This window comes from Andrographis paniculata, unplaced genomic scaffold (assembly GCF_009805555.1).
Source record: "Andrographis paniculata isolate CXL003 unplaced genomic scaffold, ASM980555v1 Contig75END, whole genome shotgun sequence".
Lineage (NCBI taxonomy): Eukaryota > Viridiplantae > Streptophyta > Magnoliopsida > Lamiales > Acanthaceae > Andrographis > Andrographis paniculata.
The window spans coordinates 784,041-844,988 of NW_026137612.1; the positions used below are offsets into that span (position 1 = coordinate 784,041).

The following is a 60,948-nucleotide window of genomic DNA, read 5'->3' on the forward strand; positions in this document are numbered from 1 at the left end:
TATTTATTATGAGTTGGTCGAATTCTAACCTCTTTTTTGGCGGCAATTTTTATGTCAATATACAAAATTTAATATAGTGCTAACAACATAATATGAAGATAAATAATACATGATAGAAAGACTGATAATACATGAGTTATATTAATATAACACACACAATACACAATATAAAGACATAAAATATACATTGTAAAGAAAAACAATAAATCATACTGTTGATGTAATTTTTCAACAAAAATAAAGTAAAATTCAAAGATATAGAAAATATCCTTAAACTTGATTAATTAGTGCCTGAGATTAGGAATCTCTAAACACTGTATGGTACAGAAAATAAACTGGAAAATAAAAGACTGAAATTTAAAGTGGTGATCCCCAAATCTGACTTTGCTTTGTTGAAGTTGATTGAAGATCCCTTGCCAAATGATGATCCAAATCCTTAAATATTCCCTGGGAAACCGTACTGAAAACCGTCACCCGAACGGTTACAACGTCTCCTTCTCAACCGTCTTCCAACCTTTCTTATGCTGACACGTGTCCCCAGCAGACCAAAAATTCCCTATATTTCACTCCTTGAGCCGACCACAGACCTTCCGCTCTTTTGGCCCGACTGCCAATCTACAATAGTATGGGTCCGACCGCCAATCCTCCCGACTTGCGAACCATCTGGCTTGAGGTCTTTCCGCCTTGAGGACTTCCCGACCTGAAAACCTTCCGACTTGAGGTCTTTCCGCCTTGAGGACTTCCCGACCTGAAAACCTTCCGACTTGAGGTCTTTCCGTCTTGAGGACCTCCCGACCTGAAAACCTTCCGACTTGAGGTCTTTCCGTCTTGAGGACTTCCCGACCTGAAAACCTTCCGACTTGAGGTCCTTCCGTCTTGAGGACCTACCGACCTGAGGTCCGTCCGTCCTAATGACTTTCCGTCTTGAAGACCTACCGACCTGAAGACCTTCCGACCTGAGGTCCTTCCGTCTTGAGGACCTACCGACCTGAGGTCCTTCCGTCCTAATGACTTTCCGTCTTAAGGACCTACTGACCTGAAGACCTTCCGACCTGAGGTCTTTCCGTCCTGAGGACCTACCGACCTGAAGTCCTTCCGTCCTGAGGACCTACCGACCTGAGAACCTTCCGTCCTGTATTTTCCTTAGAAATAAATAAATAAATTTATTTTCCTTGATTTCCTCACGGTGTCCTTCAGCCAGTTCAATCAACCCTATTGCCAGGCCCATTCTTCTTTTTTACCTTGGGCTTTTAACCTAATTCTAAATTTCGTACGTAACAACTTGCCCGCCGCCAAGGGACTTTCAAACGCCATTTAACAATCAATGTTTGGAAGTTCATAAATCACTACCCTCTTGAAAAACTCCCTTAGCAACTGCACCAGTTACTGAAACACGCCTGATAAACTTCCATCTTCGCAATACAAGCCTGTGTGAATCACAATCCCAAAACATTCTAACTATGGCGAATCAATACATGCCTGCCCTTCCTTTCGACGGAACCCTTCCAGAAGGTCCATTTTCAGCCTCGAAAGTACTAACTCCGACGATCCGTCCATATTGCACTACTCCTGAAGATTCAAATCGGATGAGGGAAGTTTTGGAATCTCGCAACGCCTTGGCTATCAACAATCCCAACTACCAAGCAGTTCGCATCCGGGACAGCATCAAGACCCATCTCACAGACCCAAAAGATCTGTATCGCGCTTGGTATCGACGAGTAGCAGAACATTTCCAGACCCAATGGCGTTCCCAAAAAATCGACCAAGCAATATTGCTGTCCACCATGCCTATCAACCTGCATGAGAAGGTGTTATTGGCCATGTCTGCCTTCTGGAATGCGGAAAATGGGACTTTCCTCTTCCCATCAGGCCCCTTTGGCCCAACTCTTATGGACGTGGCCATGATCGCACATCTCCCAGTCGTGGGTGAAGACCCTGTAATGGGAGCCCTAGATGGGCAGGAGCCATCAGAAGACCATCCGGGATGGTCTTTACAAGGTGTGAAGGAATGGGGTTGGACAAAGTTCGCAACCGACCAGCAAGGGGCTCCAGGGACCCCTGTAACCGACCGGGAGCATACTGCCTTTATCCTGTTCTGGCTTTGTAGGTACGTCATTGTTTCCCCTTCCAAAAGTGTCCTTCCTTCTCACCTCGACCTGGCCATTCATATTGCGTCAGGTCGGTTCTTCTCCCTTGGCACCCTATTTTTAGCCAATCTGTTCGAAGGACTCACCAGGGTTAGCCTTCGTTTAACAGATAACGATAATAGGAAATTAGACACTGCCGCGTCGGGTCCTTTTTGGTTTTTAGAACTTTGGTTCCGTCTTTACTTCCCCAACGCGTTTAACTTAGGATCTCCGCCCACTATGCCAACATCTGAAAAACATTTAGGATTAGTCCTCAACCGACTCTGCTCAGGACGCAATAAACTCCAATCGTCCGATCCAATAATAACTGCCATTTTAACAGATACCCGCAGTAACTCTCGATTTTCTATGTATAAAAAATATGCGGGTTATGCTCCCGACCATTTTTGGCCCTTTCCAGTACCAAACCCGCTTCCGACTCCTGAGCCTTGTCCTCATCCCACCTATCCTTTCGCCTGGGACGTCGCCCTCAAACCCAGGTCTCTTTTTAGTAGCAAGAAACTTGATAAAAAAGGGCAGAAAACTTTTTACACTTTTAACTATGAACCTCAATTCATGGCGCGCCAGTTCGGCTGTTGCCAAGGTATCCCTGGACCCGTCGCGTGTCCCCAAATAATTTTTCAAAGTCCCGACCGACGAGTCCTTCCTAAATCAATCCATTCTTATATCTCCCAGCTCACCACGTATATAATTTCCAATTCTTATATTCCTTTCCGCTCCAACCCTGAGATTGTAGATACTTTCAATGAATGGTGGTCGGTTGTATGGTCCCTGATATCCCCTGACGAGGATCGGTTGCTGAACGTACTCCTCCCCCCCCAAGGACTGGTTCTAGGGGCGGCGATACATACTAGCACCCAAAAACAAACAACCCCGGGAATCGGATCTGGGGGTCCCACGCGCAAAAGAAAAACTTCCCAGCTGCAAACACCCCCGACCTCGGAGACCGACCAGCAAACACTAGCAGACCTTGGACTAACTAGGACGTCAGCAAGGACCCGACCCCGAATTGGTAATGTTTCTTAACACCGTGAACCAATTCACTATATCATAACTTTGATTTTACTCATTTCATTCCCCAGAACCGACCTTGGTGACACCGACCACGCAACCGCCGCCAGCACTAACCGACCATTCAATCGGGCCTTTGGTCCAGACCAATTTGCCAATGAGCAGTCGGGCGGAGGACCCGACGCGGAGGCAAACTCCTCCTCCCGTACCGAGGAGTGGTCGGGCCAGGCCCCCGACCAGGAGACAATCTTTACCAACAATGCCTATAGAACCAGTAAGTTCCTTTATCAGCAAGACTTAGGATTCGGATGATCAACCTTAATATATTAAACAACAAACATCTTCATGATTTTTCCACAGACACCTTCACCCAACCCATCAGCAGCAGGGGTCTCTTCTGACAGCGAGGGGACTACTTCCCAGATGGGTCGGCCGCCATACATGGCATCAGACTCATCTATGTCAAAGGAAGAACCAGCCGCCCTCGCCGAAGCTGACCCTCAAAACGACATCCCTGATGCTGCTGATCCCGAAATCGAAGGTGTCCCGGAGATCCTGGCTGCAGTGGCTCTAGATATAGCCGTCCAACCTGCAGCCGCCCTACCAGCAGCGGCGCCCCCCCTAGCCATCGAATGGCAGGCAGAAGAACCACCTGTGGCAGCCCAACCTCCAGAAATGGAAGAAATGTCTTCATCCGATTCGGAGACTTCTGTTAATTTGGTAAGATTAAACCAATCCATGTCATAACTTTTCTTTCGAAAAACACTAACTGTTTCCAATACTACTTTCCATAGGGACCCAGGTCGGCACCTCAGCGACCATTCGCAGCAGCCGACGAGTCGGCTGCTATTATACCAGCTGTCTGCCCTACTCGACCGACCTCATTGCTGCCCCCCTCACTGACAGCAGTCCGCCCAGAGGTAACACATATCTTGTCTGAATAAATTTGCACCTCCCTTGGAATACTTATTGACATTGTAGGACTTGCAGGGGCCTTCGGACTTAGCTGTCCTATCGACTGTTCCGGTTCCAGCGGAGGCCCGAACCATATTCACTGAGGCCATTAACCATCCCCTTTCAGAATTGAGATCCGACTTATTGGACAAACTCATTCAGACGGTTGGCGGCCTTCTTTTTTACACTCCAACGGAATCGCCAGCCGTCCCCATTCTGCATCGGCTGATGGAAAGACTTACAGAGCTCAAGACTGAAGTGTTAGTCATTGGCCTTCTGTCAGCCGAAACCCCCCAGCCCGACTTCGATCAAACAACGCTGGAGAATTCTTTGGCCAAGACTCGAGAATCCCTTCAGCAGACTACTGGAAGACTGGGTGGTCTCCTTAGCACGAAAGCTCTGGTTGATGATGCCATTCAGAAAAAGGAGGCAGAATTGCGGGAGCTGAGGAAAGAACAGTCTACCCTGGATAAGCAAATTACCAATGAACAGCATCTGCTTGAGAAGTATACCAAAAATGAGGCTGAATTGGATCAAGAGCTGAAAACCCAAGCCCGATCCCAATTCATCAGAAGATATCAGACGGCTGCCATTACCAGAAGGCTATCCAGGGATGAAAACAAATGGACACAAATAAAAACTGCCCTAGGGGCACTGTTGTAATATTTCCCCCTTTGTAACAACAACTGACTTAGTAATCCATTTTTTTCTTTCTTCTCTCAAAACAAGGATCACCTTTCAATTCCCAACTTTATAGGAAACGAACCAAACTCCTTCTTTAAAAGAACACTGTTTCTCACATTTTAAGAAACATATTCCCAAGCATATTTTAAAAATCAAAACACTGAAAGTGTGAACAAACATGGCGAATGACCGACCTCATGTTCCATCAAGCAACTGGGAGGGTGTTCTTCAACCCTTCTTTGTAGGTAATCACCCTATTGGAGGCCATGCAGAAGACTTGTTATATATACTCAAGCAACTAGACTTCAAATTCCGATTCTCCCAACGAGGTAGAAGAACTATTCATCGCGTCATCCTCCTGATGGAAAAAGTCATTGAGGGGTATGAACCTCTTCATGACATCCTCAGCCGCATCCCTGATCTCCATCATCACATGGAAATGATTGAAAATCATGCAGCAACCATACTTCCAGACCTTGGTTGGGATAACATATTTTCCAATCAACGAAAAGTCTTTTCAAGATTGCGTACCATTGTTGACCGTGAACATCAAGCCCTAACAGACATGCAAGCACGTACCCATCAAGATCTAGATGACATGCAAAGCCAATGGGAAAGGTACCGACCAGACTTGGAAGATCTTATTGAAGAAGAACCAGAGCTAATATCCACTCACTGGGATGAAAAGTCTGATTCAGAGACAGAAAATTTCTCACAACTACACGATGACTAACAGAAATGAACCTTCCAGTAGGTTCGAACCCCCATAAATGGGTTCTGAATAATATGTGGTTTCAGGCAGTTTTGTTATCTGAAAAGGCAGGATAATACCTCTTCAGATATTTAGCATTAATACAATCATGTACTCTTCTACCTTCATGATTTACAATAATGAACGCGCCATTTCCAATATCTTTTTGAACAATGTATGGTCCTTCCCAATTCGGTGACCACTTTCCCAATTGATCGGTTTTCTTATATGTAGGAAGAATGGTCTTCCAGACTAGGTCTCCTTTTTGGAATGTCCTGTGAAGAACTTTCTTTCCATAACTCCTTGCTCTGATTTCACTCTGTTTCACACTTCGATCTATTGCATGGAGACGGTTAACATCCAAATCTTCTAACTGCTGCAACATAATTTGTTGGTATTCCTTTGTAAGATCACTATCAGTAAATTCTGTTCGGCCAGATGACACTCGAATTTCGGCTGGTAAAACAGCATCTTGGCCAAACGTAAGTTGGTAAGGTGAGAACCCTGTGGCCGTATTTCTGGCATTTCTATGTGCCCATAAAGCCTGAGACAATAACAAATGCCACTTTCTTGGGTTCCCTTCAATCATCTTCTTTATAATCCCAATGATAATCTTATTTGCTGCTTCCGCCTGTCCATTGGCTTGGGGATAATATGGTGAAGAATGATGTAACCGAACACCGAATTCTGCCAAGAAATTAGAGAACTTTTCCCCTGTAAAGACCAAGCCTTGGTCGGTTGTTATAGACTGAGGAATACCATATCTGTAAATAATTTGGTTCAAAACGAAGTCTATCACTTCTTTCTGATCCACATTTTTCAAAGCAACTGCTTCCACCCATTTGGTAAAGTAATCAGTCGCGACCAAAATGAAACAGTGATGTTTCGATGAAGCAGGATGTATCTTACCAATAATATCCATAGCCCACGATTTAAAAGGCCATGGTTTTGCCAAGAATTGCAATTCGGTTACTGGCAAATGATTCAAGTTTCCATGTCTCTGACATTCCAGGCAGCCTTTTGCAAATTGTATGCAATCCTCAAAAATCTTAGGCCAGAAAAAACCCAAGCGATGAATGGCCCATCTCATATTGAGACCTGCCCGATGAGCTCCACATATCCCACCATGTACTTCTGTCATCACTTCTAGAGCTTCTTTAGATCCCAAGCATTTCAAAAGTAAACCTTCAAATGATCTCTTGTACAAAATTCCATTTATCAATTGAAAACGTAAAGCCTTCAATCGTGTCGCAATTGAAACACTCGCACCAGGATTCTGTAAATACAGGATAAGCTCTGTTCTCCAATCGGACACTGTTTCGCCATCGGACTTCTGTCCGATAAAAACTTCGTAATCGGGCTCCTGTCCATTATCCTCTTGCCCGACCGTAACCTCGCAGTCGGACTCCTGACCGATATCCTCTTGCCCGACCGCAACTTCGCAGTCGGGGTCCTGTCCGATATCCTCTTGCCCGACCGTAACTTCGCAGTCGGGGTCCTGTCCGATAGTCTCCTGCCCGACCGTAACTTCGCAGATCGGGTCTGTCTTTCCTTCTATGCCCGACTTGACCTCCGACCACATATCCTCCAGAATTCCTTTACATGCCCTTTGAGCCAATTCATCAGCACGTTGGTTTTCTTTCCTCGGAATGAACTCAATTATTACCTCTGAGATTCTTGTCAGTAGCCGACTCACAATGTCCCTATATCTGCGAAGATGAGGGAAATTGCACACATATTGATTGTTTACCTGGTTGACTACTAATTGAGAATCCCCCCTTATGATTACAGACTGGACCTTCCTGGCAATTAAAGCCTCCAAACCCAAAATTAAAGCTTCATATTCTGCCGAATTATGGGTCATGGATTCCAATCGTAGTTGTAAGTTGATCTTTTGACCATCAGGTCCTTGCAAAAAGACCCCTGCCCCCGATTTGTTTCCAGAGGTAGAACCATCAAAGAACATCAACCATGTTCTGGTACTTATATAAGGCACACATCCGACCTGTAGATTATCCAGATATGATGCACAACTAAATGGTCGGACACTATCACAAAGAGAATACCCGACTTGTGAGAATTCTGCCAAGAAGTCGGCTACTGCTTGTCCCTTAATTGCCCTCAGCGGGGAATGTTGAAGATCGAAAGGAGCCAATTTGATGGCCCATTTCATGAGTCTGCCCTTCATAGTAGGTCTCTGTAAAATCAATTTGATGAGATCCACCTTTGATATGACCTCAACTCTTCTGGGCAGCAAATAATGCTCGAGTTTAGTGCAAGCGAAGACCAATGAATAACACATTTTTTCTGGCATAGTGTAATTCAGTTCTGGTCCTGTAAGGGTTTTACTGAGATAGTAAATTGCCCTTTCCTTCCCGTCATCACCATCCTGCGCCAATAAACAACTAACCACTTCATATGTATTTGCCAAATAAAGTTTGAGTGGCCGACCTTGTTTGGGAGGCATCAAGACTGGAGGATGAACCAATGCCTGCTTGATAGCATCTAAAGCCGTTTGTTGGTCGGGACCCCATTCAAAGGCAATTTTTCCAGCTTTCAATAATTTAGTAATGGGTCTGACCTTGCCAGCAGCATTAGAAATGAAACGCCTCAAATAATTCACCTTACCCAACAGACTTTGGATTTCTGTAACCGTCTTGGGTGGCCGACTATCAAGAATGGCTTTAGCCTTATTGGCATCAATTTCAATTCCTCTCTCATGAACTAAGAATCCTAGAAAGCTCCCGGCTGATATTCCAAAAGCACATTTGGTCGGATTCATCTTCAACTTGTACTTCTTCATTCTTTCAAATGCCTCTTCAAGATCTCTCAAATGTTCGTCAAAACTGGCAGATTTAACTATAACATCATCAATATACACTTCCATAGATCTGCCAATTAAATCATGAAAGATTGAATTCATGGCTCTTTGGTAAGTTGCCCCTGCATTCTTTAACCCGAATGGCATGACTGTCCATTCATAAATACCCAAAGCCCCTGGGCATCTGAATGCTGTCTTAGGAATGTCTTCTTCTGCCAAGAATATTTGGTTATAACCTGCATAGCCATCCATCAGACTAAGGATTTTATGCCCTGCTGCTGCATCTATCAGCATGTCGGCCATAGGCATCACGTATTCGTCCTTAGGGGTAGCTAGATTCAAATCCCTGAAGTCGATGCATATCCTTATCTTACCATTTTTCTTGACCACTGGCACAATATTAGCCAGCCACTCCGCATAACGGCAAGGTTGAATGAAACCCACTTTGAGAAGTTTTTGGATTTCTTCCTTGATTTGAGGCATCAGATCTGGACTCATTCGCCTTGGAGGTTGTTTGTAAGGTTTACAACCTTCTTTGATGGGCAATCGATGCTCTATTAGACTTCTTGTCAAACCAGGCATCTCTGAATAATCCCACGCTAAACAATCAATGTTGTTTCTAATAACTTCAAGCATCATTGTTTGTTGCTCTTTAGACAAATAACCACTTAACCTGATCACTTTTGGAACCAATTCGGTTCCTAAATTAAACTCCAATAACGGGTCTTGTGATGAAGCTGTTGGTTCTGTTTTTTCTAATAAGTCGGGCCAACGAAATTGTTCATCTTCTTGGAGGTGAACATCCAGAATCTCTTTATTATTTTCTACTTTATGTAATAACTGCTTTAAATAGAACTTATTAATAAGAGAACTACATACTTCTAAAGTTGTATCTTCCATTACAAACAACTTATACAGAAATGGGTGTGGCTTTATCATGAGCCATACAATAAAGGTGTTCTTTTAATAGAACATCGAGTTCTGGCCAGTGACTTTATAACCCTTGTTTGGGTATTCCCTGGCCATATACAACTGAGACATCGGAGCCAAATGACTAGAATAAAACACTGACTCTTCCACTTGTTCTGTTACGTCGAATGGGTTGTCATTCGCTTCCATTTTAAAGACCTGATTTCCTTCCCAGAACATTAACTGTTGGTGCAAGGTTGATGGCACACATTGAGAGGCATGAATCCAATCTCGTCCCAGCAAAAGAGAGTATGTGGTATCTGCGTCCACAATAAAGAAAACAGTGGAAATTTTCTTTGGTCCGACCTCAATTGTGGCAACCATCATACCTTCAGGCTTGGTCGGCTGCCCTGTAAAACTTGTCATTTCGAATTCCACAGGGGACAGATCATGAATTCCTTTCCCTAGCTTCTTGAGAGTCTTCAATGGCATAACATTAAAGACTGCTCCATTATCCACGAAAACCTTTGTGATTGGTTTCCCACAAATGTGAGCATTAACATACAGGGGTTTCAAATGGGAGTTCGCACCCTCTGGAATAGGAGGAAACACAATTGAAGGTGCTTCCGACTGAGGCTCAGAATCTGTAATCTTTGCCCACTCTGTTTCCTCTAATTCGCCATCTGCCAAGAATGCCCATAAAGGTTCGTCCATAATATCATCTACCAGACTCGCCCACGTCGGTTCATCACTCATCTGGTTAACCTCTGTCATTCGACAAGGGATTCGTGGTCCCAGACGAGATTTAACAGATCTTGAATTTTCCTCTGTAGGCACCACTTCTTCCTTCGTCTCATTTCGAGATTGAACCGTCAAGGATTCAATACGAAATTCTTCCAGAGATGGATTGATGTTGATCCGTTCACAATGTTGGCATCTAAAACCTTTAATTATTTCATGTGCCATTCCCTTACCTTTCCCCTGTCCCGACGAACTTCTTTTGGTATAGTCGGAAGCTCCTAATCCGTCCTTCGGTTGCTTTCCTGACCAGACCCGACTGGACCGACTTATTGGAGACTGAATGGCCGCTCCCTGCTCGTCGGTCGTTTGTTCTGTAAAGACTCTAATGGACTGATCTCCTGTCAAGTGGTCGGCCGCAGTTTGTTCGTCGGTTCTTTGTTGCACTGCAGGAACTCGTTTCCCATACTTTGCAGCATACCTGCGTTTGGCATTGCGAATCTGTGTACGATTCATACCTGGGAAACGAGGATCTATATCAACGGGTAAAGGCTTTTTATTTCGAGCCCACTCGTTCCCGACTGAACCCGTTTTTCTGGTCGGGTGGTCTTTCACTAAAACCTTTTCCTTCACTTCCACGTTAAAAGAACCGTCTGGACGGTCCCATTTTTCAGCGACTGGCCTTTCAACAACCTTGAGTCGTTCTTCCGGTCGGCTGCTGTTTGGCTGATTCCCTTTCTTTTTTCCGGGACTAGTTTGCTCCCCTGTTTGTCCACTATTGACCGAACTTTTCCTTGTTTCCGAACTTGGTTGGATGTCAACCATTGCAGTTGTTAGTTTCGGAAATGGTTGCTGGTCTACACCTAAAGTGATGTATTTGAGCCGACCTGTCTTGATGGCTTTTTGAATTTCCTTCCTAAAATGAGTACACTGACTTGTAGTGTGTGTGAAAGAATTATGCCACTTACAATATGGTCTCCCTTTGATTTCTTCTTTAGTGGCAAGTCTTTGGCCCTTTGGAATACGAATCTGCCCATCAGTCAGTAGGATATCAAAGATTTCATCAGCTTTCGAACTATCAAAGGTCGGTTGCTCCTTTCCTTCAGATCCTGGTACTGGCTTCAATTTAGGACATACATACGGTTTTCCAGAAAGGATTTCGGCTGCCATCTCTTCTGACTGATTAAAATCAAAGTCGCATGTTTCTGTTCCCATACTCGCCATATGTTGGCCTCTATTACGCCTGTTATGCTGCTCTTCCTCTCTGAACAAAGACTCTAGACGTCCTGCCTTGGATGCAAGATTTGCCAAATCCTCAACATCCAGGGCAGTGAGTGCCTTTCTTAAGCGATTATGCATATTCCGGACCACTAAATTGGTCATCTCTTTCTCACTGATTACCGTAGGACATCGTCCCTTCATCAATCGTACCCTTTCTATAAACTGTGAAGCAGTTTCTTCTGGATACTGTCTCAATTCAAGTAAATCAGTTAAAGAAACAACTGGTAAAGGATTAAAGAATCTAGCGTGAAATGCCATTTCCAATCCTTCCCATGTCTGAATTTGTCCAGGAGGTAGACTTACAAACCATGAAAACGCCGTTCTGGTAAGAGACAAACCAAACAGCTGTAACTTATAAAAAGGGTTATTGCCAACCTCTCCTAATTGTGCTGTGAACCGACCAACATGTTCTATGGTGGAAGATCCGTCCTCCCCTGAGAATGCATGAAAGTCGGGTGGTCGAAAATTCCTTGGGAGAGGGTGTTCATGAATGATCCTTTCTGGGAAAGGTCTTTGATATGCAGGGCGGTTAGCCATCTGAGGAGTTAATCCATACTGATCCCTTAATATATGTGCAATCTCATCAGGATCTACATGAAAGCGTTGATGATCAGGAACCTGGAACGGATCCTGCACAGGAATATGAATCGGATCATGTATATATCCTTCAGGCCTGTCCTCCCTTGTATTGTTCGGCTGCGAATTGGTAACCCTTGGTCCCAGTGGAACATTGTTGGGAAAAGTCAAAGGAGTTTTTCCCCGATCCATTCGGTTGGGATTTGTGGCACTTGGGAATGTACTATCCACGAATGATGGCCCTGCGAAATTTGCCTGTGGTCTGGACGGTGACACTCCTGGTGGCGTTTGAGTGGGTTGAAGACTAACCCTTGACAATGCTTGATCTATCATGTTCTGCAACTGACTCTGTTGCTCACGCAACATGTTCGTTTGTTGCTCACGCAACATATTCTGCATAACCAAGGTATGCTGGTTGTTCATTTGTTGAACATAAGACCACCAATCAGTTGGTGGTTGTGGGATGTCCCCGGCATTTGGCACAATGGGTGGTGGAACGGATTCTCCCACCGGTGTCGAAGATGCTTGCGGTTGTGACCCTGCCATATGGACCCTTCCGATGATTCGGCCGGATCTAAGACGTATGAAATTATCGCCGGAATTGGAATGAGCAATTTTGTCTTGCTCCCACTGTGGTCGCCAATTTGTTGATGTAATTTTTCAACAAAAATAAAGTAAAATTCAAAGATATAGAAAATATCCTTAAACTTGATTAATTAGTGCCTGAGATTAGGAATCTCTAAACACTGTATGGTACAGAAAATAAACTGGAAAATAAAAGACTGAAATTTAAAGTGGTGATCCCCAAATCTGACTTTGCTTTGTTGAAGTTGATTGAAGATCCCTTGCCAAATGATGATCCAAATCCTTAAATATTCCCTGGGAAACCGTACTGAAAACCGTCACCCGAACGGTTACAACGTCTCCTTCTCAACCGTCTTCCAACCTTTCTTATGCTGACACGTGTCCCCAGCAGACCAAAATTCCCTATATTTCACTCCTTGAGCCGACCACAGACCTTCCGCTCTTTTGGCCCGACTGCCAATCTACAATAGTATGGGTCCGACCGCCAATCCTCCCGACTTGCGAACCATCTGGCTTGAGGTCTTTCCGCCTTGAGGACTTCCCGACCTGAAAACCTTCCGACTTGAGGTCTTTCCGCCTTGAGGACTTCCCGACCTGAAAACCTTCCGACTTGAGGTCTTTCCGTCTTGAGGACCTCCCGACCTGAAAACCTTCCGACTTGAGGTCTTTCCGTCTTGAGGACTTCCCGACCTGAAAACCTTCCGACTTGAGGTCCTTCCGTCTTGAGGACCTACCGACCTGAGGTCCGTCCGTCCTAATGACTTTCCGTCTTGAAGACCTACCGACCTGAAGACCTTCCGACCTGAGGTCCTTCCGTCTTGAGGACCTACCGACCTGAGGTCCTTCCGTCCTAATGACTTTCCGTCTTAAGGACCTACTGACCTGAAGACCTTCCGACCTGAGGTCTTTCCGTCCTGAGGACCTACCGACCTGAAGTCCTTCCGTCCTGAGGACCTACCGACCTGAGAACCTTCCGTCCTGTATTTTCCTTAGAAATAAATAAATAAATTTATTTTCCTTGATTTCCTCACGGTGTCCTTCAGCCAGTTCAATCAACCCTATTGCCAGGCCCATTCTTCTTTTTTACCTTGGGCTTTTAACCTAATTCTAAATTTCGTACGTAACAATGAGTTTACCAGCAATCTATTTTTCTATCTTTTTTCTATAGACCTCAAATTTTGACATCCTGCACAATATATGTATCATATGTCAAAATAAGAAAAAATATTTTTGTAATAAAAAAAATTGTTACTCATAATAGTAAATAAGTAAATAAAAAAACTGAATGGACATAGTGTTGATTGAAAAAATCATCAATCGACAATATATCCACTGGGTAAATCCCCGGTCGAACATAATACCCTGCGAACTAGGTCCGGCAAGGCAAGTCACACTAGGCGAATCATGTGTGGCAAGTGGACCTGGAGACATCGAGTTTTGAACCCATAACGTCACAGTCACAAGTTCATTCCCTACACCACCAGATCGTCCCTTACTGGAGGTGTATTGTATTAATCTACTTCTTAGTGCTAAAATGAATTTAAACATATAGATATATTGTAGTAATATACTTCTTGTAGTAAAATCAATTGTAGCATGCGTATATATTGTGTGAGACTATGTCTTATATTGATTTTACATTATATTAATATAATTCATTTTTTTTTTTGTCTTTATATCATATGTTTTATGATATTATGTCATGTGATGTCAGTCATATGCTATTTGTCTTATGTTTACTTAATTCATGTATTGTCCGTCTTTGTATGTGTTACGTACGAAATTTAGAATTAGGTTAAAAGCCCAAGGTAAAAAAGAAGAATGGGCCTGGCAATAGGGTTGATTGAACTGGCTGAAGGACACCGTGAGGAAATCAAGGAAAATAAATTTATTTATTTATTTCTAAGGAAAATACAGGACGGAAGGTTCTCAGGTCGGTAGGTCCTCAGGACGGAAGGACTTCAGGTCGGTAGGTCCTCAGGACGGAAAGACCTCAGGTCGGAAGGTCTTCAGGTCAGTAGGTCCTTAAGACGGAAAGTCATTAGGACGGAAGGACCTCAGGTCGGTAGGTCCTCAAGACGGAAGGACCTCAGGTCGGAAGGTCTTCAGGTCGGTAGGTCTTCAAGACGGAAAGTCATTAGGACGGACGGACCTCAGGTCGGTAGGTCCTCAAGACGGAAGGACCTCAAGTCGGAAGGTTTTCAGGTCGGGAAGTCCTCAAGACGGAAAGACCTCAAGTCGGAAGGTTTTCAGGTCGGGAGGTCCTCAAGACGGAAAGACCTCAAGTCGGAAGGTTTTCAGGTCGGGAAGTCCTCAAGGCGGAAAGACCTCAAGTCGGAAGGTTTTCAGGTCGGGAAGTCCTCAAGGCGGAAAGACCTCAAGCCAGATGGTTCGCAAGTCGGGAGGATTGGCGGTCGGACCCATACTATTGTAGATTGGCAGTCGGGCCAAAAGAGCGGAAGGTCTGTGGTCGGCTCAAGGAGTGAAATATAGGGAATTTTTGGTCTGCTGGGGACACGTGTCAGCATAAGAAAGGTTGGAAGACGGTTGAGAAGGAGACGTTGTAACCGTTCGGGTGACGGTTTTCAGTACGGTTTCCCAGGGAATATTTAAGGATTTGGATCATCATTTGGCAAGGGATCTTCAATCAACTTCAACAAAGCAAAGTCAGATTTGGGGATCACCACTTTAAATTTCAGTCTTTTATTTTCCAGTTTATTTTCTGTACCATACAGTGTTTAGAGATTCCTAATCTCAGGCACTAATTAATCAAGTTTAAGGATATTTTCTATATCTTTGAATTTTACTTTATTTTTGTTGAAAATTACATCAACAAATTGGCGACCACAGTGGGAGCAAGACAAAATTGCTCATTCCAATTCCGGCGATAATTTCATACGTCTTAGATCCGGCCGAATCATCGGAAGGGTCCATATGGCAGGGTCACAACCGCAAGCATCTTCGACACCGGTGGGAGAATCCGTTCCACCACCCATTGTGCCAAATGCCGGGGACATCCCACAACCACCAACTGATTGGTGGTCTTATGTTCAACAAATGAACAACCAGCATACCTTGGTTATGCAGAATATGTGCGTGAGCAACAAACGAACATGTTGCGTGAGCAACAGAGTCAGTTGCAGAACATGATAGATCAAGCATTGTCAAGGGTTAGTCTTCAACCCACTCAAACGCCACCAGGAGTGTCACCGTCCAGACCACAGGCAAATTTCGCAGGGCCATCATTCGTGGATAGTACATTCCCAAGTGCCACAAATCCCAACCGAATGGATCGGGGAAAAACTCCTTTGACTTTTCCCAACAATGTTCCACTGGGACCAAGGGTTACCAATTCGCAGCCGAACAATACAAGGGAGGACAGGCCTGAAGGATATATACATGATCCGATTCATATTCCTGTGCAGGATCCGTTCCAGGTTCCTGATCATCAACGCTTTCATGTAGATCCTGATGAGATTGCACATATATTAAGGTCAGTATGGATTAACTCCTCAGATGGCTAACCGCCCTGCATATCAAAGACCTTTCCCAGAAAGGATCATTCATGAACACCCTCTCCCAAGGAATTTTCGACCACCCGACTTTCATGCATTCTCAGGGGAGGACGGATCTTCCACCATAGAACATGTTGGTCGGTTCACAGCACAATTAGGAGAGGTTGGCAATAACCCTTTTTATAAGTTACAGCTGTTTGGTTTGTCTCTTACCAGAACGGCGTTTTCATGGTTTGTAAGTCTACCTCCTGGACAAATTCAGACATGGGAAGGATTGGAAATGGCATTTCACGCTAGATTCTTTAATCCTTTACCAGTTGTTTCTTTAACTGATTTACTTGAATTGAGACAGTATCCAGAAGAAACTGCTTCACAGTTTATAGAAAGGGTACGATTGATGAAGGGACGATGTCCTACGGTAATCAGTGAGAAAGAGATGACCAATTTAGTGGTCCGGAATATGCATAATCGCTTAAGAAAGGCACTCACTGCCCTGGATGTTGAGGATTTGGCAAATCTTGCATCCAAGGCAGGACGTCTAGAGTCTTTGTTCAGAGAGGAAGAGCAGCATAACAGGCGTAATAGAGGCCAACATATGGCGAGTATGGGAACAGAAACATGCGACTTTGATTTTAATCAGTCAGAAGAGATGGCAGCCGAAATCCTTTCTGGAAAACCGTATGTATGTCCTAAATTGAAGCCAGTACCAGGATCTGAAGGAAAGGAGCAACCGACCTTTGATAGTTCGAAAGCTGATGAAATCTTTGATATCCTACTGACTGATGGGCAGATTCGTATTCCAAAGGGCCAAAGACTTGCCACTAAAGAAGAAATCAAAGGGAGACCATATTGTAAGTGGCATAATTCTTTCACACACACTACAAGTCAGTGTACTCATTTTAGGAAGGAAATTCAAAAAGCCATCAAGACAGGTCGGCTCAAATACATCACTTTAGGTGTAGACCAGCAACCATTTCCGAAACTAACAACTGCAATGGTTGACATCCAACCAAGTTCGGAAACAAGGAAAAGTTCGGTCAATAGTGGACAAACAGGGGAGCAAACTAGTCCCGGAAAAAGAAAGGGAATCAGCCAAACAGCAGCCGACCGGAAGAACGACTCAAGGTTGTTGAAAGGCCAGTCGCTGAAAAATGGGACCGTCCAGACGGTTCTTTTAACGTGGAAGTGAAGGAAAAGGTTTTAGTGAAAGACCACCCGACCAGAAAAACGGGTTCAGTCGGGAACGAGTGGGCTCGAAATAAAAAGCCTTTACCCGTTGATATAGATCCTCGTTTCCCAGGTATGAATCGTACACAGATTCGCAATGCCAAACGCAGGTATGCTGCAAAGTATGGGAAACGAGTTCCTGCAGTGCAACAAAGAACCGACGAACAAACTGCGGCCGACCACTTGACAGGAGATCAGTCCATTAGAGTCTTTACAGAACAAACGACCGACGAGCAGGGAGCGGCCATTCAGTCTCCAATAAGTCGGTCCAGTCGGGTCTGGTCAGGAAAGCAACCGAAGGACGGATTAGGAGCTTCCGACTATACCAAAAGAAGTTCGTCGGGACAGGGGAAAGGTAAGGGAATGGCACATGAAATAATTAAAGGTTTTAGATGCCAACATTGTGAACGGATCAACATCAATCCATCTCTGGAAGAATTTCGTATTGAATCCTTGACGGTTCAATCTCGAAATGAGACGAAGGAAGAAGTGGTGCCTACAGAGGAAAATTCAAGATCTGTTAAATCTCGTCTGGGACCACGAATCCCTTGTCGAATGACAGAGGTTAACCAGATGAGTGATGAACCGACGTGGGCGAGTCTGGTAGATGATATTATGGACGAACCTTTATGGGCATTCTTGGCAGATGGCGAATTAGAGGAAACAGAGTGGGCAAAGATTACAGATTCTGAGCCTCAGTCGGAAGCACCTTCAATTGTGTTTCCTCCTATTCCAGAGGGTGCGAACTCCCATTTGAAACCCCTGTAGTTAATGCTCTCATTTGTGGGAAACCAATCACAAAGGTTTTCGTGGATAATGGAGCAGTCTTTAATGTTATGCCATTGAAGACTCTCAAGAAGCTAGGGAAAGGAATTCATGATCTGTCCCCTGTGGAATTCGAAATGACAAGTTTTACAGGGCAGCCGACCAAGCCTGAAGGTATGATGGTTGCCACAATTGAGGTCGGACCAAAGAAAATTTCCACTGTTTTCTTTATTGTGGACGCAGATACCACATACTCTCTTTTGCTGGGACGAGATTGGATTCATGCCTCTCAATGTGTGCCATCAACCTTGCACCAACAGTTAATGTTCTGGGAAGGAAATCAGGTCTTTAAAATGGAAGCGAATGACAACCCATTCGACGTAACAGAACAAATGGAAGAGTCAGTGTTTTATTCTAGTCATTTGGCTCCGATGTCTCAGTTGTATATGGCCAGGGAATACCCAAACAGGGTTATAAAGTCACTGGCCAGAACTCGATGTTCTATTAAAAACACCTTTATTGTATGGCTCATGATAAAGCCACACCCATTTCTGTATAAGTTGTTTGTAATGGAAGATACAACTTTAGAAGTATGTAGTTCTCTTATTAATAAGTTCTATTTAAAGCAGTTATTACATAAAGTAGAAAATAATAAAGAGATTCTGGATGTTCACCTCCAAGAAGATGAACAATTTCGTTGGCCCGACTTATTAGAAAAAACAGAACCAACAGCTTCATCACAAGACCCGTTATTGGAGTTTAATTTAGGAACCGAATTGGTTCCAAAAGTGATCAGGTTAAGTGGTTATTTGTCTAAAGAGCAACAAACAATGATGCTTGAAGTTATTAGAAACAACATTGATTGTTTAGCGTGGGATTATTCAGAGATGCCTGGTTTGACAAGAAGTCTAATAGAGCATCGATTGCCCATCAAAGAAGGTTGTAAACCTTACAAACAACCCTCCAAGGCGAATGAGTCCAGATCTGATGCCTCAAATCAAGGAAGAAATCCAAAAACTTCTCAAAGTGGGTTTCATTCAACCTTGCCGTTATGCGGAGTGGCTGGCTAATATTGTGCCAGTGGTCAAGAAAAATGGTAAGATAAGGATATGCATCGACTTCAGGGATTTGAATCTAGCTACCCCTAAGGACGAATACGTGATGCCTATGGCCGACATGCTGATAGATGCAGCAGCAGGGCATAAAATCCTTAGTCTGATGGATGGCTATGCAGGTTATAACCAAATATTCTTGGCAGAAGAAGACATTCCTAAGACAGCATTCAGATGCCCAGGGGCTTTGGGTATTTATGAATGGACAGTCATGCCATTCGGGTTAAAGAATGCAGGGGCAACTTACCAAAGAGCCATGATTCAATCTTTCATGATTTAATTGGCAGATCTATGGAAGTGTATATTGATGATGTTATAAAAGTTAATCTGCCAGTTTTGACGAACATTTGAGAGATCTTGAAGAGGCATTTGAAAGAATGAAGAAGTACAAGTTGAAGATGAATCCGACCAAATGTGCTTTTGGAATATCAGCCGGGAGCTTTCTAGGATTCTTAGTTCATGAGAGAGGAATTGAAATTGATGCCAATAAGGCTAAAGCCATTCTTGATAGTCGGCCACCCAAGACGGTTACAGAAATCCAAAGTCTGTTGGGTAAGGTGAATTATTTGAGGCGTTTCATTTCTAATGCTGCTGGCAAGGTCAGACCCATTACTAAATTATTGAAAGCTGGAAAAATTGCCTTTGAATGGGGTCCCGACCAACAAACGGCTTTAGATGCTATCAAGCAGGCATTGGTTCATCCTCCAGTCTTGATGCCTCCCAAACAAGGTCGGCCACTCAAACTTTATTTGGCAAATACATATGAAGTGGTTAGTTGTTTATTGGCGCAGGATGGTGATGACGGGAAGGAAAGGGCAATTTACTATCTCAGTAAAACCCTTACAGGACCAGAACTGAATTACACTATGCCAGAAAAAATGTGTTATTCATTGGTCTTCGCTTGCACTAAACTCGAGCATTATTTGCTGCCCAGAAGAGTTGAGGTCATATCAAAGGTGGATCTCATCAAATTGATTTTACAGAGACCTACTATGAAGGGCAGACTCATGAAATGGGCCATCAAATTGGCTCCTTTCGATCTTCAACATTCCCCGCTGAGGGCAATTAAGGGACAAGCAGTAGCCGACTTCTTGGCAGAATTCTCACAAGTCGGGTATTCTCTTTGTGATAGTGTCCGACCATTTAGTTGTGCATCATATCTGGATAATCTACAGGTCGGATGTGTGCCTTATATAAGTACCAGAACATGGTTGATGTTCTTTGATGGTTCTACCTCTGGAAACAAATCGGGGGCAGGGGTCTTTTTGCAAGGACCTGATGGTCAAAAGATCAACTTACAACTACGATTGGAATCCATGACCCATAATTCGGCAGAATATGAAGCTTTAATTTTGGGTTTGGAGGCTTTAATTGCCAGGAAGGTCCAGTCTGTAATCATAAGGGGGGATTCTCAATTAGTAGTCAACCAGGTAAACAATCAATATGTGTGCAATTTCCCTCATCTTCGCAGATATAGGGACATTGTGAGTCGGCTACTGACAAGAATCTCAGAGGTAATAATTGAGTTCATTCCGAGGAAAGAAAACCAACGTGCTGATGAATTGGCTCAAAGGGCATGTAAAGGAATTCTGGAGGATATGTGGTCGGAGGTCAAGTCGGGCATAGAAGGAAAGACAGACCCGATCTGCGAAGTTACGGTCGGGCAGGAGACTATCGGACAGGACCCCGACTGCGAAGTTACGGTCGGGCAAGAGGATATCGGACAGGACCCCGACTGCGAAGTTGCGGTCGGGCAAGAGGATATCGGTCAGGAGTCCGACTGCGAGGTTACGGTCGGGCAAGAGGATAATGGACAGGAGCCCGATTACGAAGTTTTTATCGGACAGAAGTCCGATGGCGAAACAGTGTCCGATTGGAGAACAGAGCTTATCCTGTATTTACAGAATCCTGGTGCGAGTGTTTCAATTGCGACACGATTGAAGGCTTTACGTTTTCAATTGATAAATGGAATTTTGTACAAGAGATCATTTGAAGGTTTACTTTTGAAATGCTTGGGATCTAAAGAAGCTCTAGAAGTGATGACAGAAGTACATGGTGGGATATGTGGAGCTCATCGGGCAGGTCTCAATATGAGATGGGCCATTCATCGCTTGGGTTTTTTCTGGCCTAAGATTTTTGAGGATTGCATACAATTTGCAAAAGGCTGCCTGGAATGTCAGAGACATGGAAACTTGAATCATTTGCCAGTAACCGAATTGCAATTCTTGGCAAAACCATGGCCTTTTAAATCGTGGGCTATGGATATTATTGGTAAGATACATCCTGCTTCATCGAAACATCACTGTTTCATTTTGGTCGCGACTGATTACTTTACCAAATGGGTGGAAGCAGTTGCTTTGAAAAATGTGGATCAGAAAGAAGTGATAGACTTCGTTTTGAACCAAATTATTTACAGATATGGTATTCCTCAGTCTATAACAACCGACCAAGGCTTGGTCTTTACAGGGGAAAAGTTCTCTAATTTCTTGGCAGAATTCGGTGTTCGGTTACATCATTCTTCACCATATTATCCCCAAGCCAATGGACAGGCGGAAGCAGCAAATAAGATTATCATTGGGATTATAAAGAAGATGATTGAAGGGAACCCAAGAAAGTGGCATTTGTTATTGTCTCAGGCTTTATGGGCACATAGAAATGCCAGAAATACGGCCACAGGGTTCTCACCTTACCAACTTACGTTTGGCCAAGATGCTGTTTTACCAGCCGAAATTCGAGTGTCATCTGGCCGAACAGAATTTACTGATAGTGATCTTACAAAGGAATACCAACAAATTATGTTGCAGCAGTTAGAAGATTTGGATGTTAACCGTCTCCATGCAATAGATCGAAGTGTGAAACAGAGTGAAATCAGAGCAAGGAGTTATGGAAAGAAAGTTCTTCACAGGACATTCCAAAAAGGAGACCTAGTCTGGAAGACCATTCTTCCTACATATAAGAAAACCGATCAATTGGGAAAGTGGTCACCGAATTGGGAAGGACCATACATTGTTCAAAAAGATATTGGAAATGGCGCGTTCATTATTGTAAATCATGAAGGTAGAAGAGTACATGATTGTATTAATGCTAAATATCTGAAGAGGTATTATCCTGCCTTTTCAGATAACAAAACTGCCTGAAACCACATATTATTCAGAACCCATTTATGGGGGTTCGAACCTACTGGAAGGTTCATTTCTGTTAGTCATCGTGTAGTTGTGAGAAATTTTCTGTCTCTGAATCAGACTTTTCATCCCAGTGAGTGGATATTAGCTCTGGTTCTTCTTCAATAAGATCTTCCAAGTCTGGTCGGTACCTTTCCCATTGGCTTTGCATGTCATCTAGATCTTGATGGGTACGTGCTTGCATGTCTGTTAGGGCTTGATGTTCACGGTCAACAATGGTACGCAATCTTGAAAAGACTTTTCGTTGATTGGAAAATATGTTATCCCAACCAAGGTCTGGAAGTATGGTTGCTGCATGATTTTCAATCATTTCCATGTGATGATGGAGATCAGGGATGCGGCTGAGGATGTCATGAAGAGGTTCATACCCCTCAATGACTTTTTCCATCAGGAGGATGACGCGATGAATAGTTCTTCTACCTCGTTGGGAGAATCGGAATTTGAAGTCTAGTTGCTTGAGTATATATAACAAGTCTTCTGCATGGCCTCCAATAGGGTGATTACCTACAAAGAAGGGTTGAAGAACACCCTCCCAGTTGCTTGATGGAACATGAGGTCGGTCATTCGCCATGTTTGTTCACACTTTCAGTGTTTTGATTTTTAAAATATGCTTGGGAATATGTTTCTTAAAATGTGAGAAACAGTGTTCTTTTAAAGAAGGAGTTTGGTTCGTTTCCTATAAAGTTGGGAATTGAAAGGTGATCCTTGTTTTGAGAGAAGAAAGAAAAAAATGGATTACTAAGTCAGTTGTTGTTACAAAGGGGGAAATATTACAACAGTGCCCCTAGGGCAGTTTTTATTTGTGTCCATTTGTTTTCATCCCTGGATAGCCTTCTGGTAATGGCAGCCGTCTGATATCTTCTGATGAATTGGGATCGGGCTTGGGTTTTCAGCTCTTGATCCAATTCAGCCTCATTTTTGGTATACTTCTCAAGCAGATGCTGTTCATTGGTAATTTGCTTATCCAGGGTAGACTGTTCTTTCCTCAGCTCCCGCAATTCTGCCTCCTTTTTCTGAATGGCATCATCAACCAGAGCTTTCGTGATATGAATCTTCAGGAGTAGTGCAATATGGACGGATCGTCGGAGTTAGTACTTTCGAGGCTGAAAATGGACCTTCTGGAAGGGTTCCGTCGAAAGGAAGGGCAGGCATGTATTGATTCGCCATAGTTAGAATGTTTTGGGATTGTGATTCACACAGGCTTGTATTGCGAAGATGGAAGTTTATCAGGCGTGTTTCAGTAACTGGTGCAGTTGCTAAGGGAGTTTTTCAAGAGGGTAGTGATTTATGAACTTCCAAACATTGATTGTTAAATGGCGTTTGAAAGTCCCTTGGCGGCGGGCAAGTTGTTACGTACGAAATTTAGAATTAGGTTAAAAGCCCAAGGTAAAAAAGAAGAATGGGCCTGGCAATAGGGTTGATTGAACTGGCTGAAGGACACCGTGAGGAAATCAAGGAAAATAAATTTATTTATTTATTTCTAAGGAAAATACAGGACGGAAGGTTCTCAGGTCGGTAGGTCCTCAGGACGGAAGGACTTCAGGTCGGTAGGTCCTCAGGACGGAAAGACCTCAGGTCGGAAGGTCTTCAGGTCAGTAGGTCCTTAAGACGGAAAGTCATTAGGACGGAAGGACCTCAGGTCGGTAGGTCCTCAAGACGGAAGGACCTCAGGTCGGAAGGTCTTCAGGTCGGTAGGTCTTCAAGACGGAAAGTCATTAGGACGGACGGACCTCAGGTCGGTAGGTCCTCAAGACGGAAGGACCTCAAGTCGGAAGGTTTTCAGGTCGGGAAGTCCTCAAGACGGAAATACCTCAAGTCGGAAGGTTTTCAGGTCGGGAGGTCCTCAAGACGGAAAGACCTCAAGTCGGAAGGTTTTCAGGTCGGGAAGTCCTCAAGGCGGAAAGACCTCAAGTCGGAAGGTTTTCAGGTCGGGAAGTCCTCAAGGCGGAAAGACCTCAAGCCAGATGGTTCGCAAGTCGGGAGGATTGGCGGTCGGACCCATACTATTGTAGATTGGCAGTCGGGCCAAAAGAGCGGAAGGTCTGTGGTCGGCTCAAGGAGTGAAATATAGGGAATTTTTGGTCTGCTGGGGACACGTGTCAGCATAAGAAAGGTTGGAAGACGGTTGAGAAGGAGACGTTGTAACCGTTCGGGTGACGGTTTTCAGTACGGTTTCCCAGGGAATATTTAAGGATTTGGATCATCATTTGGCAAGGGATCTTCAATCAACTTCAACAAAGCAAAGTCAGATTTGGGGATCACCACTTTAAATTTCAGTCTTTTATTTTCCAGTTTATTTTCTGTACCATACAGTGTTTAGAGATTCCTAATCTCAGGCACTAATTAATCAAGTTTAAGGATATTTTCTATATCTTTGAATTTTACTTTATTTTTGTTGAAAAATTACATCAACACTCATTTTGTAAGATCTTTTTGTGTCTTTTCTGGACATATTTAATTAGATGGTTTGAAGAAGAAAAAACGAAGTTCAAACATTTGGAGGTGTAACTTATTCTCTAATGTTGGAGAGTCAAGCATTACAAAAACCTAGCATGCTTACTTGTTGTGACGGATGATTAATGATTGAATAATAAACAAAAAATGTAGAGAAGACACATATTTACGTGATTCACCAATTACGTGTTAGCAATGTTTACGGGCAAAAACAGAGAACAAATTTATTAAGGACGGCTGCGTTACATATTATAGATATCATATCTCTAAGTATATTCAAATAAACTAAGAAAATATATCAGATGGGTTCAACCCGATACCAACTCCAAAGTCCAATACTGCATATCGTCGGGCTGGAGGCCACTCTGTGCTCCCGGACCACCAGGCAAGGGGAACCCCCAACGAGACCTCCGTGAAAATCCAGCGAAATAACAAACTAGATTCAAGATATATAAATATTACATTTTGTATAGACCGACTGTGTGAGACAATTTTAAAGATGAAAAACCGATTTGTTTGTAGTGAGAGAAAAAAAAATAATTTCTCTCTAATATTTTGTTTTCCATACTCGTTAGATTTAAGAAGATTTTGAACGTTTAGGGAGACTTGAAGCTTATCTAAAGAAAGAGAATTTTGTTTTCCAACTAGATAAAAAGATCAACACATTAATACATTTACGTTAAACGAGATAAGAGATTTGCTAGTGCTTTCACTGCAATTTGATTGCTAGTTTTTTGTTGATAGATGTTCAAAGAGAACTGTAGGAGATGATAGTTGGTGGTCATATTTGTTGAGTCATAGAGTCCATTGTATATCTGGTGATGTGTTTTCCCACTTTTTAAATATAATTCTAAACACCAAGAGATATGTAGCGGATATTAATAACAAACGCTTATATCTCTCATGTATATCTCATTATCACTTTTGTCATGTATTTATCCCGCTGGCAAAATATATCCTACATGTTCGCAAAAGTCGCTATTTATGTTCTTGAGCCGCGCGTGACGTTCACACCACGCGCGGCCAAATGATATAAATAGCGACTTTTGCAAATATGTGAAATATATTTTGCTAGCGAGATAAATGCAGGATAAAAGTGATAATGAGGTATACATGATGAATATTTTTTTACAATTTTCTCGCTTAAAGTTTGTTGTATTCAGATGTTGTCATCAACTTGTTGTTCGAATGAATAACAAATCACAGAAAGATCACTGTGGAATGAAAAGTACAAAAAGTACGCTAGTGTTTGTTTAAATATTTTAAGTATTATATCTTAATAAAATATAGTATATAATATCAATTCATTTTATAGAGTAAAATTTTGTATAATACAAATAAATGAAAAAATATATTTAGTTGTCTATAATAACATAAACTAATTTTATAAAAAATAAGAAATTTTAAATATAGATAAAAATATTTATTTATTAAAGAGATATATAAAAACAAAGAGTTTTGAATGAGTTTAATGTAAGAGATTTAGAATTTAAATTATTTATATTTGTTAAGTATAGTTAAAAATGTTAAATTTTTTTTTAAAAAAATAGTATTTTATGTGCAAGGGAGTAAAAAAAAAAGAATAATATCCGAAGGGACAAATGAAATATATGATTACTATTATTATAATACTAAATGATACTTTTAAATGATACAAATTAAAATATTAAAAAAATATTTGTGATAGAGGCAAAAGGAGTATTCATTAAAATCTGTGTAAGTACAAAGAATACTCTGTCCATCCCCAATATTATGTCTTAGTTACTTTAAATATTTAGGACAGATTTAATTAATAAATAATTAAAAATGATTAGTAATATTAATTACAATATAATACAAATAATTATAAATTAAAATTAATATATTAAATTAATTTGATTAAAATTAAAAAAAATAAAAATTATAAATTTAAAAATATGATAGGAATTAACAGTGAGATGTGAGACGAATGCAACATTGAGATGGAAGAAGTATAAATTTTTGTTAACGAAAAGAATTAATTACTCTTTTCATTCCAAAAAAATTGTCTTATTTATTATTTATTTCTGTCCGTTTCAAAACAATTGTCCTATTTATTTATTTAGTAACAGTGTCCACTGTACAACAAAACAACTTTTTTTGTTTTTTTTTTTTTTTTTCAAAACTACTCGTATTTATTACTTGGAAAATTAGCAAAAAATCTCCAAGTGATTTTTCAAATTTGCTGTAAACCCTCCGTAATCTTAAAATTCCATAAAATTTACTCGTGATTTTAAAAATGTCAGTAGAAAACGAAAATAACCTCATTTCCGTTATGATTTAAAAATGAGTGCATCTCACGCGTCCATTGTTGACATATAAATAAATATTTCACTATGTGAAATTATGAAAATGCCCTTCTTGAGTGATCTCAAGATATACTAATTAAGAGTGAGGAATATTTTAACCATTTCATCTATATTAAAAAAACATAATTAAATAATAATAAATAAATAAATAAATAAATAAATTTCCTTTCTTCCTTTAGCCAATGACCGCTGCGTACCACCAGTCAGGCATCTTCTTCATTTAATCCAAATCGGCACAATTTGCCGACAACTCCACTCCTTCATGCTTCCAGCAGCTGTCTTCAACCTCTTCTTTCCGCCGCCCGCACTCAATTTTACTCAAATTTCCAAAACCTACAGCCCATACAACATAATCCAATCAAAGAACAACACAGCAGATAATCGAATTTAGCATACAATTGAATGAAAATGAATCAAATGCGGACGAATATGACGTCAATGTCCGTAATAACAATCCGAACTGCGTTTTGGAAGAATAATCACCGGAAAAAGGACGAAACAGGGAAGATTTCAGTGAAAGCTTTCTGCTTTACCATATACAAGCACAAGATTCCCATTCCCGCCTCCAACAATGTCATCGTCCTCCTTCACTTCGGCCGCCCCTTGGATATCGTCACCACCAGCTCGCCGTCTCCGTACGTAGCCAAGGCGAGCTCCGGACACATCAAATGAGGAAGAAGAAGATGAGAGTGGAGACGTGGAGAGAAAAAGAAAGAAAAAAATGAAACAACATAGACTACCCAAGTAAAAGAGAGTGAGAAAATAGCTGTGACATGGAGAGAGAAATAAATAAAAAAATATATATACTCTTTCCGATACTATTTTCCAATTTTGTTTTTCTTTTAAAATAAAATAAGAGTATGTTTTATAATTTAGCAATTGTACTACCTACTTTGTAATTTTCAATATATTTTCTCCTTCCAGCTAAAAAGTATACATGTTTCTATTTTGGGACGTCTAATTACAAAGTAAACATTTCATTAAATACCTCATTTTTTTCCACAAATACCCTTACTTTACATCACATCATTACTTTTACACCAAAAAAACAAGGGCAAAAATGTCATTACACTATTTTTAACTGCCCACTATAATTAAAATACTACTGTTTCTTAAACACCGCCCCAAAAATAAATGTATGCTTTGTGTACGGACGGAGGAAGTATTATATAAAATCTTATTATTTTTATATCATACAATTTAATAAAATATTTTTATTTTTGCCTTTTTTATTATAAATTAATATAATACTAATATTAAAAATCTAGTTGAAAATACAAATAGTGACAGGTTTTATGGGATATAAGTAATATATAAATAAGGACGTAACTGTCAATTATAATAAAAATTTAACGTGTGTTAATGACATTTAGAAGAGAGAGTGGGTGTGCAATATTTTTGAAATCACAAATAAATTTTATAGAATTTTAGAAGCACAAAAGACTTTCAAAAAATTCATAAAACTATATTAAGAATTTTTTGCTATTTTACGTATTTACTTCAATTCACCTTCATAAAAAAGAACAATTTTATCATTTACATTCTGTTTTATACATTCTTTCAATTTGCCGGACAAAATTACAGGTGTATTTGAAAGTATCAGAGTTTAAACCGATGAGCTTACGTCACAAATTCACTGCTAATTACAGGTGTATTTGAAACCATCTTTTACCGGACAAATATATTTATTATCTACTTTTACTAAAACAACCATTTCCGGGTGGACGCACTTGGAAAGCCCAAATGGCGAGATCACCTACGTGCCTATCCATGGTAAACCCTCATCCTTTCCAATCAGAATCTTGCACGTGTCAATGACCGGACGGCCGTCGGCCACGTTGCCCGCCCTTGTTAGGCGACTTCGTGGCGCGTGTCGCAGCGCCGTCATCCTTGCCCAAAAGACGCCATTACCACAAAAGAGGATTACGATGGGAAATTTGCTATGGCGGAAATTCTGATGATCGATTAGGTCAGATAAATTACGTGGTTCTTGGTTGTTGCGTCCTAGGTTTCGATTGACGGGCATATGCGTATTCGGATTTACCCAAGAATATACGCATAGCTGGGTTTTCAATCAAGGAAGATTCATTCGATCAATTCCTTGCGGAATTGAATAAACTCCACCGGATTGATCTATCTGATCTTGCGCTTGCCTTTGTCTACTTCTGTTCAAATTTGGGTAGAAAAAAAAAAATTGGTTGAATCTGCATGAGAGAAGCGGACTTAGAGGGATTGGAGACAGAGTAGACAGAGAAATTTCTTCTTGATCGAAGAAACATGTCTGCCGTTGTGTGCGGAAAGAGATCGAATATCTTTGAGGAATCGCCGTCGTCGCCGCCTGTGTCTAAGAGAATCCGTTGTTCGTCTTCGTCTTCCCCTGGCCGGACTTTTTCTCCGCCGAGGGCTGCCGCCGCCGCGTCTAATTACTCTGTCCCCAATTCGGCGATAGATCATCTTATTGCGCTCTTTCCTGACATGGACAGACAGGTGATTTGTTGTTTCTGTTTGTATAATTTCTTGTATGAAATAGTGAAATGCACGATTCCAAGTTGTTTGTAGTTGTTTCTGGATTTGCTTTTGTACATTTTTGTTGCTGCTGCCATTTTTATTGGGTTTGGTATTATTTTGATGGTTTTCTACTATTTGATTGTTTTCGTATTTTGTTTATTGTTTGGTGAGGTTAAATCTTTAATAGCATTGAGAGCTGATATTTGCTTATTGCTGTTAGTGTATGCTTGTTCGTTCATAAGAAATGTGCAGTAATTTATTGAGTTTTCGCCATATAATTAGCTTACGAAATTCTTTAAGCTATTCTTGTTCAAGAATGGGAATGCCCTCTCAGCATAGGTTGGATCTATTAAGGGTTGTTAACTTCGTTTTTTCAGCATAAACAATGTTATTGTTGCATTGGTAGTTTTCGGTAAATTGGTTGAAGGTTATGTAGTTGTATGCCTTTTCTTTGTATTTGAGAACCTTAGTGATCCTAAAATTAATGATAGAATAACTATGGAAATGAATGGTAGAAATGGAGAAGTTTGCCTTCATTTTTGTGAACAATAGAGTCTATCTGATTGAATGAGAGATTTTAATAAGCCAAATATATGACTAGCTGTGTTGAATGCATTTCGAATGTTTGGTGGTTGTATATGAAAATGTACAAGCTGTGAGGGTAGTTCAATGAAAATGTCTAGATGGATTTGATGAATGCATAATTGGATAGAATCGGTAATGAAGGAATCGAAAGGAACAAAGATAGCTTATTTATGTGTTTGTTGTTATAAATTATAATCCTGACAACTTTGAAAGTTTGCTATAGTTTCATATTACAATTTATGATCCATAATATTTGTTGCTTCTATAGAACTTAAAGAAGAATGATGCCAATAAATGAGATTAAGGTGTATCGGAAGATCACAAGAACCTTCTACTGAAGTTGATTATAATGGATTATTGTATGCTTATTTTCTATTGTTTGCAATTAATGCCTTGCGCATGTTTCTAAATTTTTAGTCAGCCCACATGCCACTTTTCTTGCTATTTTAATGGAATAAAACAAGCACATTTATTTGCTTCTTTCTAATTTGATTATTTACAGAAATTTGATGTGTATGCATACCTTTGAAATAGAAGGCTTGATTTCACACATTATTTAGGATATTATGTTCTAAATTGGGTGTCTGAAAAGAGATTTCTCCACACTGTTCGAGTCTTTCTTTAGTTTGTTGATAAACACTTTTTATACTATGCACTCAATTCTTTCATAACCATCTTCTTAACAATTCATCTCTGGATAAGAAGTAGGGGTTTGTTAATTCTGTTTTCGACCTCATATTTGTACTAATATCTACTGTAATCTATTTATTGCACCACCCCCTCCTTCAACAATCACATTATACAGTGAATTTTCGCTCAATTATTGTATACGGAAATTTTCTTTCATTCACATCACATCAACTACCTATTTATATCACATCAAACAAATTTCAATTCAATTTTTTTTTTTACTATATCCAAAACACAACCAAACAAACCCGAGATTTCCTTAGGTTACACCATAATATAAAGCAGTAAATGACCTACCATTTTCCGAATAGTTTTAATGAATGAATGAACAACTCATTCACAATTTTATATTTCATTTTTTAATAAAAATTAAGTGATGCTCATTTTTCACCATTTTAACAACAGAAATTCCAGAGGGGTTCCTTGTATGAGCTCTGACATTATTAATCATATACATAATTTAAGTCTTGCATACATCAGTATGTATGAATATATTTTACTTAAATGCGCAATCTTAGTAAAGTGACTATAGAGAAACAAACATTGACAAAAAAGAGTGTTGCAATGTAAAATGTGTTTGCTTATGTGTTGCATGTGATGGAAAGTTGCTTCTGATTTACAGTATGATAGACAAACTAACTATGCAAGTCCGGGCCTAACAGGTATTTGTATTTGTACTAATAATATGCAGAACCTGAGACTAAGGCATGCACAATGATAATAAGTCCCTTTCGTTGCCTTAAATATGCTCAATCAGAGGACTCTATATCATAAGTTCCAGAGACAAACCTTAATTAAAGCCAGCTTCTTAAAAGTAAAAGCCCCTTAGCATTTTCAAATTCAAATTTGTTGAAGAGATGAATAGTAGACTTAAGCTAAAATAGAGGTGTTGGATAAGTACTTAAATGGTTAGTATACATGATATGAAACCTCAATTACACATGATTGATCAAGTAAAAAAAAGGCTGAGAGACAACAAAGAAGGATCCCCCATGGATGTCAATTGGATTTAAGCCCAACAGAGATGGGCTTAGGTTTCTGCAGAGTTGGATTTGAAGATGGCTCATGGCGTTGGTTAGCTTTTGCAACTCATTTTAATGTTATCTAAAGCAGAAGACTTAGGCTATGCTTACTTGTATTTTGGTTTTGTTTTGGGTTTTTGCAAATTTTGAGTTGAAAATGAGTGTTGGATCTGATGCTTTGATTGCAAAACCAGGTGTTAGATGTTTGTTTTTTTGGAGAGAAAATGGAAACACGATGTTGATTGAATATTGCGAAAATAGAAATCAAAATGAAAAACAAAGATGACACAAGTATACACAAAACTTAATTGTTAAATGAATTGAGTATTTGGTGTGTTGGATTGGCACTCACAGGGGAGGACATATTTATAAGACGCACACAATATCACACATGACATGGCAATTGGAACATTATGTGTGGCGAGGGTGTTGTCTAGGGGCATACTTTTGGTGCACGCCCCATTGTGCTTAGTTTTTTTTGGTTAAAAAAAAAAAGAAAACTATTTTAATCTATAAATCCTTTAGTTTTAGTGAATGATGTCCTTTTATGTGTGGCGAGGGATGTTATCTAGGGGCATACTTTTGGTGCACGCCCCATTGTGCTTTAGTTTTTTTTTTGTTAAAAAAAGAAAGAAAACTATTTTAGTCTATAAATCCTTTAGTTTTAGTGAATGATGACCTTTTATGAGTTTAGTTGGAAGTCACATCAGCAGAATTTTCTGGTTTTGAGTTGTTCACAGTAGGTGCTGAAGATTGTAGGCACTTAAACCAAATGTTGAGTAGATTTTTCTTATGCATGTTGGTTTATTTTAGGTTATATACCCTAACTGGTTATGCATCATCTTTGATAATTCATAGCCGTTGCTCCATCTTCATTATTATTTCCTTTTTCAAATCATCCCCATCATGCTTGCTTTTTTTTTTTTTGAAATGTACATGAATTTGCTTTAACCAAAAATATTCAACATTGAATTTACTCTTGGATATTTCTCTATAGATTTTTTGTCACCAAATCTTTCCTCTTCCGCTTGAACTTTCTGTTTTTTTTTTTTGGAGTTTAATATCACTATAATATGGTTAATAAAAATATAAAGGGCTCGTACCTTACCATCATGATTCTTTGTGGTTGATGTAGATGATGCTTTGTTTGCTTATGTTTTAAACTTCGTTTTCATACTATTAATGAAAATTCTTCTTCAAAAAAACATTACATCCAATATTGAATTTTCATTTGCAACGTTACTTAAAAAACTTAACTCTCTATTCAAAATATAACGTTTATTTGCATCACATTAAATACATATTTTTGGATAGTATAAACAATAGAAATAGAATATATTTAGATAATCTTTCAGTTTTGAGATAAAAATTAATGCTCATAAAGAAAAAAGAGGCGGTTTGAACTTACACTAGACTATTGAGAAAAACAAGAGGAAATTGTGAGCTTTATATATTAAAAATCATGGATTGGGCTTGTGCAATTTACTTTCTAATAAATAATAGTTGAGTTAAAATGTTGTTATTACCGGCTTATTTGAAACTAATATTTTCCTTTTCAATTATTTTTTCCCCATAGAAAAAAGTACCTCTGGTGACTGTTTTCTGTTAAAATATACTTGAAAAAAAAAAAAAAAAAACAGCCAATCCAAAACAAACCACAAGTAAACACATCCTATATTAATTCATTCTTTAATTTACTTCTATAAATATATTTTATATTACAAAAACCAGGATGACAATTGGGATGGAACATCCCTTGTCCTAGTTCCGTCCTGGTAGCCAATTTGCGTTGATCCAAAACTGCCTTGAATAGTCTGTGATCCCCATTCCTATATATACACCTAATTTCATTTTGGTGCTTAATACCCCAGAACTCTTGTGGTTATATGATATTTCATAATTGGTATGAGGTTTCTGTTGAAATAGTGACTAATTACAGTCCCAGAAATTTTCATTTCTTCAACAACCTTAGTGCAAACACAAAAACGAAACTCTCCCTTAGGCTAATTTCCATTGTATAACTGTGAAACATTGATGCAATGTGTTTTGAAAACACCCCAGGATATCAATAGCTGGATCATACAGATTTGTTAGCTTAATAACAAATCATATATCTTGGTTCAAAAGTTTGGCCTTGCAACTATGCACTTCAAGAGCTTGTTCCCTTCTGTATTCTTTGAATTGAGTTAACATTCCGTCAAAACAACATGAAATTTGGTGCTTAATGTAGAAAATTTGAGCTTAGGTGTGGTGTTTCAACATGGCTTGCATCCATCAAAGTGTTGCATCGAACTTGTTAAAGTAGAGAAATAAAACATGATGAAATTAATGAACAATCATTATTGCATAGGGCTTAACTTCAATGTTTATTTATATCGGTTTATGGTCTGAAATGCACGATCATTTAAATTCATCAAATGTAGTGTAATAATTTGCATTGGTCGGGTGTTGTGGTTACTATATACAGGCCACTCCATCTTGCATTAAGTACTGTGGGTTGCTTTGATTAGTTTGGCCATACTTCTCTTACAATTGATTGCTATTTTACATAAATGGGTTTCAAAGTTGCTATATTCATAGATTTTGGATAAACAATTTTGTAGAATTTGGATAATTCAAGAATTGTAACCCACACCAAATGATGTCAAACAGCAAGTTATAGAGAGAAACAGGAAATAATTTTAGAGTACGTGAATTTAATTGTGAACATCAACATATAAATAATATTCTCTGATCAATGGGCTTTATGTTAATGCCCAATGTTGGTATGAAAAGGTAGTGCAAATTAAAAATGTGTTTTGGGTGTTAATTATGTCTATTAGGCTCCTTCTATGGTATTATTATTGTCAGTCTTGTTTTGGATCCACGTGGAGTTTTAAACATGCTTTTTAATCCCCGACCACTGTTGTCTCTATAGCCGAAGACTCATAGTCAAAATCTAGATGCTTCCAAATTTGCATTTCTGATATTTGGTTCCTATACTCGTCATTTTATTTTTTCTGAATCGTCGGCAATGTGCTCTCATAACCAGGAGATTGTGGTAAGTTCTTAGATCTGGTTTTATATTTGTATGGATGATTTATGGTAATTAGGGTTTCGTATTTACTCGAAAATCTTGTTTCTCAATTTGAGTTTTTATACAATTATAACCTCTCTAGAATTTTCTACTTCCGTCTGATGTTTTATACTAATTAATTTCCGTTGATTTGGGTTGTAGTTTCTGGAGAAAGCCCTTGAAGAAACAGGGGATGATTTGGATTCCGCAATCAAAAGATTGAGTGACCTTTGTTTAAGTGCTGCAGGAAGCACATCAGATCTTACCCATAAAATTGACCCTCAATTCACGGCTAAAGGTGATTTCACTTCGGATTTGTTGTCTCGAAAATCTTTTATGCTCTGTGCTCGACCACATAAGTATATTGAAGGATATATGACTGAATTTCCTGGTCAAGTATTAACTTTTGAACGTGTATTTTTGACATCTTTCTTTATATGGCAATCGTAAACAAAGGCGTTTCCCAGTCTAGATTTTTAGCTTAATTTTCAATTAGAAAGCAATTCTGCTGTGTACATAATTCTACTCTACATTAATTTTTTGATTCAAAACCACCATTGAATCCATTCTTTGACATAATATACGGTGTTTCCTTACATCAGGTTTAGGCTTATATCCTTGCTATGATAGAATGTTGAAAGAAATTATTTAATTAAATCTGTCATTGCCACTATGGTGTAGGAAACCTGTATGGGAATAAGGGAACTTGAATCTGGAAGCTTAAGCTTTTATCTTATTTCAACTGCTGTTTTCACTTCACTCAGTATGTTTGATTATTTTTACTTCCTGTTTCTGACTTTTATGTGGTTCATTTGCTATAACATGTATATTTCTTTGCTCCTGTTAGCACTGATTTGAGCTTTTGAAAGGGTACCCAATATAGCATGCCTTGGTTTATTCGATCAAAGAAGATCAATTAGAAGCACTTAATTATTTCATTTAAATATGAATATGGAATTGCGCTAGCCCATTGACAAACTCTTGCATTAAACAATTCCAGAAAACTTGAATGTGGATTATCTATTTTGATGAGCTGAGGCAAGCTTATCTCCTTTTAAGTCCATAGCCCATTTTCTTCCTGTTTTTCCAGTGTTGATAATGGGTGACACTGTCAGTTTCTGGTGGGGAAGTGATGGGTGATAGTCTTCTCTTTTAGGAAATTTTCTATGTTCTAACTTTTGGCCTGTGACACATCTTGTAGGAGTAAGAGAAAACAAAGGGTTGTAAGAGGGGGTTAGAATTATAGTAGGAAATATTATTGATTTTAATTTCAATTGACTCAAAATGATTGTCTTCAGTCTTAACCAATGTATTCTAGATCAGTGTGCCATAAATCCTTAAGTAGGACTTATTTCACTTTTTTTTATCTTTTATTTTCGTAAACACAATTTTTGATTGAAAACCATTTGTAGGGGGAGGGGAAATTCATTCATACTTACTACTTACTAGTCCATGCTTAATTCCTGATGAAAGTGGATTTTATTTAAGCACACCTTATGTGCCAAGCAACCGATGGGGAATAATATAAAAAGGATTAAGTTAAACATTTCTTTCTTATATAATACTATTCGTTTGTATTTACCATTAGAGTTTTGTGCTGATATTATTGAGTATTCAACATCCATTTTAGTCCCTTATGTCTCTTTTTGTATTGGACTAGCTAGCTGGAACCAATTTGTCCAAGCACTTCTATTTAATGTGTAGATTGGTCAAATGCTATCGTGTCAATATGTCATATGATTACCCAGTTGCATTTAAGGATAAGAGAGATACTGTCCAATGATATATATGTCCATAGGAAATCCAGTTAATGAAGGATTGGTAGGTAATGAAGCTTGGTGTCGGCATCTTCTGATTAAACTAACAAAATTATTCATGTTAACTTCTCATCTGAATGCTGTTGCAACAAGAATGGGGCATAAAATTATGCTCTAGCTATCAGGCTAATGCTTTTGATAGACCTGATTTTTTATTTTTTTCATTCGAAGAGTTACTTTTTATATATCCAAGTAAACTCAAGTTGCTATACGCACTTTTTAAGTCAAGCTGTTCTGTTTAGGTCTTGACAGTATTAAAGATTTTAGTTGTCTTTAGGCAAAATGATATTGGTTCAGGGCAATTGTCTTTTAGGATTAATCTGCTTGTTCTTGCATCTTTCTTGATTCTTATGAGTGGAAAATAAATTCCCTGAAATTATCCCTGTTACTGCTAATTAGAATTAAAGTTTGCTGATTGACAAACTGCTTGCAAGGGCCTTAGTTGGCCAGATTCTGCTAAGTCTTTTTTGCCCTGTCCCTGACCTGAGCCTTTTTTCCGTTTTGCCCTCTCTAAAGGGTTGACTTTAACTGTCTATTGAAACAAAACCTCCCCCAAACCAGGAATATCCTGGGAAATTTGATATTTGTTCTGAGTTCAAGAGCAATACAGTCTTCTGATACCTGTGGAAGCTATTCCACACAAATGAATTCTTGTTGCATCTGTTAGTCGTAGGATAAATTTGATTTTTTTCTTTTTTCAAAAACTAAGTAGTAAGTAGTACGATCTCTGAATGTTTTGATTGGTTGACCAAACAACTTGGGGAGAACAGGTTAATACATTTTATGAATGGTCTAATTAGAATTGAAAGATAATTTATTTAGTTACTGCTTGGTTGACCAAATAGCTCGGGGTTAATTAGTTTATACTATGTATGACTTCTGATTGGACAGAAAACGACACTTTCCTCTTATATTTTTTCTCTTGAAAATAACCCCACTTTCCTCTTATTTAATTTTTCACATTTTCATATCTACCATTCCACATACTAAATAAGTTCTTTGTTTTTCTTTCGGATAGTTCAAATTATTCATTTAGATGAATAATCTTCAAGTTAGGAAGTTGAAAGATTGGCCAATTTGTGGTTGCTCCTATTTCAGTTAACCCTTGAATGTTTTTTCTTTGCAACCTTTTTAATTTACTGCATCGTGTTTGCAAAATTCTGGGTGGAGGCACATGGCAAAAGATAAACTTTTGATGTTTCAAGTTAAATGTTGAACTGATATGAATAGAAGTGGTTATATATAGTGTACACATTGAAGAGAACACTTTCTCCAAGAATACTACTCCCTCTGTCCATAAATGTCTGCTTTGTTTACTTTTGACATGGTTTTTTAGGTAGTATAAGTTCGATAGTTTTTTTACCATTTTGCCTTTACTTTTTGTTTTGAATGATTTTATAAATTGTATTTAGGAGGGTAAAATAGGAAAAACTGGATACAAACGGAGGGAAGTTGCAAAAATTTTGGTACATCTCAAATTAGACAAAATAGTAAAAGAATTGGGAAAGAAGAGTAATTAGAGTATGTCTAAACACACTTTTTTTTTTTTGGTCACATATTAGGACATTTGGAGAAACAGGAAAACAATAGTAATCCTTTAAAGGCCTTGTTCTATTTTTTTCTGAAAGGAGATGATTGAATAGCTGAGATGGACTGTTACCTTTCCTTAACCAAATGTAAAAGAGTGGAGGTAAGAATATGGTGTTATTTGAATATGGTATATCTAAACACACACTTTCTTTTCTTTCTTTCTCTCTCTCTTTTTTTTTTTGTCATATTAGGACATTTGGAGAAACATGAAAACAAGAGTAATTCTTTCAAGGCCTTTTTTTATTTTTTCTTAAAGGAGATGATTGAATAGCTGTTACCTTTTCTTAACCAAATGTAAAAGAGTGGAGGTAGAATATGGTGTTATTAGACACATTTGTGTTGATAGATAAACTTTTTCTTCTTATATACCATTAAGGGATGCTATAGAGATAGCCTACCTCAGATACTCGAGTTCTGCAGAAGCTCAATACAGAAATGAAAAGAGGCAGCTACAATTGGTGCTTTTCTGCTGCTCCTGCCCTTTTTAACAAGAAACTACTTCTTTGACAAATTTGATTTATGGGTCATACGATATCATAGTCTCAGAGATTCTAAATTAGATTTAGATAGTGTAGAAAAGAACTTTTGAAATATATTTCTGTTTCAATTGTTGATTAGAAAACTGGAGTCAAGATGATCTGCAGTAGTTGACTTGAAGCCAATGTATAAACTTCGTCTCCCTGATCATAATTGTGATGTCATTTCTTATATTACATGTATTTGGTATTGAAATTCAATCATCTTTCATTTGAACTTGTTTATTGATGCATGATGGCACAAACCTTTTCCCCTCCAAAACCTTATCTTTCTTCCCTAGCTAAATCCTCAGCAATATGAACGTGCTTTATTTTACAATGTGTATAAAATAGTGAGCAACGGAGGAACTGCTTCAGCAGAAGAGCCACCGAAACAGAGCAATGTGCCTGCTAATGGCGCAGAGTGGGTGGACCTCTTGGTTGGGGAAGTTCTAAGTTCTTCAAATGTCGAGGATGCTAAGGCACGCTTGTCGCGAGCACTTGAGGTACTGGAGAAGTCCATTCGTGAAAATGCAACCGCTGAGGCAGCTAATGGCTTTCGGAAGGTATACGTTGTTCTTCTGTATGTTTTTGCTCATCTTCTGTTGAAGAATCTGATTATTTGGTCCGAGCTATATTACATCCACCATTTAATTATTAGACTTTTTAAGTAATTTTTCCAAGTGATTCGAATGATCATACTGGTCTTTGTACAAGCTACTGCTACTTACTGGATAGGATTTTGATGCGCATCCCATGGTTTACAGGAGCACTCAATGCTGAAGCAACAACTCGAAGCCCTCCTACAGGAAAACGCTATTTTGAAGCGGGCTGTGTCCATTCAACATGAGCGACAGAAGGAATTCGATGAAATGGGCCAGGAGTTGCATCAGCTGAAACAGCTTGTCTCCCAATACCAGGAGCAACTGCGAACACTAGAGGTTAGATTCATTAAGGGTGTGCTTGTTTGTGGGTTTTAGTTTTTGGGTTTGGATTTTTTAATAGTAAAAAGTTGAATTTGAATAGTTGTTTAATGTGATATAAATATAGATTGATGTGATGTTTTGAATGTAAAATAAATATATAGTATAATATAAAAAAAGAAAAGTAATTATTTGATTTGATATTTTTTATGGGAAAAAAATCTGAATAGTAAAAATTTGCGGTAAAACTCACAAAAGAAGACAACCTAACTTGCTTTTGGTTAATTCACTTGGGTTTGTGTCATCTCGGTTTTAATAATCCCATGGGCTCTGAGTTTCCTCTTGTGCTCGTGATGGTTCAGCTAGTTCGGATTATTGTTTCATCCATTATTTTTATCCTCTTTCAAATTTACAGTATTATTTCTTTAAAAACTTAATTTATTTTTGTTCTTTGCTTGGGGACATGCAATAGATATATAGTACTATGGTCTCTTTATATTCTTCAAACATAATTTCTTGATACATTAGTTATCTTTTAACCGCGCTCATATTTCATTGCTTCTTAAAATCATGTTCTGGCAATCCTGAGGTATTTTATCAAAAACTTTTGGTTTGAAGCTTTGTTTTGACACGAACACATAGTAAGTAATATAGATTATTTTTGTGGGCAGGTTAACAACTATGCTCTTGCGATGCATCTGAAGCAGGCGCAGCAGAGCAACTCTCTGCCCGGGCGCTTTCACCCTGATGTGTTTTAGTTTATTATAACCAACCGGTCCCGTGGTGTCGTTGTATGTGGTAAGACAGTCAGACAGACAGGCATATGGTGCATAAGAAGCTATAAAATAATAAGAATGAGCACCTTAGATTTCCCATACTTAGGCTGCGACGGCCATATGATATCTGCTTTTAGTTGGTTTAATGTTGGAGTTTGCAATGTCACTCATTTACTGTCCGTTGTTACTTTCTCTTGATTGGATTTCTCTTCTATCGTATTTGGGCAGATTTTTATTATTATTTTTATTATTAATTTATTTTTATAAAATGTTGTAGTCAATTCTTATTTACATGCAAAAGACAAAATATAGTCTGTTAGTTAATGGCTATAAGTGCTGCTGTACGTACATTGTAATATCTTGCGTTTGATATTTTATGTTTACAGCTTCTGCCCCAGCCCTCAATCTGTGTATTTTTTTAGTGTAACAAAAATAAAAATAAAAATAATGTTTTTATTTTCTTGTAAAAAATAATAAAGTTCATGTAGAGATTAATTTGCCCTTTTAGTCTTTAAAAAATATATGTAATTTTTATCGAAAATAATACAATTCATATAATCTTATTAATTTTTTTGGTTCTATCCGCATTATATCTGCCTAGCTTCTTCTTCTTCTTTTTTTTTTTTTTTTTTTTTTTTTGTTATCTTCATTCTTTTCTCCTTTACCCTACTGCACCATAGGGCATAAATAGAAATGAACTGATATTTTGTCTTTTCTGAAATTTGAAACTCAGTGTTGTCACTAATTGCAAAACTAAATGCTTTGTGAATTATTATTCAATTTATGTGTTATATTTATATTAATATAAATCCCCTGTTGTTGTTTATACTAAATGTGATGTTCGCTTATATTTCAGATGCTGTCAAAATAATGTTTGTTTACTTATGAGATTTTAGTTTTGGGTTTTGATTTTAAATAGTAAAATTTTGAATTGAAATAGTTGTTTCATATGATATAAATATGTGTTGATGTAAAATTAAATTTTAGTGTAATAAAATAAATAAAAATTTGGCGTTTGATTTGATGTTTTTGGAAGGAAAAAAAAAGTTGGAATAATAAAATTAGTTGTAAAACTTGACAAGTTTTTTCTTTAATTAATTAATTAATTTTTAACCACCACTTTATTTTCTTAGCCTTTCATGGTTGTTACCATGTCAACACTATTTCTAACAAATCTCTCTTTAATTTCCTGGTCAAGTTTCGAATTTTGATTGAATCATTAGCACACCAAACCTTAGGCCATTCTTTATTCTACTCGACAATCCACGAGGTGGGAATGAATGGTTTGGCAACTTTTTTTTGGTTTAATTGTGTTTTTAAAATATTTTGGATGTGTTCACTTTATATCTATTCATGAATGTATTTTTATATTAGACATGAAAAATTGAAAATTGTATCGGTAATATAAAAAATTATATTTTGTGTTACATTATTAATACATTGTATTAATATGTATATATTGTAGTTTTTAAAAAATATTAATGAACAATCGTACCACACAATAAGTAGGTTGGGTAAACAAAACTATTATTTTGAATCACTTAAAAATTATAAAATTTTGAAAAGAAATAAATAGTGTTTAACTTATGATATTTGAATGAATTAAAAGTTAGTTGGATGATTGCAATCTCCACACCTAACTTTTGTTTTGTACATTTAAAGACAAACATCATAAATCCGGTGATAACCACGTACACACATATATCTTAATTAAGATACATACAAAAATCACAATATAATTTTTATTCAATGACTTCACTACATTATTAATAAGAAATATGTACAAAATTGTCCGATAAGGAATGACATAATGGTGTAGGTTGAACTCGTGATCGTAAGGTCATGAGTTCAAACCTTGAACGTCTGTCACACATAATTGACCTAGTTTAACTTATTTTGCCGGACTTAATTTGCAAACTATTAGATCTGATCGAAGATTTACCTAAAAATAGACATTGCAAGTTCTCACGTCGTTTTTTTTTTTTGAAAATAAAAAAAAAAAAATCAATCATGGTCTCCTTCAAAACTAATTTTTTCATTTTTGGTCCCACTAAAAAAAGTTTATCAAAACTAGTTCCACACAAATCATCACTTTTAGTCTCACCATTCAAATTTTAATGGACTGTGCTGATGTAACAGTTACGGAAGCTGATCTGACAGTTGAGTCGGATCGAACACGGCCGTGTTACATAGAATACGTCTGTATTCAAACTTAGAACACCACTTGATCTTAACTTATGTACACACGGCCGTGTTTGACCTCGTTCACATTAAAAACCCTAGTCCCATATGTCTCCACTTCACAACACAACAAAGACAGCCAACACAGCCAACACAGCCGACAACCAACATATATTCTTCCAAATGCCCCACATTCCAACCCCACATTCTCAACATTCCAACCCCATATTCTATCTCCACATTTTCAATATTTCAACCCTACATTTCACCTATTATATTTTATCATCTTTGAAGTAAAGATGCAAATTTTAAATTAAATTTTTCCTTCACTTTTTTTGTATTTTATGACATAAAAAATGTTAATATGTGTAGCATATATTTTTTTGTGATTAATGAATTATATTGTATGAAAAAATATGAATATTATAGAGATAAGTTTTATATGTATTTTTTATTGATTAATGCATAAATTTTTGTATTTTATAACTAGTGTATTGAATATGTGTTATATTATAATTTGTATTGTAGAAAAAAAATTCATTATCACAGAAATGAATTGCGATAAGGGAAAAGGTGTTGAAGAAATGTATGATGAAGATATACATTTAGATTGCAATGAAATTAGAGAAGAAGATGAGTGAACTGAAATGCTTAATGAATCGGATTTTGAGGATTCTGATTATATAATGGAAGAACAAGATTCGGAAAATGATAGGATTGATCGGTCATTGTTTGAGAGCAATGTGGATATGAATGAGTTTAATGAAAATCAAAGAGTCGTAGTACACCAAAATTCTAAATATGAGATGTACTTGGTGATTCTCAAGAAAAAGATTTAACCAGCTTTGTCGAGTCCGATGTTGATGAGATAGAGTCATATGTCATTTACGATCCAGCGTCAAAGTATGATCCCACTTTTAGTCTTGGAATAATTTTTAGCTCGAAAAAATAATTTAAAAATGTGGTTCAAAATCACGCTATCAAGACAATAAAAAGTTTGAAATTTGTCAAAAATGATACAAGAAGAGTTTATGTCCGATGTGCCGTTGAGAATTGCAATTGGAAAATGAACGCATTAAAAGTGAATGATCAAACATCTTTTCAACTCAGAACATATTATTGCAACCATTATTTTATATGCGACCTGAATATAAAAGAATGTTAAGTCGACATGGCTTGCAAAGAAATATGAGTCATTATTTCGATCGGATCCTTAACGACATATAAAGGAATTTAGGACAGGCGTCACAAAAAAATTAGATGTAATATATCCCAACAACAAGAATACAAAGCGCGGAAATAGGCACCAAAAGTAATTGAAGGTGATGCCGAAGAGGTATATGGAAAATTGTGGGACTATGCCGAAGCTTTACGACAGTCTAATCCTGGCTCAACTGTTTTGATGCAATTGGAAGGCAAATTTTTGAATGAACAATGCAGATTTAGTAAGTATTACATATGTTTGAAATCACTTGTGCGTGGGGTTCAGTCTGGATGTCGACCTATCATTGAGATTGATGGTTGTCATCTAAAAGGTTCTTGTCAAGACATTCTATTAACTGTTATTGGAATTGATCCCAACAATGAATGAATCCCTTCACATATGTTGTTGTTGAGAGTGAGACCCGTGAAGCTTGGGAATGATTTTTTACTCTGTTAAGAGAAGATTTGAACATAGAGTACGATGATTATACTTTTATATCTGACAAACAAAAAGGTCTTGTGCTGGCCATGGAAAAGATTTTCCCTCAATGTGAAAAAAATATTTGTGTTCGGAATTTGTATAGAAACATGAAAACAATCGCATTTAAAGGTCTTGCATATAAAAGATTTATTTGGATGGCTGCTGATGCAAGTATTGTCCTTGAGTTTGAGGAGGTGATGAAAGAAATTCAAGAGTTGGATCCGGAATGCATTGATTGACTTGCCGACAAGCCACCGTCTCAGTGGTCAAGATTACATTTTGCTATTATTTTTAAATGTGATATGATCCCGAACAATTTATGTGAATCATTCAATAGTATAATATTAAATGCAAAAGAAATGTCGATATTGCCGATGTTAGAGTGGATTAAAAGATACTTATTAACACGGCTTCAGAAGTGAAGGGAGATGGCATATAAAAAATGAGGGGATATGCACTTTTGCCCGAAAATAGTAAAAATGATGGAGAAAAACATTATAGCAGCTTCTTCTTGCGCACTCGTTAAAGTCGATGATTGGCATTACGAGATTTATTGTTCGGATGAGAATCGATTCTTTGTTGACATTCTACAAAAATCCTGCAGTTATAAAAAATGGGAGTTATGTGGGATCCCATGTCGCCATGCGATGAGTGCTATATGTTGACAACAATTAAATCCGGAGGACTTTATTGACGAAATATATAGTGTTGAGACATTTACTAAAATGTATTCGTATTCTATTGGGGCAATGGATGGTCAAAAAATATAGCCAAAAACTGAATTGTCTCCACCAATTCCTCCTAGTGTTAGACAAACTGCTTGAAGGCCTAAGAAGGCTAGGAGACGTGACCCCAATTAAACAATGGGGAAAGGTCGATTCACAAAGAAAAAAGGTTAATGATAGTACTTTGTTAAGACAAAAAGTAAGAAAAACTTGCAAATATTGTGGGCTTGTTGGGCATACTTTCAAGGGTTGTCAAAAGAGAAAAACAGGTTTGATCGAGTCAAATTTTATGACGGACGGGATGCAATTTGCTAAGGAATTGTCGCAGAGATGCGATATTCTGACATAAAGTCAAAGTATTTCCACTTCACAAACTCAACAAGTTGAGACTCCTATACCACAAGCTTCCATCGCAAAGTTAACGGTACGTAACTTATGTTGTTTATTGATATATTGGTACATCGATTGACTTTTCAATTACAATCTATTCTTACATTTTGTATAAGATATGTAAGAAAATTAACTTTTAGAATGAGTGTAACAAATGAAGGTGAAACATCAAGTGGGACACATTAAGAGAAATTGTGATTTAGGGGCATACTTGGATTTGATATATGCTATTGTAATTGGATTTGTCTTTCGTTATTATGGGATGGATTTGTCTTGTGTTTATTATGAGGTTGGATTTGACTTATATTATTGTGGGATCGGATTTGACTTATCTTACTGTAGATGAATTTGAATTACCTTGATGTGGATGAATTTGAATGACCTTGATGAGGATGAATTTGAATTCTCTTGTTGAAATAATTAATATCGTTACTTTTTTAGGTGTTGTTTTTTGATACCTTAATTTGAAGAATATTTATACAAAAATTGAAGAACAAACACGACGTTTTTGACAAAACACGGGCGTGTACATCAAAATTTTGAATGGGTTATATAGGCGTACTCGAATGGGCCACTCATCCTGAAATTACCCTAGAACAATCACATTTAATCTAGAGTTTTCTCAAGTAGATTTCCGAAAAAGAATATGTACATTGTTTTTGCATGAATAGTCTAATTGATCCATTAAACTCTACTCATTTTTATTCAACTCCGGAGATATTCAAAAGAACTTGCTTGTAAATAAGTAACGAATAATTCATTTATGTAAGGAGCAAAGAACATAGTGAAGTTAATATTGTAATAATGGTATCTCGTTAGAATATCAACGAGACTAATTGGGTTTCCAGGCTTTCAAACTATTCGTGGAAGTTGATATTTGCAAATAACAATTTGACCATCGTAAATGTTAGAGACAAGTAATATTGGTTTGCTACTGAAGACTTGACCAACGATTTATTTTGATACATTCAAATAAAAGTTGGTTGTACACAAACTTAATCATGTCCCAGACTAAGTCATGTATACCAATATACTTCAATATGATTTAGTCATGACTATAACCAAGTTTCCTACTTAAATTAGTCTCCAAAGTTTGTGTCATATTCTATCACTTATCTTAATTTACGATTATCTTAAGGATGTGTTTGTTTTGGGGTTTGAATTTTGGGTTGAGATTTGAATAGTAAAAAATTTGAATTTGAATAGTTGTATTATGTGATATAAATAGGTGTTGATGTGATATTTTGAATGTAAATTTAATTTTTAGTATAATATAAAAAATAAAAAATAGATATTTGATTTGATATTTTTGAAAAAAAAAAAGGATCAATAGTGAATTTAAAATCCAATCCCCCAAACAAATACACCCTAGTACACACTCTACGCGATTCATTCTAAAGTTAGACTTAACCCCGGCATCTATTCAACTACACTAAAATAAATAATAATCACTAAAAAAAATTTGTCAACTAAATTGTGGTGGACATTCATACATTAGCTAGCATGGAATTATATTCAAAGTGTGATTTGATGTGGATATTATCTATTGTATGTGGATTGTTCCTATGTTTCTTTCTTGTGTATTTCTCAAAGGTGAATCAAAGCATATATATATATATAGATATATACACACAAGCATGAGCACTTTCTTTATCCAAAGTGCTTCTTGAATTTCATTCCATTCCATTCCATATTTTCTAATCTGATCTTATCTTTGTATATAGACATAATTGAACATTAAAGGGGTTAATCTAAAATTATTCAATGTCCATTTCCTAAAGCCTACATAGATATTTCATGCATCAAATTATTATTATTATTATTATTATTATTATTATTATTATTATTATTATTATTATTATTTCCATGATAGGAGAATCCGCAACTACTATTTTTCGATTGCGCTCTGGGTAAATTCTCGATTGATTCTAATAGTTTGCAAATTAGGCCCACTAAGGTAAGTCATACTAGACCAACAATATTTGACAGACAAAACCTAAGGAGTTGAGGCTTTAAGCTGATGATATCACGATCACGAGTCATGGTTCGAATTACTTTTATAAGCATCATAGACAGTACATGAGTTAGTAATCATTTATAAATTTATGGGAGAAGTGTCTACATTTTAGACTTATAATGAAATACAATTTTCATTATTCTTTTCAGCTAAGATTTTGTTTGCTTTTGTATTTATTTTTGTGTTTGCATTTTGATTTTTGTAGAAGGGGCTATAGATACGAATGTGATTTATAGTATACAACTTACCTTTAAAAGTGATATTTTAAATAAAAATAAATATAGTAAATATAATCATTTTTAACCAAAAAAAAATGTTAGAATAATTTACATAGTTACAAAAATTTGTATGCAACCATTAATTACTTGTAAAAACATTTAAATTCCTGTTAAAATTAAAAAAATCAAATCAAATTCTAAAAGTACATGTATTAAAACATATACAAGGAAAGCCAATCATTGATGGTTATAACTAAAAATTTGTTCTTGCTGGAGAACATATTATTATTATTATTAAAAATAATTCAGTAAATGTTTTCATTATTAGACACTTATATTAAGATTATTCAAATCAATACATTATAACACTATATAACTATACAGTATAGAAAATTGAAACTTAACTATAAAAAAATTCATAGCAAACGTTAATGAATTCGTAGCAAAAAAGTTTTTGCGACGAAATAAATTTTGTCGCATATACTTTATTGGTAAAGGCCTTAATCAACAAATTTGACTTTCATAACGAAATATAATTTTTTTGCAATAAAATTTAAGAAAAAATATATAATTACGAAAATATAGTTTCATAACTAAAGCCTTTTTGTTATATATATATAAAAAAATATGACAAAAAAATTTTAGCAACAAAATATGCATAATTATTTCAGCTAAATGATTTTAGCCATGAAAAATAATTTTGTAGTTAAAACCGTTTAGCTATAAAAATAGAATTTTCTAGTAAAATAATTTTAGTGACAAAATTAATTTTGTAGTATATAATTTATTTTTAACAACAAAATTAATTTTATTGTTGAATGACATGTTTTAACTATAAAAATATTTCGTCGTTAAAAGTATTATAGCTAATTAAATATTTTTTTAGAGACAATTAACAAATATATATAAACACAGCTAGCTAGTTTGATAAATTTTTATTGTTTTGAAGTGACATTAGTTTTTATTTTTTGATGACTTAGGAACACAGGAAGTGACATTGTTCGTACTAGAACAATGTATTTCACATGTAAATTCAATATATTGGACGAAAGAGATGATCGCTTTGTTCTTTTTGTGTTTTTTTTTTTTCTTTCGCACACTTATTCAAAAAAAATAATACACTACTTATATTCTTTATTTTTATATTTCTTACATAATTTCTTATACCTCACATTAAACAATTTACTTTCCAACAATCTTTCAAAAACGAACACACATCTTCAATATATATATATATATATATTCCCCATAAGAAATGGATCGTATTCACATTACATCGGCACACTTTGCAGAGTAGCATTTATGAAATGGAATGCACAATTTCAATTTCAATTTCAATTTCAAAAGTCCAAATATAGACTTTGTCGCACTAATGTCGAGATCAATTCATCAATAATAATAATAATAATAACATTAATATTATTATTATTATTATGAGTCAACACCTAGATCACTGTAATTTAATGTAAAATAATGGCAAAATGAATTAAGCCACCCTAAAATTTGAATAAATTAATCTCAACCTTTGTAATTTACAATAATAGTCATAATTTTTAAGAGTGCAAAAATCATGTGTACTCAATTGATCCAACAATAGTTTGGAGATATATATATATATATTTTTAATTTAGAAAAAAAAGTAACAAATTGAATATCTAATACTCTCTCCGTCCTATAACTAAATATCCATTTATTTTTTGCACGTAGTTTTAAAAATATTAGTATTATATTTAGATGAGTAGAAATAACGTAGAAATGACTAAAATAACTTTATTAGTATGTGTGATATAAAGGTAATGATATTTGTGTAATATATTGTAAGTTGTAATGGTATTTGTAATATTATGTAGATAGTACAGTTACTAAAAAATTAAATTGATACTTTGTTATACAGACTAAAATGAAAAAATAAATATTTGTTATGAGACGGAGGGAGTACATATTTTATGAGTAAAACAAAATATTAATATGATTATTGTTTTTTACATTTATTGTCAATAAATACTTTCTCGGTCCATTCACAAAATATGCATATTTCTAGTTTGGATGGTACGATTACAAGTAACAATGTGATATAGTAATATTTTTTAAAAATATTATAATTATAGATAAATAAAGTTAAAAATAAATTTATAATGTATGTAAATAGAAATTAATTATCTAATTTTGGTTAAGTTGCACTCTAACAAGGTTTGACTTTTGCTTGGCACATACAAAAAGATTTCCCAAAACCTTGGAACACAAACTACTATTTGCATACTAATTAAAATCCACAATAAATCAATTATGAGTCGTCTATTTCACATCCTTAAAATTATATATATTTTTTATGCCATTCAAAATTATTATTATAAATATATATATTTGGTGCCAAAAAAATAACTTTTGAATATTATAGTTTAAACAAAAAGATAAATAATGGATTCATTTTTTTTTTCTTTTTGTTGTAATTTAACTATTTAATTTTGAAGATTTTAAAATACATAACGATCAAATTCCCATATATTACAAATTCAAATTTTTCAAATCTACATATTTTGAACCCATTTTAAAATTCAAATCCATTGAACAAAAAAAGTTCCTCTTAGGTTGTATTCTTTTATGTGTTTTATCTTTATTCAAATTCTTCTTTTCTTCAAAAATATCACATCAAAAAATTATTTTTATTTTTTTATAATATACTACAAATTTATTTTATATTCAAAACATCGTATCAACTTCTATTTATATATCATCAAACAACTATTCAAACTATTCAAAATAAAATAAAATAAAATAAAATAATGATCCATACATTGATTAGTTAAAGAAAAAAAAAATGTTTCCAAATATATCTAATACTAACAAAGAGTAACACCAAATTAACCTAAAACTAAACTTCTATTACAGCTCTTAATTAAAATACTAAAGTAAAAGACAAATCACTACACATGAGAATCAATTGCTAGCTGGCACAACATTGCAGTTGATTCCATCTGTACAATTAAAAAACACAAAACACAAAAAACATATATCAACTTGTGTATCACTGCTACCTACAACATCAGATCCTAAATTAATTAACTAAGAAATCAAACAGCAAAAGGGCAGTGCAAAAACAAAACAAAAAAGTTAATCCTACATCGATCAAACACAGACAGTGCTCGATGATAATTAAATTCGACAATTTTAAGGTTTCGGAAAGAACAAGAATTTGGAGTGTGATTATACCATGATCGTCTTTTTTCTTTTTTTTTTGGTTCAATTCTTTGAGTTGGAGAGTGTTGGGACGATCCCTTTGAGACCATCTCTCATCATCTTCTTGAACTCATGAAAATCGACCTTCCCGTCGCCATCCATGTCGACTTTTCTGATCATCTCCTTACAGGCTTCCAATTTGGAGCCCTCACTAAACCCTAACGAAGACAGCACCAAACCCAATTCCTCCACAGTAATCAACCCATCCTTATTCCCGTCGAAGACCTCAAAAGCCTCTCTCAAATCCCCACCGTCATCATCATCATCATCGCCGTCCACGTGGCAGGCATCGGACGGTCCTCCTTGATCGTCTTCAAAGAGGTTGCAGAACTCGTCGAGATCTATCAAGCCGTCGCCGTTGGCGTCGACTTTGCGGACCATGTCGGCGACGTCGTGGTCGGCGGCGGAGATGCCGATGTTCTTGAGGGATTCCTTGAGCTCCTGGCGGGTAATGAAGCCGTCGTTGTTTTTGTCGAATGTTTTGAAGACGTCTCTCATGAGGTCGATTTTGAATTTGGTGGTGTTGTTCTTGCAGATTCTTGGCGGGGTTTTGGATTGGAGTGGCCATGGAGGGAGGTTGAGCTTTCGGGAGAATAGGGTGCCGCCGAGGAGGAAGAGCAGACACCATAGGAGGATCTGTAAGATCATAATTATTGGGAATTGAGAGGGTTTGTGAATTGTCGATTTGCAGATGAAAAGGTCGAATGTCGATGGATGGGATTAATGGGTTGTTTGTTTGGGTTTAATTAATTCTTTAATTGAGTTTCTTCTCTGTTAGATTGAATAAGTTCTTTCTTCACGCGGAGTTTGGTGAGAGAGAAAGGGAGGAGAGAGAGAATGGGGTGGGGTAGGGTTGACCCCACAAACCGCGTGGGAACATGATGTCTTAACGGCTAAAAACTAAAGTTTGTTCGTTTGTTTGGTCAGAAACTCTTTATAGTACCGTATCGCAGAAGTTCGTGTTGCGGATTTGAGAAATCAGAATTCATCAAAATATTAATATTATATCGAAGTATCGTATAAATAAAATAAAAAAAATTAAAATAATTTTATTAGTACCAATATATATGTAATATTATTTATGTAATATATGATAAATTGTAAAGATATTTTTAGTGTTAGCAAAAAGTACTGTGTGTGAAAAAAATATTAAGAAGAACAATGGGAACAATTACAGTTCAAATCAGCCCACATCAAGTAAAGAAGCAGACACGTCTCTTTATTATATACAGTGTATTGTTTGTAATAAAAATATGTGTTATTTGTACATAATTACAGTGTATATTGTACTCCCTCCATCCCAATTCAGAGTACTCTTTTTACCATTTTCGTTTGTTATACTTCAAAGTACCAATTTCCTAATCATATACCAATACCAAAATACTCTTAATTTTTAATTAATTTATAAATATATCATTGCATACAATTGCTTTTTACAAAAAGTCAAAGGGCAAAAATATCAAAACTTTTTACACACTTCTACAAACTAATAAAATACTATTATTTTTTAATTTATTAAAAAACCTCAAAGGGTCCCTTTGGACCGAGACGGAGGGAGTATAAGAATATATCATATGCTAAAATCAACTATTGCGTCGTTTGAGACTATATCATGGATAATTAGTTCATGTATTGTATTTGTATTATTTTAATATAAATGATGTGTTGTCAATAGTAATATAATATGCTGATTGTTAGCATATTGTGTGTTATTCAGCACAATGCTAAATTTTAAATTGGACAGTGTAGTCGCAGCCATTATAAATGGTTGATACTATATGCTGATAATTATATGGATAAAATATGTTTGTATAGATATATTTTGTGTTAAAATTAATAATAATATATGTTGTGTGGATAATTATTATATTTCTTCAATGTACATGTTCTAATTGTATTATATTAATATAAATAATATGTTATATATTATTATATCAATATATTATTTGTTATTATATAATATGTTAGTAAATATTGTGCTGGATTTATAAATTCAGCACCATAACTATAATCATTGAGATATACATGGCGCTTATTAAGGCTAATAAGATTGATAAATAAAATATGTTTTTACTAACATATAATATATTTCGTTGTTTTTTTTTTAAGTAAATTAAAAATAATAACATTTTGTTAATGAGTAGAAGTATATAAAAAAATTTTGCTATTTTTTTTTTATATTTTATATATAATTTAATTGTATGTATAATAATATATTTGTATTGAAAAATAATCTTGTTCGAAATCCCCTCAAACACTAAATACGATACCAACTCTTCGAGTGAATGTGCAACTATATTATGAACCACACTATGAATAAAATTATCACATTGTAAACTCATAACATTATAAAAAAAATAGTATATTTGTAACGGAATTCCGTCACTAAAGATCACGTAGCTAACGTAATTCCATCATTAATTCCGTCTCTAATATCATTAGTAACGGAAAAAGTGAATTTAATGACGAAAAAATCTCGTTATAAAAATGATATTTTCTTGTAATAATAATAACAACTTCCAATTAGTCTCGAAATAATGGATGTGAATCCATGTAAAAAAATAAATGACACAAAGTGTTTGTTTACTGAGTTCGGTTATAATAACATATCACCAGGAAATAACGATTCAGGAGTTTGTTTACTATCACCTATCTCCATGTTTCAATGACTCAAATCACTTCTAGCATATTTAGTCTCTCTCATTACTTACATTGCAATATCCTACACAAGTAACTTTTGTCATTCTTAATAAATAACTCCAACGGATTTTCAATCTAGCTCATTGTAAGGTAGTCTACAAGCTGTCTGATATTTCCGTTAGATCTCCGAATTTTCTCTTATCCAATATCACTTCTGAAGAATATAGAAGTCTGAATATTATTTCAAAGTATTCAAAATGATTATTTTTCTTACTAAAATTCTACTCTACTCTCATGTACACTCTTTCACCAACTATGCATACAAGGCTCGTTGTACAACTTTAAAGTTGACTGTATAAAATATGACCATTACTATCATTTGCACTGAAATAGAATGAAGTATTTTTTAGACAACTTAGACATCCCAATGATTATTCTATTCATATTTTTTGTCTCTTCTATATAGAAATTAGATGAGAAAAAATGATCGTTATAGTCAGTACTGTACTCCTCTACACCAATAAAAGAACTTTGCACTGATTTGTGGTTTTTGTGCAAGACCGGCAATAAGTCTACGAGTGTAGTTGGTAATATATGTCAAAATTGGTAATGAGATTGTTTCTTCTTTTTTTTTAATAGTTTAAAATTTAAAAAGTCAATGGTATTTTAATATTTACATATAATTATAAAAAATTGATATATTTTAATGAAATAAACGAAAATAATAAAATTAATCATTTGAGTGAGACGAATTGAAGGAAATATCTTAGATTAGCACATAGAAGATGAACAATAATACATTCTTTCAAATAACACAATACATGTTAGCTAAAAGCATCTTTGAAAGTTATACTAGATCAATAATATTATATATTATATATAGACAATGAATACATAATTTCAATTAACATTACATATGTTATATTAACATATAACATATAAACATATTTTTTTATAATGAAATCACTAATAATATATATTGAGTTATTAATTTTAATTTATAATTATTTTTATTATATCGTAATTATTTTATTAATATATTTTTTAATTACATAATACCTAAAATTCGTTCATAAGCTAAAGTGAACTAATTAGTTATGATATAGGGAGTACATGATATGAATTAATTGTATATGATAATAAGTTATAAACCAAACAATACAAATAATATATGTAATTGAGTTGGCAAGTATTCAGAAGAGCCAAAATTTCAATTATTATATATATATATATAATCGAGAATGGTTCGAAGATATATATTTTTGTAATAATTACTTCTTCCGGTAACAATCTTACAGTTATTACTATAGACGCAGAAATTTAAGAGTGTAAAAATTAGTAATTATTTAAAAATACCTTAATAGAATTATTTACAATCACTACAAGAAAAAATTATTTTTGTAACAAAATTATTTTGTCTCTAAATCTATTTTTTCCGTTACTAATGACATTAGAGACGGAATTAGTAATGGAATTACGTTAGCTACGTGAACTTTAGGGACGGAATTCCGTCACAAATATATTATTTTTTTGTAGTGAATATAATAAAAATAATTATAGTTTAATATTAAAATAATTTATTAATATAATTAAAATTAAGAAAAATATAAATTTGAAATTTTAAAATTAGAGTATATAATTTTTTTTCATAAAAAAAAAAAAAAAAACATAAAATGTGAAATGACTTTTAACAAAAACATCTAATAATAATAATAATACTCATTTAAAATATTCATAGGATATTGTGATTGATCAATAGTCATCAACTCATATTAGCTATCCAAAAGCTACCAAAGTCATTATTGTAATTACGATTCTTAGTTATTGCTACGTCCGGTTTCGTTTCACTTAAGCGGTTTTTTATAGAGAGAATGAAGTTGTAGAGAAATAAGAATATGTAATACAATTTTAGTCAAAAAGAATTTAGTAGATAATAAGAATTTTTTTCTTATTACTAAAATAGAAAATTCAGTTGATAAATGTGAAAAAAATTATAGTTATTTGGATGAATTAATTAAAAATAAATTATTAATCGGACAAGAAAAAATATTTTAACGAGGAAGAATTCATGAATAAAATATTTTTGATGATTCTTTTTTGTTTAAATAATAAATTATACACCTTCTGTCCACTTACAATGTACACATTTACTTTCGCGGAGTTTAAGAAATAATTGTATTTTAATTACAGTGGGTAGGTAGTTTAAAAATAGTGTAATGACATTTTTTTTTTTTTTTTGTAAAAGTAATGATGTGATCTAAAATAAGGATATTTTGTGGAAAAAAGTGAAATATTTAATGAAATTTTTACTTTGTACTTTCTAACTGGACGAAGGGAATATACGATATTTTGTAAGATCAAAGTTTATTGTAATTTTTAAAACTTGTAAAAAAAATGAATATTTGAATAATAAATTAAATACGATATTTTATAAGATTGAAATAATATAATTTAAACATATACAGATTAAATTATTCAAAAAAAATAAAAAATAAATATAAATATAATGTATCAATATACAATTCTCTGCATTTATATATATAACAAAAAAATAGAATTATTATTTGTCAATTTTAAATTTTCTAGCTCAACCAAACAAGAAAAATAAGACAATTTTGTACCATACACACCCTTATTGTGTTGTAAATATATATGCAAAATTTTAGAAGTGATATAATTAATAAATAATAAAAAAATATATTAAAAAATAATTATAATACAATATAAATAATTATAAATTAAAATAAATATATATATGTATATTAAAACTTTTAAAATATAATTAAATCATATAATTATTTTTTCAGAAAAATTGATAAATTAGAAATATGAGACAAACATGAATACAAAATATAGAACGGATAAAGTATATCTTACTATCACAAGTGCCCGATTTTAATTATATTTAATTTTATAATCGAATCATTAGAATATAGTAAAATGCCCAATATTAGAATATAGTAAAATGCCCAATTTTAATTATATTTTATTTTATCTTCGTTTATTGATTGATTATCATTCCACGCCATCACAAGTCATTTTCTTTTACTAATTTATAATTATTGAGGCAAACAAATAATAAAAAAGTCAATAACAATAGTCCAAACTTCATTGGTCTCCCAAAGACACAAAATAATGTATATGTGATGTACATGTGTTTGTATAATTTCTTCACATTATAAAATTTAAAATACTCTCTTCGTCTCATAAGTATAGTCTGGGTTGTATTTGACACGATATTTAAGGAATATTGATATTACATTAGTGGATAAAAAATACGGGTAAAAGACGTTTTTGCCCTTGTGAGTGTATTAGTGTAAAAAGTAGTAGCAATTGTGTAATAATAATGAAAAATAAAGATAGTTTTATAGTGATATAATTATTTATAAAAATTAGACTATTGTTTTAAGACATAAAAAAATGATAAATAGGACTATTGTATTGGGACGAATGGAGTATATTTTTCCACAAAAATATTACATTCGAAACAAATGAGTTTCAATTATATCAATATCAATATCAATATATATGTCTTAACAAAAATTGGGCTACCTGAAATGACATAAATACCCCTTAATTTAATTTTAGTTTTATCTCTATTTATTACCCTAGAAATTTATTTTACACAACAATATTAAATTTATTAATTCTATTATATAATAATATTCAATTTATTTATATATATAAAATAATTAAATTTAGGTTTAATGAAATATTTTTTATTAGACTACAACAATTATAGAATTTTCAGTTTTGAAAAATTTTTTCCGTGAGAAAAATTCGTTATTTTACGAGTTAGATAATACAAAATGAAAGTAATTAATGCCGTTTTGATTGTTTGTTCTTGTTTCTTTTGCTTTCCATGAAAAAAAAATATTTAGGTTAAATTTTGTGTAAATAATAATAATACATCTTAAAATAAAATTGTACTAATCATTTGTGTAAATGTTATATATTTTGAAATTAATCAATAACATTTACTTACATTTTTTTTGTACATATACAATATAGAAAATATTGTATTATTTTTTTTGAAAAGTTATATCTAAATTAATATTTGCATATTATTATTTTTTAATATTTAATTGTCTGTGTTCTAAAAAAAACTTAATTATACAGATGTACATTGGTATTAATTTTAAAATTTTATTTTTTAAATCTTAATTTTTATTATTTTCTTTTAATTTTTCTTTCTTTAAAATTGACTGTGTAGTGTATATATATATCAAATTTTTAATTATATATATTTAAGAAAATTCGATGATATTTTTGGTATGTTGAAAATATTTTGATTGTTCATTTATTACTTCAAAAATTTATAATAAAAATATTAAGTAATAATTTTTATATACATATTTGAATTTGTGCGGCGTAGCGTGCCACGAGGACTCTATGTCCATATATACGCGACTAAATGGGTTAAGGTAATTCAAGTAAGTTTTTAATTTGAAATTTTATTTTTAACATTTCTGCCGTAATTTTAGTATAAAATAATATTAAACAGTGTTTTAAATAAATGAACAGTTTGTTTGATCGTTTTAATTTGAATTTGATTTTAAATAATATATTAATGTTATATTTTATTAGATAAAATAATATTTTTTCTATTTTCATCTACCTGTGTCTATATTATTTTTTTTATTTTTCTTACATTTCATGTTACTTTATTTTTTTAAAAAATAATTACACATTTTAATTTTATTTTAAATTTTTTAATTTATAAAATTTTAATTTTAATCAAACTAATTAATTATCATAATTTATAATTATTTATATTATATGATAATTATTTTTACTAATATATTTATAATTATTTACCGATTATACTTCTCCCAAATTGTGGTATCTACCGTAATTCGGACAAAGTAGCCGGAACGAATGAAATATATTTTTATTAAGAACCGTCTAAACTCAATAATTAAAATTTTGATTTGAAACAAAAAATATACAATCCTTGATAGATTGTCTTTATTCCATTTGTGTTGAGAAAGAGGTGTTTCACCTAAACTCCTTAAAACACCTAAAATATGGTCAACTTTCGAAGCGTAGTTATATGATAGTTATAGCACCTTACTGCCAACAATATGAATATAGAAATTAAAAGTAGTAAATGAGACAAGGGTTTGTTAACCTGGTTCGGTTATAAATTAACTTACATCCGAGGACTAATTCATTAAAGTTCAACTAATCAGTGCTATTTACAGAACATAGCCAAACCACAACTCGTTCAATTCAACCTCCTACCATGGCTTACCTTGAAAATTTCCTCAACAGGTATTAGTTATCACAAAATCGTACTGACAACGACAATGGAGCAGAGCTACTTAGAATCTTAAAGTGATAAACATTACTCAGAATAATGATAAAAGATAGGATTGATAGCATCAAATCACTCTTTCTCTCACTAGACAAATATCTCAAGACCTACTAACGACCAAAACTCACTCCACAGTTTACAATACAACAACCACGTAGAACATGAAAAAAAAAAAAAAAAAAACACAATTGAAACCTTTTGCACACAAATGAAGTGGAGTGTCTCTGGATATAATCTGATGTCAAGTTGACCATCTTGAATCATTCATTTTGTCTTGTATGTCCACAAACCGAGAAGTGACAAAATATCTTACAGTTGTAATTTGATTGTTGCAATAACTTGATGGGTCAACATTGCTCCATTTGGTTCCTGACGACGATAGCAACATAGATGAGGGTTTTGACTATATACCAAAATAAGTAATGGGGTATTTTTCTATGTAACAGTTTGTAAATTAAACTGACAAGATAAATCACAGACAAGTCCGGTGATTTTTTATTATTTTTTTTAGATTTCAATTTTGATGTTTTTTTTAAAATAATAATTTGAATATGATATAAATATTTGAAATATACCATATATGAGAATTGAATAATAGAAGAGAAAATTATTTCAAGCAAACACAACCTTTTATTTTTCTAAATGATGGGTTGATGAAGTCGTGAAAATAAATTTAAATATTTTTTCTCGAAGATTTAGATAAAATAGAAAGAAAACTAATTAATGTTGACTATTGAATGAAACAAAAAAATTCTTTTCCCATGTACGAAATGGACGAACACTTGGTCTAAGTCAACTTTCTTTCCAAATTGACTATTCTACATGCCTTTTTATTTAGTTTTTTAGCATAGTTTAAGAAATAATAATATTTTAATTGTAATAAATAGTTAAAAATAGTGTAAAAGTAATTTTATTATTATTTTTTTGGTGTAAAAATAATGATGTGATAATAAAGTAGCGATATTTGTGAAAAAAAAAAAGTATTTAATAAAATAGTTACTTTGTAATTGAACAACCTAAAATAAAATATGTGACGGAAGGAGTATTACTTTTTATTTTAAAATTACTAATAATATTATTCACATAAAAATTAATAAAATAATATCATAATTCACTATTATTATCATTATATTAAATATATTGTCTCAAATCAAAACAATCATTTATTTTGGAACAAAAAAAGTATTTAATATTTATTTATTTTTTATTATATATATAGTATAACTTAAATTTAAATCACAGAAAATCTAAACTTCAAAATTAGAGACTATGGTATAAAAAAATAAACTATAAAAAGTGATAATTGAACATCAATTTTATTTATTTATTTATTTATTTTTATTTCTTGTACATAAATACACACACGAAGGAACATATGTATTGTGTGTATATACACATGTATATGTTTCATAGTCTTTTTTTAAAAAAAAAAAAAAAAAGAATTGAAATGGTTATATTGAATGTGGTGTCTAATTTCAAGTAATAATATAATTTCTAAGGTGCCATGAAATTTGAATCAAAATTTTAATATAAAAATAAATAGATAAAAAATAAAATAGGAGTATTATAAAAAATTTATTTTTAAAAAAATTATTAAAGGGTGGTAGAATAAGTAAAGCAAATTGCAACAAATTGATTATAATTTATTAAAATATAAGTAATAGAATTATAGATAAATAAAATTGCCTATTATAAATAAATTATGTATAAATTTTAACGAAAAAATAAATAGTGATAATTATTCCGGATAAAAAAAAAAAAGCAAGTTACCATTATTAGATATGTACGTGGGTTTGCTCATTTTGTATTTTAGTTTTATTTTTATTTTATCTTATTTTTTGTTTGAATAGAAATTGAATGTCATTTTCGGCAAGAAAAGATATTACTCCCTCCGTCTCAGATACCATATCCATGTTGCCGTTTCTGTCCGTCCCACATACTATGTCATTTTTCTTTTTTGGAAAATGATTACACACTTTAATCTTATTTTAAATTTTTAATTTTTTTTTTAATTTTAAT

General features: G+C 35.1%; 2 protein-coding genes across 2 annotated transcripts; one reads left to right on the plus strand and one right to left on the minus strand.

Annotated features, from left to right (window-relative positions):
* The first annotated feature begins 28,912 nt into the window (after positions 1 to 28,912).
* LOC127266318 (uncharacterized) lies at positions 28,913 to 40,917 on the plus strand. The gene is made up of 5 exons (XM_051296529.1): positions 28,913 to 29,526; positions 35,062 to 35,197; positions 39,176 to 39,387; positions 39,589 to 39,762; positions 40,416 to 40,917. The coding sequence occupies exons 1-5, from the start codon at positions 29,317 to 29,319 to the stop codon at positions 40,500 to 40,502; spliced, it is 819 nt and encodes a 272-aa protein (XP_051152486.1). The 5' UTR covers positions 28,913 to 29,316; the 3' UTR covers positions 40,503 to 40,917.
* Positions 40,918 to 50,554: 9,637 nt separating this feature from the next.
* Positions 50,555 to 51,777, minus strand: LOC127266226 (calmodulin-like protein 2). Its single transcript, XM_051296400.1, has 2 exons — positions 50,946 to 51,777; positions 50,555 to 50,710 (listed from the first exon to the last, which is right to left on the minus strand). The coding sequence occupies exon 1, from the start codon at positions 51,618 to 51,620 to the stop codon at positions 50,976 to 50,978; it is 645 nt and encodes a 214-aa protein (XP_051152357.1). The 5' UTR covers positions 51,621 to 51,777; the 3' UTR covers positions 50,555 to 50,710; positions 50,946 to 50,975.
* Positions 51,778 to 60,948: the final 9,171 nt, after the last annotated feature.

What these genes read in the sequence shown, in the direction of transcription:
- LOC127266226 (XM_051296400.1), bottom strand. Translation starts at nt 51,620, where the DNA reads ATGATCTTACAGATCCTCCTATGGTGTCTGCTCTTCCTCCTCGGCGGC.
- LOC127266318 (XM_051296529.1), top strand. Translation starts at nt 29,317, where the DNA reads ATGTCTGCCGTTGTGTGCGGAAAGAGATCGAATATCTTTGAGGAATCG. An exon ending in CAGCTAATGGCTTTCGGAAG is followed by an intron (nt 39,388 to 39,588) that starts GTATACGTTGTT and finishes CATGGTTTACAG; the next exon opens with GAGCACTCAATGCTGAAGCA. An exon ending in AGCAACTGCGAACACTAGAG is followed by an intron (nt 39,763 to 40,415) that starts GTTAGATTCATT and finishes TTTTGTGGGCAG; the next exon opens with GTTAACAACTATGCTCTTGC.